Raw genomic sequence first — 72,089 nt, forward strand, 5'->3', positions numbered from 1 at the left:
TTAGGCAGTCTCAGCAGTTACTTGTTTCTTTTGCTTTGAGTTCACAGGGCAAGCCTGTGTCAAAACAAACTATTTCTAGGTGGATTGGCTTTTGCATTGCATTTTGTTATTCCCATCATGGCAAGGAGATTCCAGCTGGGATCAGGCCTCATTCCACTAGGGCTACTGCCACTTCAACAGCATTTCTAAGGGGTGGCAACTAAGGATATTCTGGAAGCAGCTACTTGGAGTTCAGTGCATACTTTCTCTAGGCATTATCACCTTCCTATATACTCTAAGACTAGGGCTGGTTTTGCCACAGCTGTTTTACAAGGCATGTTGTCAGCTCCTACTACTTTATAATTTGCCAGCCTCCTTACCTCTGCTTTGGGATTCAGGACTGCAGCAATGGAAGACGAAGAACATAGTACAGTTTTGTACCTACCATAAATGTAGATGTTCGAGGATTCCATTAATTTACCCTCCCTCCTTCCCTCTGTGTTTAGGGGTGGTTGTGTAGGTGAGTTTACATGCTTATCTTTTATATATATATATATTGTTGTATATATTATACATGTTTTTGGTGCAGGTTGTTTTGGGACTTGTCTTTTGGGTCTTCTGACATCTGGGGCAAGAAAAGACTGAGGATATGACGCCGGTCATGCGCATTAGTACCCTGACGTACTGACGTCAGTCTAATGCGCCCTGACCGACGTCAGCCTTATACTCTGGTATTCGGGCCGACTGGGACGCGGACTATACCCTATAGTCAGGACTGCAGCAATGGAATCCTCGAACATCTACATTTATGGTAGGTACAAAACTGTACTTTAGGTATGGTCCTAATTTCCAACACAAAAGAATGACTGTGCAAGCACAGATACATATGTTCATTTTTATTATATAACACATCTCCTGAAAAATGTAAGAAAATATTCATAAATATCAGTATGAGCTTTAAACACATACATACTACTAAAAATTCTTACTCTGAAGATTCACAGACACAAATATAAATTGTATTCTCGAATTCTGGTGCACCATCTTGTCCCTCATACAATAATTATTCTTAATTCTAGCCAATTTTCAGTATTAGTAATCTGCTGTCTATATATTCATATAAGCCCTTATCAACTTTGACCAAAATTCTATCTAATACTTTTAAACTAAACATATTAAAAAGTATGCACAAGTATGAGGTGTAGCACTGACTCTAAAATTTGGTGCATACTTATTCTTGAATAATGTACCTGTAAGCTTTGGTCCACTGAATAATGTGTGCTTGTATATATCCACCTGTAACAGCAATCAGCATAAACTATCTTGATGACTTTATTCTTCATTTTCTGTAAATAGTTCCACTGAAAGATCAAGCTGTCATCCCAGTTATCATAGTCACTGCATTTCTTTAGGTGCCTCCTTCTGGGGAATGATTAGGTAAAACTCCAGCTATCATCCCATCAGATATTCCCATACATAGACTGCATCATCCAGTTATATATATATATATATATCTGTACACACACACACACACACACACACACACACACACACACACACACACTTCAAACAGGCCTTACAGGCATCTTCTTCTTGTGCTCAATTTCAAAATCCACTGTATAAAGTAGACATCATATCTGATCTGCTGCTAAGAGCTCATGAGTATCACTTCTGTTAAAAAATACTTTCAACAGTGCAGAGAATGTCAATTTGCACTTAATCTTACATTTATAGTATTCCTTAATAACATCTGTCAAATGGAATATCTGCAAAAAAAGTTTCTATGGAATCATGGCTAACATATTTTAGGTTAACTAAACTCAGTTATTTAAAAATTGTATTAAACTAGCTAGAATGGATCAAATGCAGGAGCAGCAAACCTCAAACTATGGTAAGATCCCTGTTTGGCTGACTCTCGTGAAGATTCTGCCTTTACCGATCTTTCTCCATCTCTCATACTTACTATTTTTCCTGTCTATTGCTTAATGAACAGTGAAAATAACTTAAAAGTAGTTTAAAAGTGATAAAAATCATGGCTACTGCTCACCACAAACACAGCCAATACTTCTTCAAATCCATTGATAATGTGTCCAGCATTAGAATTGTGCAAGCCACTAGACAGATGAAATTTCTCCAGCATGAACATGGGACCTGTGGTACTGATGCTTTGATTCAGGATGAAGAAACGCCGACTATATAAGAAACCAAATAAGCCAAATGAGTGGTAATAAGGCCAAAATATCCCAAATGTTTGTGCTTTCGTCCTTTATTATCCAGACTTCATCGGAAAACCAGCCATATTACACACACTTATTTATATACACTTGAATAAATCACTTGACTTTGACATCCAATCAAAACAGTTAAAATTATACCAAGTGGACTAAACAGAAAAGTCATCCCCTGATGCTTTTTTTTTTTGCCTCCTGCTCCTCACAGTGCTCTATACATCCCAAGCATTGCTCAGCTATTACACCTAGTACATTAAAACAGGCTAGATGAAAGCCAGCTCAGGTGAGTATCTAGTGATAAAGCAGGTGAGTATCTAGTGATAAAGCTCTTACCACAGCCCATGTGACCCAGGATCGATAGAGATGACAAGGGAGAATGAGTGTGCCTATCCCGAGGGGTTGGAGACAAAGCTAAGCATGTTATGTACTGCAAACGTTCTCTAGAGGAAGGACTGAGATGCAAATACTTGGCCTGGTGGCTGGCATTAGGCTCATCAAACCACAGATAGGTGGTAATGGTTTAAAGGTGGGTGTGTAAGAGCATGAATATGTGTGGTGAAGACACTGTGGGTTTCTATGGTACTGCAGCTCATGCACCTTCCTTGCCCAGGGATAGAGTTAGGCTAATACAAACACGCTTATAGCTAAGATGTCAGTGAGGGCACAAAGCACCCTTATGGCTGCCTCAATCATGTCCCTGTCTGGACAAATTTCACCCTGACACTGTGAAAATCCCCTGGTAACAGACTGAGGGGACTGTATTTAATTTGGGGGGGGGTAAGGCTCGATGGTTGGCAGGCATGTAGGCAAAAAGCAAATAGAAAAATAAACACAGATGAAGGAACTGGCTTCTCCATGGAGCACAACTAAAGCTTTATTGAATTTGTGCTGTTTTCCATCCCTACTTTATGGACTGAACCAGAAATATACCCAGTGGACTAAAATAAGAAGAAGAAATCAGTTGTCCCCAGATAGACTGTTCTCCCCATAACACAACTGAAGCTTTCAGAAGTTGAGCTGCATTGCACCACCACCCTCCCCTCAAACCAGCTATTACACTTAGTGGACTAAAACAGATGAGGAAAAAGGAACTGGCAATCACTCAGAACTCTGCTGCCCTTCCTGGTACACAAACAAAGCTGAGTTTGTGCTGCACTGTGTCCTCCCAGGGATTTACTAGTTAATACACACTGAGGCTTAAAATAGGCAAGAAGGAATCCACTATTCACTGATAGTCTCTCCTCCTACATGAGCACAAATGAAGTGGAGTTTCTTGAGATCTGCATCAGCTATTATACTTACTAGAATAAAACAGGCAAGCAGAATGACCAGTCTGTCCCCTGACAGTCTGTTCTCCTTTCTGTAAAACCAGGGAAGCTTACTGACTTTGTGCTGATCTCTACCCTCCTGCAAGGAACTGCACCAATGTTTACATCTAGAGGACTAAAACAAGCAAGGAGAAGAAACCAGCTGTCTCAATATTCTGTTGTCCTCTCTAGAATACAACTGAAGCTTACCGAGTTTGCATTTATCTGTACATACCCCAAGGAATGCATTAGCTGCTACAGCTAAAGCAAGCAAGGAGAAGGATCTGACTATCCCATGATATTCTGCTCTCAGCCCAGGAATACGAATGAAACTTATTGAGTCTGTACTGTTCTGCTCCTGCTGGGACTGCACAAACTATTACACCTACTGGATTAAACCAGCTGTCCTCAATACTCATCTTCTTCCTTCCTGGAACACATCTGAAGCTTAGTGAATAAGGAGGACATAGCAGATGCTACAGTAATTACTTGAATTAACCATCTACACTAAATGTACCTGACTTCTTGGCTTCACCCAAGGAGATAGAAGTGGTAGTACTCCCCCAACAATATTACTAAGACCAGGGCACAGGAGGACTTCCAAGATGGCTGCACAGTGAGTAACAGCTTAACTTCAGCTCTCCCACTGTAAAATCAGAAACTCAGATAATAGAGCCAGTGAATTTGTCTTTTGGGGTAAATTTAAGTTACTGGCTAGTAAGTGCACTGCCTGGATGCCAGCAACAAAGAAATTTAGAGAACCAGAAAGAAAATGAACCACAAAAGATGAGAAGAAAACAGTGGCTGTGAAGAATCCTATAGCTGCTCAGTAAAAAGCAGTTCAAGCTCCAACTATGCTCCAAGACATGACTTCCAGTAATCTAGAGGAAAAAATAAGTCAGATGTGCTCTGAACTGATGAAAATAAATGAAATGCTGAAGCAGTACAATCAACTCAAATAAAAGGCTGGAATAAATGGAAGAAGCTTAAAACGGATATTCAGAAGAGCTGATAAAACTGCAAAAACCAGAGGTCAAAATGAAGAAAAGGCAGACATTACGAGACTGCTCAAGAAGACATTTTTCAAAAAATGGTAAGTTTAGAAGAAAGAGCACATAGGGAAAACCTGTGATTTTCTGCTGTACCAGAGAAACTGGAAGGAACAGACTGTATTATTTTTATGATAGCACACATCAACAACTGAACTGGTATTCCACAGCAGCTGCTGTTAATTGAAAGTGCACATTGTGTGCATGTTCCAAACCTGGCCATAAAAAGCAACCAAGACCACTTATAGTAAAGCTGCAATCCTACCAGCAGAAAGAGTTAATTCTGACAAAATTGTGGCAGAAGGACAAAGTACTAAAATTGTAGGCAGTAGTGTGTTTGTAAAAAGTACTTACTGTATGCAAGGTAGAACATGGTGGAGTGAATTTATTACATCAATCGGGTAATCTAGGCAGGTGTGAGGTTCAAGCTGCTGTATTCGGCTATCTTCAGAATATTTTTTCCTGGAGGGTCAAATTTGTTTTTTGATGCAGAATATGCTAAGGAGGAACTACAAAGATTGAACTCAAACAGAAGGAGGCTCTGCTTCATATTCTTCTGATAATAAAGTTCATAGAAAGACTATGCCAGTGAAATATTTTCCAAAATGCTTGAGAGACTGAGAAAAGCACAGGAGTTGACTAAAGGAAGCAGGAGTTTGCTGGCAAAATGACAGAACAAGAAAACATGGAAATATTGGACTTTCCTGACTTTGTTAAACTTGGAGACCCCAATGTATATGTCCTACGTTATGTCATTAATGTCTGGAAAAACATTAAGGAGAGGGGGAAAAGGAAGAAAGTAGATAATTGTAAGTAAAACAATTTTTATTCTTAACAGTATTTTTATAAAACATGCATATACTGCATGTTGTATAATAAAGCATTTTCATTTTTTTTTTGTCTTATAGGAATACTAAAGAAAACAGGAGCTCTGTATTCCTTCTTCATTCTTTCTTGTTAGTTTTAAAAAATGAAGGCACTGCAATGTAGAAAGAGAAGAAAGCCCAGACAAATGCTTATTTAAGACAATAGGTTGTAATCTTGTTGAGATGAAGGATGGCTTGTAAAAGTGTACTGAGCATGATATAAATAAAACTGATATGCGTTTTCTTACTTTTGCATAGGGGAATGACTGGATTAAGCTCCTTGGCTTGATCTAACACATTTTAAATGGAAGCAAATAAATAAAAGAACGCTGAATGTAATGAAAAGTTTCTTTTAGTAAATAAATGTTCACAGTGCAACATTAGAAGCTTGTAGCTGAAGGCAACTGTGTATCTGGTTCCCATGTTTCTATGGTGACAAGCTGATAAGAGGTCACTAAAAACAGAATACATTTTTCTTTCAATGGCAAAAAAGATAATATTTTCTGAAAGCATTTACATTGTTTTCTACATCTTGGAGAGGAATAAAAATAAGACAAAAATAGACAGCACTTGGTGTAAGTAGAAGCACAGGCTGTACCATGGGCCTTAGCAGATATAACCTTTATTATAGTCAGTTAAAATCTGTGAGTGTAGCTGCAAATCTGGGGCAACTGATTCTATTAGGAGGGTTAAACTTCATTATTTGAAGATGTACATAGTTTTGGGTGTTTGTATTAAGAGAATAGGTTATGAGGATGTTCTGAGAGTGTTTCTTTTTTTTTGTTTGAGGGTTTTAATTAAAACAAAAAGTCTCGTAAGATGTAACATAGGTTCAAATGGATATGACATGACATGAAACAACTGTATAAAAGATTAACCTGTCAAACAGTGTATGCATGTAACACAAAAGCTGGAACTAGATATTTGTTTAAAAAGCTATTATATATAACAGGAGGGAATAATAACTTCTTATCATAGTGGCAACACTTTCCATATCTTTGAATATGAATGGTCCCATATATATATATATATATATATATATATATATATATATATATATATATATATATAAGAAGAAGTAGTGAGCTATATTAAGAATTGCATAGTACAAGTAGATATGCTATAGGAGAGACATTTGGAAAGAACTGAGCATGCGAATTTCATAAAGAAAGGACTTCACAATGGTTATTCAGTGGAATATCTGAGACAAAGGAAAAGGAGAGAACTTACATTAATTGCTAGAGGAGCTCCAATAATGATAAAAGAGGAAAAAGTTAATAATGGTAGATTTGTAGTAGTAAGGCACTACTGGCAAGAGAGGAGGATTACACTGGCATGTATTTAAATTCCACCTAAAACTGCTACAATGGGAATTAAGAAAATTTGGGGGAGAAATAATCAGCTTTCAGCAGGGAATATTACTTATAGGTGGGGACTACAATTTGAATTGCAACAGTGAGGATGGATCTGGGGGACCTAGACAGGAAAATATAACAAAAGAGGGTACCTTTTTGAAGAAATTTATGAAAATATTTGGTATGGAAGATGTGAATTCAGTATCAGGCGCTGGGAGATAATTTACATATTATTCTCCAAGATAAAAAAAATTGCTCTAGGCTAAACAGAAATTATATTTCATAGCAATGTGTGTACTTAATTGAAAGTTTTGATACACATCCGTTAATTAATTCACATCTTGTACCAGTAATAACTAAAATAAACATGCAGGGTAATGAAGTAAAAATGAGATACTGGTGCTTCCCCACCTATCTCCTAAAGAGCGAGGAATTTAAGGAATGGGTAGTGGAAATTGTTTTGAGTTATTAGGGAAGATAGAAATTTCTTCAGATAATATAGCTAGGAAGTAGGATAGAATGAAAGCGGAGTTTAAAAATAGGGTAGAAATAAAAGAAGATATGGTTAAGTAACACAAATTATTTAATGGGACTGACAAAGATTAAAGTATTGCAGAATAGGGGGAATCTGCAGAAAAAGAAAAGGCACAACTGCAGAGTGCTAAAGAGAAAATAAGGAACTACCTAGATAATATACATGACTTTAGAAAGATTGCTGTTAAGCAACTGTTTTTTGATAATAACTCCAGAGCACAAAAGCTTTTAGCATGATGGCTCAGGCAACAGAAAGTAGAAAGGGTTGTTGCCAAGCCTAGGGAGCCTATAGTAAGAAAAATAACAAGAGATCATGTAGTGGTATTAGAAATATTTTGGAAATTTTATGAAAATCTGCATAAAGCAGAGAGATATAGAAATCAATAAAAAGTGCTAATGGAAATGTTTGTGGAAGAATTAAATACAGGTATGCCAATGTTAGAGGTAGATCAAGCTCAATTATTAACAGTTAGGCTAGGATGGTATGAGATAAAAATGGCGATGTATAAAGTCTCCAAGAATAGATGGTATGCTTGTGGAAGTTTGGAAGCTAGGAGGGAAGAGAGTGATAAAGACCTGGAGGGTTTTTTAACAGTATTTTAAAAGAAGGAGAAGCACCGACATCCTGGAAGAATACTGTGGTTGCTGTAATACCTAAGGGCATTTAACAGAGTAAGCTGGTATTTTATAAGTAGGGCAATGGAAGCATTCCCTGACACAATAATAAAGTTAATTAATAGGATATATAAGGGATCAGAAGTGAAAATGAGTATGTGGGGGGTCCTCACTGATAGGTTTTGCTTGAACAGATAAAGCAGGCAGAGGTGTTGTCTTTCTCCCGTGCTACTTGTGTTGTATTTAGGATCAATGGCAAAGAAAATAGGGGACTCAGAAATTCTAGGATATAACTGGTATGGTAATCAATAAAAGTTGACTTTATTTGCAGATAATATTATTTTGTCCTTGACAAAACCAGAAAAGGACATTCCAGTGCTGTGGAACATTCTGGGACAATTTCGTGTCCTTTTGGGGTACAAAATTATGATGTAAAAAAAGGTAATGTCTGTAGACTATGTGCCTACACATGAATTGGTTCAGTGATACTCATATTTATGTTGACATGATAAAATGAAGTACTTAGGAGTATGGGTTAAAAAGGATTCTGTTATGGCAGCTAGGGATATGTGGGAAGACACTAAAAAGATAATACAAAAACAGAAACTGGAAGCTCTGTTTTATGGATATGGATGGCAAAATACAAGCAGTGAATATGTTTTAGTCCCTTTTGTTTTATACACAGTCCAGACATATTTTATCAACCAATGGAGATGTTGTGGATAGTAATTAATAAAGAATCAAAGGATTTTATCTGGGAGGGCAAGAGTCAAGTGGGATAAGTTGATCCATCCAATAGAACAAGGTGATTTGGGATTACCTGATATGAAGGGGTAGTTCAGAGCCATGCAGTTAAGGCTCATACACATAACACAAACAGAAAGCTATAATTCAAAGTGGAAAGGGATGACAAAACAAGAAGTAAGTTCAATAAGTATTGAGACACTGGGAGTTTGGATGCAGATCAATAAGGAGAACAACAATAACCATAAAGAATATTATATTCAGCAAGCATTCTAAGAACTAAGCTAACATGGGAATGGAGAAAGGAGATCCTGCTGAAAGGGGTGACTGCAATTAGAGGTACAGAGTACAGGCAAGAGGAGGGTGGAATTTACTGGAGAAAACTTGCTAAGGAACCAAGGTATTGGGAGCAAATAAATAGAGATGGAAATGTTTTAGAATGGGAAGAGACCAAGAATAAATTTGGACCGCAGGCTAGGATTTGCCTTCCCTATTAAGGACTGATATCAGAGTATAGGTACAAAGAAAGGAATAGGTGGATCCTAAGTGAAAAGCCAACACTGGTAGAGTTTTTAGTAGAATTTAAAACAGAAGCTGCTGTTAAAAAGGGGATAATTAGTAGGGCATATAAAATATTGTATGATAACTACAGCAATCAATCAGAGGAGGTTAGAAAGGATTGGGAAGAAAGACTGAATAAGCAATTCACAAAGAAACAATGGGAGGATATACATATGGCTCCCAAATATGCAACAAGGTCTAGATGATTTAGGATTTTTGCTTGGAAGTATTTGCATAGGTATTTTTATACGGCAAGTAGATTCCAAATAATTTTTCCTTGGGTAGATTGCAAACGTTGGAGGTTGATGGGAAAGAAACAGGTAATTGGAAATGTGTTTTTGGGAAAGTAATGAGTTGGCAGACTTCAAAATTTCCCTGCAGATTACTCTGTCAGAAATACCGGGTGAGCAAATTGGTATAACTAAGGAAATTATTTTTTGAGTGGTGATATTGAATCAGAATTGCCTGTACATAGTACGGCCTTGTTGATTTTAATTCTGGTGGCTGCCAAAAAAAAATTAATTACTAGAAAATGTAAGTCAAAATCTAAACCTACAGTTCTAGAAGTGGTGAATATTGTAAGAGATAAGAACTGGAAGTGGGATCTTTAGAAAAGGGTAGGGGTAAGTTACATAGAAAATGGGAATTGTGAGAACAATATATGCAGAATAATGTTTTGGAGGAGGAATGAGGTTTAATGGAAGGAAGGCATTGAATGAGCTATGTAAAGTTCGATTGACAACTGTATAGAAGATTATATGTGAATTATAATGTTTGCAACTGAAAATATGACAATATGATTTGTTTTCATTTAAATAATTGTATGATTGCCTATGCCATAAGTGATAATTCAATAAAGATGTTTCTTGTTTAAAAAAAAAAAAAAGACAAGGGCACAGACATTTTGGCTCTCCTAGGTTTCCTGTTTAGCACAATTGTATACAAATGTATAGGTTTTCCAAGGCAGCCCTGCAGTCTCTGGTACACATCTTGCACACAGAACAATCCAGCTCTAGTGCCCAGGAATACAGGCTTTGACTCATCCAATCCACATAAGGTAGCCCGCTCCTAGCAATACTTTTACAGAAGTTACACACGACTGACTGTGGAACTACTCTCCGGATAAGATGAATCATTTGCCTAGGTAATTTCCAAACCATAAACTGTACCAAAAATAGGGTTTTGCTTTGTGCATAGAATACTGGCTTCCATCTAACTGAAGTAGCAGGAACAACATATTCCTTCCCTAAAAGCAACTTTTGGCTTCCTTGAAATAGCTGCTTAGTAGACTATATTGGTACCTACTTTTGTAAATCTGCTAAGCTTTCTCAGCAAGTTGTTTCAAACATTTTACTGTTGCCTCTTTTGCAGTGAAAACAAAACAAATCCCCCTTTCCCCTACTCTTTTTCCAGTATGTAACTATAACCCAATTAATTTTACATCTTATACATCATTATTTTGTGGTGTATGGTTTTCTTTGCATGCTATAAAGTTTTCTCAGTTCAAGACAAGCAAAAAAATATTTGACTGTGGAAAGGTCCTATGAACAACAATAAAAAAACATAGTATATATTCTTTCAAAAGGACCAGCCATGGCAGCAGATGTAAAAATCAATCCTTTAATTCATACGGTGAGTGTTTTCATGCCCAACTGAGCGCTCACCATCTGAATTAAAGGATTGATTTTTACATCTACTGTTGTGGCTGGTCCAAGTTTTCTCAGTTATTTTAAGTGCAATGGGGATTGTAAATAAGTCAATAAATCCAAAAACTGAAGTGAAACCCAAAAAGCGATAAAGCCTGGCACCACAGGACCCAGAAGCCAATTGGCAAATACAATCTTGTTAGAAATGAAACTATGAAGCTGAAAGTAAAGCTGAATGCTTAAAGCCTTTATTGAAAACAAAATGAACCCAAGCGCTTTTGCTCGGCTAAATACCAAGCTTTTTCAAGGTGAAACAAAAGTAATTGCCTCACTTTGCACCATTAAATACTTAAACAATAGGTCACATGTCATTGTTAATACAAATTGGTAATTGTTAATGAATTAAAAATTAAAAGTAATAAATAATTTAAAGAAACACTTCATACTGAAGTAGATTCTTTGCTTGCAATTAAAAGACCAACTGTCATGGTCTAAATCGCTTACCGGTTAATGTACAAATAAAACAGATAAATGTATTTTAAAGCAGTCGACATAAAACAGGTAGTCATAACTATAAATACTATTTTAAGCCCTAGGAATAATCCTGTAATATAATATCAGCTTTACTTTCAGCTTCATAGTTTCGTTTCTAACAAGATTGTATTTGCCAATTGGTTTCTGGGTCCTGTGGTGCCAGGCTTTATCGCTTCTTGGATTGTAAATAAGTAGTGCTGTGTTTTTTTTTTCTTTCTCCCTTCTCTCTTTCTTCGTGTTCAGTTTTAAGAAATATAGGCAATGCAATGAAAAAAAAGCCTGGTTAAATGAGCATGACAAAAGAAAAATTAATGTGTTTTTTCTCATGTTTGCATTTGGAAAATGACAGGATTAAGGACCTTAGATTGATTTAGTAACAAGTTTTATGAGTAAGTAAATGAGAAAGAATATTTAATATTATGAGGCTTTTTTCTAGCAAATACATGTATGGTCAGTAGCAATTCTGCAGCTGGTCTTCATGTTTCCATGGAAACAATCTGATAAAGAGAAATTGACTACCTGGTTCTCTTGTCTCCATGGACACAATCTGATAAAGAGAAACTACCTACAGGTTGGTGGAGAGTGACTGGCTGAAGAAAAAAAATTGAGAAGAGAAATCGGCTAGGACATAATGTTCTCTGAAAGCATTCAGGGGGTTTCCCAGCTGGGAGAGCTATAAAGAAAAGACAAACCCAATTAGTACTTAGCAGAAGCACATGCTGCAGCATGCATTTTAACATGTTTAACCTTTCTTTTAGGTTAAGTCAATTCTGTGAGTGTGGCTGTTAGTTTGGGACTTTTGTTCCTATTAGTAGAGTAAAACTTTAGTATTTGAATATGTACATAGTGTTTTGTGCTAGTATTAAGTTAATAGGTTTTAGGGGGTACTGGGGTGTGTTTTTTTGTTGTTGTTTGAGGGCTTTCAATAAAAGAAAAAGTTTTGTAAGATGTGACATAGGCTCAAATTGCTATGACAAAAAACAACTGTATAAAAGTTCAACCTGTCAATCAAACAGTGTATGCATGTAACTCAAAAGCTGGAACGAGACATTTAACAAAAAGGGTGTTATACATAAAGGTGGGAATAATAACTTTTTAATGGAATGATGTTTTCTGTAATGTATTTAAATGTCAATGGTCTTACAGATAAATACAAAAAATAGAGTAGTGAACTATATTAAAAAATGTAGAGCAAAAATAGCTGTGTAACAGAAGACACACTTGAAAAGAACTGAACATGTGAATTTGATAAAGAAAGGTTTTCATTATGGTTATTCAGTAGAATACCTGGGAGAAAGGAAGAGGGGAGCACTTATATTAATTGCAAGAGGAGCTCCAATAGTGATAGCAGAGGATAAAAAAGATAAGAATGGCAAATCTGTAGTGTTAAGGGGCTACTGGCAAGGGAGGAGGATTACAACGACATGTATTCATATTCCACCTAAAACCGCTATAATGGAGCGTAAGACAATTCTGGGAGAAATAATCAGTTTTCAGCAAGGAATATTACTTATAGGTGGTGACTGGAATTTGATTTTCAACAGTGAAAATGTGTCTGGGGAGCACAGAAGGGAAAGTATAACAAAGGAGAGTAGATTTTTGAAGAAATTTACGAACATATTTGGCATGGAAGATGTGAATTTAGTAAATGTAATTTGGAGTGAATTTACATATTATTCCCCAAGACATAAAAACTGGGCTAGGCTACACAAATACAAATATTGAAGTTTTACCCTCCTCATAGGAACAAAAGTCCCAAACTGACAGCCACACTCACGGACTTCAGTTAACCTAAAAGAGAAAGGTTATACATGCTAAACTGCATGGTGCAGCCTGTACCTTTACGAAGTGCTAATTGGTTTTTCCTTAGCTTTATAGCAATTCCAGCTGGGAAGACCCCTGAACGCTTTTAGAGAACATTATGTCCTAGCCAATTTCTCTTTTCTTTTTTTTTTTCCTCAGCCAATCGATCTCCACCAGACTGTAGCCAGATGTTCTTCGTGTTTCACTGTTGCAGTCATCACATTTGGGTTACCCCTGCCAGGGTAGCCCTTGGCCAGCCCGAATACCAGAGGCGTAGTATTTCTGCGTCACCTGTTGTCGCTTCAGGACTGACGTCAGGTCCTCAGTAGTATAAAATAAGGCAGCCAACGCCATTACATCAGTTTTTCTTGGCCTAGCTGTCAGGAGCCCTCAAGTGGGAGCAAGGATATGGTGGAAGAATCCCACCAGTAGAAAGTAAATACCAAAACGTTTCTTGTAAGGAGAGAGAGAGAGAAGAAAAGAGGGATGGAGGGAGGGAAACCAGGGCTGCAACAGTGAATACACTTGAACATCTACATTTATGGTAAGTGTACACAGCTGTACTATGTTCTTTGTGTTTCACTGTTGCAGTCATCACATTTGGGTTGCTTCCCAAAGCTGACGAAAAGGGTGGAGGCAGTCAAGAAGACTAGGGGCTGGCTAGGATGCCCTGTAAGACTGCAATGGCAAAGCCTGCCCTGGATTTGGAGAAGATAGGCAATTGGTAATGCTTGGTGAAGGTGTGAACAGATGTCCATGTGGCAGCCTCCAGGATGTCCCTGGTGGGGACTCCTCTGAGGAAAGCTGCAGAGGTGGAGGCTGCTCTGGTAGAGTGAGTCCTGACCCCCCTTAGGGGGAGGTTTCCTGTGTTGTTTGTAACAGAAATAGATGCAGTGTGCTATCCCCATTTAGAAATGGTTTGTTTGGATATGGCTTTACCCTCTCCCCCTGCAGCAAGCTGACTAGCAATTGATCAGCATCTCTAACAGTGCATCCTGCAGGAAATCCTTAAAGTCTGCCAACCCACCAAAACTATCATATGATGAAGTGTTTTGACGAAAGCGCTCAATAAAATATCCTTTTGGGAAACTGCTGTGTTTGGTGACATCCTTTGGTTTACAAGTCACTTTTTCACAACTGTTCAAAAACATTTGCTTAAAAAGTAAAATTTCTGGTCTAATGTCTTACCTGAAATTAATCTAGACAGCTTAATTAGCTGACTTTTGGCTGAATTTCACTTCAGTGACCTATGATTTGCACTAGGTAGTTATTACTATTGTTGTCTCTCTCTTAAAAATCCTAGTTAAAAGGTGGTATATTTTCTACCAAATCTACATCTATAGCAAGGCTGTGTAACCCTTGCAACAGAAGGGGGCAGCAGAAAATTTAAAAAATTCTCTGCTTTCATTTTTACATTCCAAGAAGTGTCAAAAGAACTCTGATCATATTGCCATATAAACAACACATCGTCTGTGTATCAGGAAAGAGTCACTGTTTTTCACACAGACTGAAACACAAACTCCCATTCTGGCATGGCTACATCTGCAATTACAGTTCCCATGACCACCCATGGTAAACTGTTCATAGTGTCTCTTACTGAGCATATAAACCGTTGTCCAATGTTTATCAAAGCAGTTACTAACTCCAGCTCATTACTGTAAAGTAGGTAACATTTCTAGGCAAATTTTGACAGTAGTGATACCCTCTTCTAACAGAATAACACAATATAAAGCTTTTATATTGCTAGTAGTCAACCAAACGCAAAGTCTTTTACCTTACTAATAACATCAAAGGCATTACTGGAAAAATTGTATATATATCTTGCACTAAGAAGAGCTCAATTTAAGATGTCCTTGCATTTACTTATGGCTTATGGTTCCAAAGGGTAAAGTCATTACCCCTCTGGAGCTTAGCTTAGGAAAATACCCTTCAACTGTCCAGAATTTTCCCTTATAGTTTTGGTCTGTGCCTTGTAAAACTTGTGGTTTTCTGCATATCGTTGAGGACTGCAGTCACTAAACAATGACAGCTATGTGAGTTTCAGACATCATGTCCTTCAGAAAATGCATGCTAATTCCAAACCTGTTCTTCAATACTTCAGCTTTGTTCCTGATTCTTGCACTTAGAGGTTGAGAGGTATGCTTGGGAATCCCAAAAAGCAAAGAGATTCTAGGCTTACTAACAAGATACATCTGCTCTGAAATTATTCCATCAATATAAAGATCAAATAGTACTGTGTAAATAGCGGTAAAGGCATTGTTAATCTATAGCAAGACATCCACTCTGTAACTTTAAGTTTTCAATTTTTGTAATATATTCATCAGCTTGATAAGGGCACTATCCTTGATAAAACATTTAATTTTACCTCTACAACATTTTAATGTTATTCTTTCCAGATAAGTTAAATTATGAAAGGAACATATCTGCCATACTAAAGGAAGAGTTATCTCCTGTTTACATGCTTTTTCAAAAAAAAAAATAATAATAATAATTGAATGTGGACCAGATTAAGCTCACTATCTTTTTAGGTATGAGTCTAAGCAAACATTCAAATCTCCATTAACAGCAAAGACTTAAATTCAGCTGCCTTGTACATAGTCATAGAAATGTGACAGAGTCTATAATATAAGTCCTTTTACTTGACTCAGTCATTTCTGTTCCCAAAACTGTCTCTAAATTCACAGCACTAAAAGACAAGGCAGGCATTGTCTTGTAATGGTGGAGTGCAGTGTAGTTGCTGCTGCTGATGTGCCCACTGCTGGAAGGGCAGTAATTCCTTGACTCACATCGTGAAGATTACTCACATATCGAGTTAAATACCGCTGAGATCTGTATTACTCAAAAATGTATGATGATCCAAATATATACATACACTTTATAAAAGAAATATTTCATACAATTGTCATAATTCAGTTTAGCCAGGCTGTTAATGTAACCCAGCCGTTCCACTGACAGCCTATTTCAGTGCAACTGGGGGGGGGGCGCATTGCTCTACTATGTTCTCTTAGCCAAATATCACACCAAGCAAGAGTCTCATTGCTCCCACTGGCAGTAGCCCCCCCCCCCCAGTGCATCTTCTTTGTCATAATCATTCATATCAACAATGTTCATTCTCAGTCACTGATAGTCACACGTCATCAAGGGAAAGATGTAGGAGAAGCCTTACCCCATCCCAGTTCAAGAAGTGTCAGCTTCCCATAAAGTCTTGCTCACACACTGGACCACTGGGATGACAGAGTTCACACCCCAGCATGGGGGATGAACAACTGTCCTACTAGGCACAGGGGAGTCGACTCGGTACCTCTCAAAAATGTGCCTGGATATTTCCATCCACCATGCTACATTCCAAAATTCACATGGACTGTGCTCTACTCCCTCACTCCTAAAACAGGACTAACCCCCCATCTGCTTGCTCATATAAAAAAACTCCCCCAAGAAAACTTCCCTTTTCCTTTGTATGATCTCATGACCCACCCTTTTTTGAAGCTTGATACTCACCTGATAACTTTATTTCTTTTGTTTTCTTATCCCTTATAAGAACATCACTAAGGACCTTATGTTTTGCCCTATTTTACCAATTCTTTTAAACTATCTTTGTTATAATTCAATATGTCTATATTTTTTTTTCATTTTGCAGTTCTCTCTTACTTCTAATATATTACGTATTTTTTTTTTTTTTTTTTAGTTTAATCTTATTTCTAACTAGTGCCACTATTCTAAGCCCTGCAAAAACGATCTTAAGTGCAAATTAAAGAGATCTAGGCCAGCGTCGTTTAGATGCATCCCATCAGGCCTGAACCAAGATGGGTCCCTGTTCTCAAATTCTGTGTGTTGTAACACCCTGAAGTCTAGAATTGTGGCCTCTCTACACATCATTTTATTAATGTATTTCCTTGCTTTCTCCATACCTTGAAAACTCAGAGCATTTTTCCAAACAAGTCTAGCTATAATTATAGACCATACTATGACAATACCGGGGTATTTTTCCTTCAACAAACTAATGTCTCTAAGCATTACTTCAACAAATTCTTTCTTTGGTATACAGCCCAAGTCATTCCCTCCCAAATGCAGAATTAAAACATCCGGTTTTGTGAGACTTTCAGACATGTTATCCAGCTCTGACTGCAGCTGTGGCCAGCACATGTTGCGGATTCCTCTCCACTGTAGCTTCCATCTGTCTGTGCATAATCCAAGCTGCTTTCCAGATGGTTGATTCTGGGCCCTTCTCTCAGCCCAATAAATGAAAGATTGCCCCACTATCCACACCATTCTGCAACCTGCAAAATAAAAGAAATGGATTAGCTTAATGTGAGTTCTAAGCCTGTTACTTGTGTGCTTCTGACTTTGTTTAACCCAGTCTTTCAACAGTCCTCACAAATCCTTCCTCACTTACACACACAGATGCACACACACACACCTACCTGTCTGTCTGTCTATTTATGACATTAATCTGATGTAATACAAAAAAGCACCAGATGTCTATCTCCCTGTTCACTTGATAATATCTATCAATAACCTTTCCTTTTCCAAATCTGATGCCTATCCAATCCAAAAGGAATGAGCCAATAACTTGGTCATTTTAATGCCTAAGTACATTAAAGCCCTTTTCACTGTTGTCTTAAACTGCTGCAACTGCAAGACCACCCCAACTGCAAATGCTACAAACAATGGTTTTGTAGACTTTACATTAGTTAAGCTAGGCATCACAGCTGCCCAACCTATCAGGGAAATTATTAGGCTAGACATCACAGCCAACCAACTCACCAAGCAGGTTATCTCCCTATCCTTTTTTCCAGAGTCATATGCAGACCCTTTCTAAACTGATTGGCTTTATATGTCCCTAATCATATCACCATATGAACTCTCAAAATAACCAGATCCCCCAAGTCAGAGGCCTAATGGAACCCTTCCTGGACCTCAGAGTGTTTTGTTTGCTTATCCTAAAAGCCCTGTGATATGGTGCCAATGTGGCCAAAGTGGCAAAACTGACATAATCCCTACTAATGCTATGAAAAACCCTCCAAGTGTACAGACAATAAATCCCATTCTTGTGGATGTCTTTGATCTGCCTGACAGGCCTGTAATGAAGCCCAACCTTTCAACATCCTTCTAACTATCCAATAACTGGTAAAGTCCACCAGCTACTTCACTTTAAATGCTAAAATAAGTGCTGTCAGATGCACCCCAGTTGCCCTGACTTTCTGAACTTCTACCTGTGCACAAATATTGTGATTCCAAGGCCAATGTCAGCTTGTGAAGAACTCACAAATGCCCTGCATGTCTCACAGTAGGACTTCCAGATGGTGGGAAACAATGACTCCTTTATCAGCTGACCTCATGTTCTCCAGTCACAATACATTCTATGAGATCATCTTGAGACAATGATCTGAAACTGTTGAACTGTAAGAAGGACAGACTATCACCAGCACAGTTAACCTTACCCAGGCAATAAAATGCAAGAAAAAGCATATTAATTGTTAAACTCTGTAACATTAAACATCTCATAATAGCCTGCATTCTATTTGAGTTAGAAATCATTCTGTTCAGAGCATACATCATTGCTTGATTATACAAGTGTAACACAATTCTTCTACTGGATAACTCTGGGAACCACACCAACATTTGCACTCAAACTTGTATGAGCTCCAAAAGAATGATGCTTCAATTTCTGCCAATGCTGAGACCAAGGGTAAACAAAACACTTCCCTTTTAATCAGCAGCTACTCATTCCTACTGTCTTGCTGCATCTGAGTAAAGCTTGATACCTACACACTTTACCCAGTCCTTGGGTCAAAATGAAATCTCAGTGCAGTATTTCAAGAACTCAGTTCAAGTAACCAAGTCCTGCCTAACCTTTATCAAAATTCTCAGTAATGCTACTGTTGTTCCCCTTGAGTAAAGTTGCCAGTGTCGTAGTAAACGTATGACACGGAGCTAGTGCACTTCAGGCAAAGTTGAGAGGGCCCAACAAAGACATCATGACTCCCACCCTAGCTTTCCATTTAGCCTCCAACACTCAAATCCTCTCCTCTAAAGTTTTGACCTTCTCATGTAACAGCCTGAAAGGTCAGGAAGGGACATTAATCTACAACCCAGAAAGGTCAATATCGTGACCAGCAATTACAGATTATTCTGAGCCAATGGGATCCCCATTTCATGGCACAGTCACTGGAAGACCACAACTTCTTAAAAGGCAGTTTCCTCTGCTTCTCCTATAATCATGTCATCCCCCAAGTAATCTTTGCAGGTAAAATGATTCCCACATCCAGTGTAAGATGATAACTTAAACGAGGAGCAAAACTTATGACCCTGAGTTTGTCATAGAAATACTTGTTATCCAAACTTCATGCTCAGCAGATGCTAATCCTGGCAATGAAAGGGTATCTTTTCCACCTCTGTCAATTTTATTATTAAATAAATCATCATTCTGGTATGGAAGGATGAGATGGCATTCCCCTAGGAAATTCTTTGGCACCATTCCCTAAAAGGAAATCTTAAAGCACTGAAAAAGGGGCTCTCAAATGGACTTGACACTCTATCTGCCCTTATCTGCTTACTCATGTCACCTTCTCCTTACTCTACTCTGACTCAAGGATCTCACATTTGATTCTGGCCACCTGCAGATAAGCCTGCAAGTAAAAGCCCACACTTAAAACCCTGCATAAATTGTTGTTCCATTATCTCCCATCTGAGTGACGTTCTGAAAAATTTAGAAATGTGCCACATCTTCTCTCACCACCCCCCCCAACAAAAGGATCCCCTGGTTTTGCCCCTTATTGTCAACTGCAAATCTTAGATTGCTGCCATCCAGTTGCACCCCCCACCTGTGGGTTAAAAAACACATTTCTCTTCTTTTTAAAACACTTGAATGCTGGGTGAGCTACAGCACAGACTTAACAGACATGCATAAACTGGCACACCATTCAGTCACACCGGTTGACAATAAATATCCAGCAGGGTCTAAAAATGCCTTAGGCTCTTCTCTGCCAAATGGTGGGGTCCAGGCTGCCATGACCCAGTTCAATTGCTGGGATATCTAAAAGTCACACTTAAGCACCTTATAACTCCCTGACTATAACTCAGATAACCAGATCTCAACTAACAGCTCAGGTGCTGAAAAAGCCAGATGATGGAGGATGGGAGTGAGTGCCTAATGGTGGCAGTGGTCTGCAGACAATAGGCAATGAGTAGGACCATAGACCAGGGACATGAATTTGATCCGGCCAAGCTAGTGATGCTCTCTGCAGTGTGTATGTAGAAGCAAGCACATGTTGGGAAAAGGCATAGGTGGGCTTTCTGTCATAATGTGGATGTGCTCATGTCAACCATCAGACTGGAAGACTAGGGCCATAAGCAGGAAAAATGCCCAGGTGGCTGTCAGAATGACAGTTCTGCTATCAAGTCTTCCCTTTCAGGAATGTGCCAGAAATGGCTCTTGCCTGAGAGAGATGAAGAGGCCAATAGATCACAGGGAACTGACAGTCAGCAAGTGGTGGGGGAAAAAATAAATACATAAAAATCCCACCTACGTTTTTTTTGTCAGTAGCATCCCACTTTCTAAAGGATTGATAATAAAAAAAAAAAAAAAAAAAACAGACCTAACCACCCCTCATCGTTTGCACTTTCAGAAAGTATAACAGCATGAGTATAACCTATTCAGACTTCATTTCCAATGCTGTACCCATCAAATACACAATGTCCCACATTCTCACTCAGAATTTGGTGAGGTTGCACTTATCCAGCACTGCCAGAGATAACATGCAGTCCTCAGAGACTAATCCTAATCGAAAATTCCTTAGACCCTGTCATAGTCAGGCAAATCAAGTACCTCAAGGTAATCATCTTTCCACATCTTCCTAAATGTCTGTGATATGCAATGCAGTGGGTCTCTATTAGCATCTTTCGATATTATGCTCATCTCCGCTTGCCCTTCTCTGTCTTGATACCATGAATTACCTTAAATGCCTTGCAGTCCTTACTCTGCTCTTCTAATGCTCTAAGTGGCTGCAGTCATGCAAGAAATCTCAAGGTTGTGGCTATATCGCTCTCCATTCTTACTAATTAAACATCCTGCCATACTGCCATAAGGCCTTCCACCCCCTTTCTGGCTCTCAACTGTTTTCTCTGTTGCCCCAAGAATTCAATAAAAGGACCAACATATTTGTCTAAGCCTTCAGTATTATCTTTTATATTTGAGACATTACCTGCTGGCAGTGCTGTTTGCTGACTGATATCCTCTACCCCTCTTGGGTGAACTTCTGGTTTGTCTGCTTGGCCGTGTTCTTTTGGTGCACTCTCTGTGTCTGTGGTTGATTGAGGTCCTCTTCTTGGTTGTCCACTATTTCTTCCACTTCTTTCTTCCACCTTCTGCAGAGGTGAAATAACAACAAAGCCAGATCAGCGTTGAGTCCCCAATAAACTCTGCTTCCCATTACTTTAGCCATTTTCTCAATGTCATTACACTTCATACTGATGACTTTATATGATGAAAGGCAGGGAAGGGGAAAAGAGAGGGTGACTATGAGCATTTCTTTGCAATATGCCACCCTTCTCTAACCCCAAGACAACCTAACCTCTCCAGAATGAGACATCTCTTCAAGGATCTTTGCCACCCATCATTCCCAGATAACATTGCCAATGCACCACTGTATTTGTAAAATACATGCATGTTATAATAAGCGATTTATTGTTTATCAAAACCTGGGGTTACCCTGCATGTTTTTTAAACTAGAAATATCTTTACTGAATAATCACTCATGACATAGGCAGTCATACATTTATATAAATGAAACAAACCATATTGACATACTTTCAGTTGCAAACATTACACATCACTTATAATCTTTTGCATAGTCATCAGTCAAACATTACAAAGCTCATTCAATTTTTGCCTTCCCTTAAACCTCATTCCTCTTCCAAAACATTATTCTGCATGTATTGTTCCCGTGATTCTCATTTTTTCTATGCACTTTGCCTCTATCCTTTTCTAAATATCTCACTTCCAGTTCTTTTATTTCTATTACTATATTCACTACTTCTAGTACGGTCGGTTTTGACTTTGATTTCCACTTTTAAGTGGTTGCTTTTTTTTTGGCAGCCACCAAAATTAAACCAAGCAAGGCCTTATTATGTCTAGGCAATTGTGATTCTGTATCACAGCTCAAAAAATCATTTCCTTAGTTACATCAATTTGTTCACGCAGTATTTCTGACAGTCATCTGCAGGAAATTTTTAAAGTCTGACAACTAATTACACTCCCAAAAATGATATTCCCAATTACCTTTTCTTCCCTATCACACCTCTAGCATTTGTAATCTACCTGAGGAAAAATTCTTTGGAGTCTGCTTGAAATATAAAATAACTATGCAAATACTTTCAAGCAAAGATCCAAATCTTCTAGACTTTGCTGCATACTTGGGAGCCATAGATATATCCTCCCATTGTTTCTTTGTTAACTGCTTATCCAATTTCTCTTCCGAAAGGTTACCCTGCATCCATCCATCCTCAACCCCTTTTCCCATTTTGCACATGGGATTGGGGTGTCACTTTCGCAGTGACAGTTATCTCAAGCAAAGGTTTACACTGCCGTGTGGCTAGCCCTGCATGTTATTTCAAAAAATAAAATGATTTCCCCTTGAATGTGGCATTTGTGTGAAAACTGAAAGGAAAGTGTAATAAAATAACTGAATCACTTAACAGCTGGTCTGGAAATATAAACAAAAGTTATGTATTTCTGTAACAATAAATCTTTAACAAGTGTAGCATCCTCTACAACATTCAGGATTTATTGCTTCAAGTTCTAGGACCACTTTGCACATGGAACTTCCTCAGGCTCTTTCTTCCTCTCAAACTCCTAAGAACCACTTCTGCTCTCTGGTGTCCATTTCTGAGTTGCTGACTGCTAAGCACAGGTATATATTAAACAGTCAGGTAGTGTTAGGAAAACAACAGAAAAAAGTAAGAGAATGCAAGTGTGGTCACTGGGTTGCCACAGGGGACACTATCATTGGAGGGAGGTGGCTGCAAAAGGTTAGGAAGTGAATAGTACTTTGCAATATGCTCCCTCTCATCTATAAGATTCCTTAGAGAAGGATGAGTGAGATGTGTTGCTGAGCATGTCACATTTGTAAAAATATATCATAATGCTAAGATACAGCTTTCATATCATAATAATAATAATTGCAGATCCAGATGGAATCACCACAGGAGATGATTGTTTTTTGAATTTTGTTATTGTTCTGAATTATGTAGTGTATATATATATATAGATTTTAGTATGATATACCTTAGATGTTCGTAAACCTAGATATTTTGAGCTGTTCCTATGTAATAATAAGAAATGTCACTTTTATTATTATTTTTTAAACTAGAACAAAGCTCGGATTTCAGAGAATTTCCCTATATGCGCAAAGTGGGATGCCTTCAATGCTTAATGCAAAACTATCCTGAAAGCTTAATGAACTAAATAATACACAGTTTTGTTTTTGAAGGGTTTATGAGGTATATAATTTAATTGACTTATACGTCATATATCGGAATGCAAATATTGTTTGTGCATAAATATGCTGACGGAACATACTGACAAGTTGGCCTGAGCTTTGGAATAATTATGATGTTGTAGGTTTAATAGAAGCCTGGGCGCTAATTTCTTTAAGAGAATTTTAAATAAATTTGTTTTAAAAAAGTTTTTTATGGGATACTCATATGAACAAATTGTTTAAATATGAATTGCAACCCGTAAATAAGCTGAGGAAAACAGATCTTTAGCTTAATATGTAATATACTTTACAGTTCACATTGCACTTAGTGTAATAATAGCGCTAAGCTTCGTTGGAATGAATCGGTTATTACAATGGTTTCTGAGAATTAAACAGATTGCACGATATTCATTTTATTGACAGGTTTATGCTACGGAACTTTTTAAATGTACATCAAAATTTTTAAATTACCCCAATAGTTCATTCTTGGGTTTGATTATACTATCTATCTTTCGTTGCCTTTTAAATGTTTTAAAACTTCCTTTGAGTTGAAGCTTTATAATGGTTACATGTTTTATAAATGTGATTTAGTTTTAGTGGCAAAAGGCTCTATTTGTTATGTGTTCAATATGCTTTGTTTTTATGACTTTTGGAAGAATAGAGCAATTAATTAATCAATTAGGTAGTGATTTCAATTGAATTTTAATTGAATTATTCTTTGGCTTGCGCGCCAAAATGTCTTATAAAATAACTGTGTTTTTAGTTTTAAACTACATCTGAAGAAGCGTAGTCAGCTACGCGAAAGCGCTTGTGTTTCATGTTCAAATAAAGAAATACTTTCTTTGAGGTAATCCATCTCCTGTGGTGATTCCATCTGGATCTGCAATTATTATTCTCCACGTTTTTCCAGAAGGGATCTTTGTTTACCTGCAACAGTTCGTTAGATATAGCTTTCATATCATGTAACAAGTGGATATCTTTGGCAACATTCACAAATGAATCCCTAACAGTCAACTGAGTGGTTCTTCTGCAAATGTACCCCAAACTTTGGTGGCTTTAATGGAGGACTGTATTTGACAGCCCCTAGCTTGCAATGTCTGCTGAACATACTAACTCTTGAAGCTGTCCATGTGTAATCAACTGACATCCTTAGAATCAGTAAAAACAACATAAGCAGACAAACATGGTGGTTTTACTTATCGGATGGGTGGAGTCTTTCCACAGTGCAGTCTTTTGACTACAATAAGTTTTAGGCCTACTGTGGAGCTGCTTGTCTGCATTGGTGTAAACTGGGGTAATGCAGTCTGAGATTTGCCAAGAAAAAAGTAATTCTGGAAACTGGCTAGTCCTTTATGAAGTGAGGGAAACAAAACAATTGGTTCAACTTCCTGAAGGATTTTAACCTATCTAAATAATTATACATCTATGTACATCCATACAGAGCAGTACATACTCTTTTTTTTTATTATTTGTAAAAAAAAAGATAAGAAGGTGGATCATCAGGTTATGGAATTAATTCAGGAGCTACTAGAGAAGATATAATTTTCTTCTGAAAACATAGCTAAGGAGTGGGATAAAATTAAAGTGGAGTTTAAAACTAGGTTAGAAATAAAAGAAAGGGAGATATGGTTAAACAGTAACAAGAATTATTTAGAGGGATTGACAAAGGTTAAAGTATTGCAAAATAGGGGGAATCTCTCAGAACAAGAAAAGGAGCAACTCCAGAATGCTAAACAGAAAATAAGGGATTACCTTGATAATATGCACAAGTGTAGAAAGATTGCTGTTAAGCAACTGTTTTTTGATAATAATTCTAGAGCACAAAAACCTCTAGCACAGCTCAGGCAACAAAAAATGGAAAGAGCAGTCATCAAGCTTTGAGAGCCTATAACAAGGAAGATATGAGACCCTGTGTAGAAGTACTAGAAATATTTTGGAAATTTTATGAAAACTTGTATAAAGCAGAGAAGTATGGAAATAAGAAAAGGTACAAATGGAAATGTTTATGGAAGAATTAAATATGCCAAAGTTAGAGGTAGATGAGGCTCAATTACTAACAGTTACCATAGGAAGGGATGAAATAAAAATGGCTATGTATAATCAATCTACAAGAAAGCCCCCAGGAATAGATGGTATTCCTGTGGAAGTTTTGAAGTTAGGAGGGAAAAACTGATAAAGATCTGGAAGATTTTGTTTAACAGTATTTTAAGAGGAGGAGAAGTATCAGCATCCTGGAAGAAGGCAGTGGTAACAGTAATGCCTAAAGAAGATAAAGATCCATTGAATCCATCTTCATACAGGCCCATTTTAATACTAAACCATGATTATAAAGTCATAAAAACAACAAAGTCACCAAACAAACAGCTTATACCTCTGCTGAAAAAATACAATCCAAATGAAAATCCAAGCAGCAAAGGTATGGCTCCAGTATAAGCAGTCACTAGTATGATTATAAAGTGTTTATGTCTATAATGGCTAAAAGAATGGCAAAAGTGATGCCAAAATTGATAGATATGGATCAGTGTGGTTTTGTGGAGGGGAGGCAAACATTTGACAATATTAAAAAAACATTGATGATCCAGAGGGAAGCAGAATGTAAGCAAGTACCACTTTTATTGGTGGGTCTTGATGCAGAGAAAGCATTTGACAGAGTAGACTGGGACTTCATGAGCAGGCAGTGGAAGCATTTGCTTTCTCTGATACAATTATAAAGTTGATTAGAAGAATATATGAAGGATCGGAGACATGAATTAAAGTGAATGGGGTGCTCTCCAATAATTTCTGCTTCAGTAGAGGAACCATGCAGGGTTGTCCACTTTCCCCTTTGTTGTTTGCATTACATTTAGAACCATTGGCAAAAAAAATAAGGGACTCAGAAATTCAAGGATATAATTTGTATGGTAGTCAGGAAAAGCTGGCTCTGTTTGCAGATGATATTTTTTATACATGACAAAACCAGAAAGGGACATTACAGTGTTGTGGAACATTTTAAGACAATTTCAAATCTTCTCAGGATACAAAAGTTATGAAGCTAAAACAAAGGCAATAGTGGTAAATTATGTACCCACACATGAACTGGTCCAACAATATCCATATTTATGGGAACATGATAAAATGAAGTATTTAGCAGTATGGATTAGAAATGACTCTGTGGTGGCAGCTAAGGGTATGTGGGAAGAGACTAAACAGAAGATAATACAAAAATCGAGAAAATGGAAGTTTTGTTATATGGATATGGATACCAAGATACAAGCCATTAAAATGTTTTTAATCCCTTTAGTCTTATAGACAACTCAGACATACTTTTGTCAATGGGAGGAGAAGTTGTGGATAGCAATTAAAAAAGAGTTGAAAAATTTTATCTGAGAATGTAAGACTGCAAGGGTCAAGTGGGATAAGCTGATTCTGCCAATAGATCAAAGCAGACTAGGATTACCTAATTTGAGTGGGTATTTTAGAGCAACACAGTTAAGGGTCTTATACATAGCACAAGCAGAAAACTATAATTCAAAGTGGAAAGGAATGATACTGACACAGGGAGGAAGCTGAAGAAATAAGGATAGATTGCGATTTTGGATGCAGACTCTTAAGGAAAACAACCAAAATCAGAGTATTATATTCATAAAATAGCAGGGAGTATTCTAAGAACCAAATCAGCATGAGAATGGGGAAAAGAGATTTTGCCAATAGGGTCGACTGTGGTCAGGGATACAGATAATAGGCAAGAGGGGACTGGAATTTATTGGAGAAAAGTGGCAAAGGAATCAAGGTATTGGGAGCAAATAACTAGAAAGGGAAAGGTAATAGGATGGGAAGAGGCCAAGAATTTATTTGGACTGCAGGTTACAGATTGCCTTCCCTATCAAGGATTGGTATCAGAGTATAGGTAAAGAAAAAGAAATAGGGGCTCCTAAATGAAAGACCAGCACTGGTAGAGTTTTTAATAGAATCTAAAACAGAAGCTGCCATTAAAAAAGGAATTATTAGTAAAGCATATAAAATATTGCATGATAATAAGAATCAATCAGAGGAGCTTAGAAAGGAATGGGAAGGCAGACTGGATAAGCAATTCACAGAGAGACAATGGGGGGATATATGTGTATCTCCCAAATATGCAACAAAGTCTAGAAGATTTAAGATCGTTGCCTGGAAGTGTTTACATAGGTATATTTATATCCCAAGTAGACTCCAAAGTAGTTTTCCTGTGGATAGCAAGTGTTGGAGGTGTGACAGGCAAGAAAGTGGTATCTGGGAACATGTTTTTAGGAGTGTAGTGAGCTGGCAGACTTTTGGGATTCCCTGCTGGCCGCTCTGTCGGAGATGCTGGGTGAGCAGACTGGACTGACTGGAGAGATGATTGTTTTGAGTTATGCTGCAGAATCACAATTGCCTAGACATAGTAAAGCCTTTCTGAGTCTAATTATAGTGGCTCCCAAAAAAGCAATTACTGGAAAATAGAAATCAAAGTCTAGACTAACTTTACTAGAAGTAGTGAATATAGTAATAAAGATAAAACAACTAGAGTTGGGATCTTTAGAAAAGGGAAGGAGCAAACTACATAGGAAAGAAATGGGAATTGTGGGAACAATCTATGGAAAGCAGGAATGAGGTTTAAGAGACAGGATTTGAATGAGCCATATAATGCTTAACTAACAATGACTGGATGGTTTATAAGTGATGTATAATGTTTACAACTACAGTTGTTTCAATGATGTCTGTGATGTAAACTGTTTGCAACTAAAGCTATATCATTTTGTATGGTTTTCATTTATATAAATGTAAGATTGCCTTTGTCATATGCATAAATTTAATAAAGATGTTTGGGAAAAAAAAGAAGGTGGATCTTCAAATTAGTTTCTGTTGCAAACTTTAGAATGAAGAAAGGACTGGTTTGAAGTATGAGCCTTTTCTTATGGAACACCACTAAAGAGGATTTAATAGTTAGAACCTAAAGTTCAGAGATCCTTCTGGTTGATGTAATGGCCACCAAGAAAATGGTTTCTTAGAAAAAAAATGTCATGCCTACTAAGGAGGCAGATTCAAAGGATAGGTAGGTTATTACCTATCCTTAAGTGGAAGTCTTCTTTCAAGAAGACTTTGCCCATTGTGGAGGTGGCCAGGGAAGGTACTTTTTTGTCTTAATCAAAGCAAGAGATGGCAGCTATGTAAACCTTCAAAGGATGCATAACTGGGGCCCATATATAAACGTTCCACTAAGTACTGCAGAATGTGCTGCATCAGAGCACTTTATAGAAAGATACCCTGCTTAATAGTCCACCAGGAAAATCTTTTCCATTTACCATCGTACATGCATTGTGTAGGCTTTGGGATAGCTGCAATCAGTATCTCCTTAACTTCTGTCAGAAACAGTGAGTTACTGGCTATGTTGTTTTGAGAACATGAATGTTTAGGTACTGGTTGATCTATGGATGCATTAATAAGGCCCTGGATGGATTGTGTAGCAGGAAGCTAGTGCAGTATGAATGTTAGCACAGGGGAAGTAGCATTAAGTCATCAACATACTATAACTGTAGATGCTCAAGTGTAGTCACTGCTGCAGTCACAACTTCAAGGATCACCACCACATGCACAATCCTACATCTAGCCAGAAGTTCATAGCTCAGTCCCTTCTCCCCTACCCCGACCTAATGTCTTCCACCTCCTGGACATCTCTACATTGTGATATAAATGAAGATGTATGGTTAGCTGGTTTTACTTCAGAAAGTCGAAAATACAAATGCTTGAAAATTACAAGATCGAACACAAATTCTCAAATCTTGTAAGCTTTGACCAAGCAAAAGGAAATGGAACATTTTTTTTTTTTTGCCAGAACTTGAACCATGCAAGATCACAGCACAGAAGTTCTTCGTGTTTCACTGTTGCAGTCATCACATTTGGGTTATCTGCTTGCAGTAGCACTCAGTCAGCCTGATTAACAAAGTCTTGGGTCCTGCATCGGTTGCTGTCTCTTCTTCCATGACGTCAGGTCATCAGGGGTATAAAACATACAGCCGACGCCATTACATCAGTCTTTCTTGCCGCTCAGTGCCCGAAGTAGAAGCAGTTCGCAAGTGCCGGTTGGCCGACTCCTGAAATTTTCATTTTTGAGTTTCAGAACCGAAGTCTTCAACTAAAAGCAAAGTACCCTGTTTGGGAAACTTTTTCTTGCTCTAAACTGATGTCAGTAAAAGTAAATAATTGCATTTCTTGTGGAAAGAAAATACCTCATAAAGATTTTCATTCGTACTGTATTCCTTGCCTAGGCCCTGACCACGACGTATCTCGCTGTCGGTTTTTTGCCTTATTTAAACCACGAACTATCCATCGTTGTTATATTTTTGCTTCTAAATATTTTGTTCAGTTCAATTATCCTGATATGTCTTCGGTAAGCCATCTGAATACCGACATTCCGAAAAAATGCAAAGATAAAGACAGAGACAGGCAGCTGAGGTCCAAAGTTGCCGACAACGCTTCTCCTAAGCCAGTCGCCAGTTCGCCGGTACTCAGTGAGGCGCTTTCGCAGCCCCTGATACTCGCTACTTCAGATTTGCAGGCCTCTACTGAGACCCATTCAGAGTCCGGCATGCTGTGAGATGCTTCAACTGTGGAACCTGCGGATGTCTCTACCTTGGATGGGTCTGGAGCCGCTATGCAGCACCAGCTTCTGTGGGTGTATTCAGGCCTACTGACTTGCGTATTAAACCAACGCCATCTTCTTCCTCAAGGCCTAAAACTCGAACCATGCTTAGAAAACTAACTCCCAGACCGCACGGCCAGGCATCTATGCCTAAAAAACAAATTATAAGAATGGTTGAAGACCTTATTATTTTAATCAGAGGAAGCCAACCTTCCCCCTCTAAGAGACCTAGGACTGAGTTTGCTTATGATACTTCTGACCAGGATTCTGAATTTTCTGTTTCCTCTGATGACCAGGATTTACCCTTATCTACCTATGAGGATTCTGATGCTGAGGACTCTATTCCCTCTGCATCCCCCCCAGAGGATTTCTCTTTTGGTGAAACCTTGCATACCCTCAGGGAGTATTTTCATTAGGAAGGTCAGGATTTCTCTGATTCTATAAAGAGGCTTAGGGATTTCTTATTCCTGCCCCAGCACAGGCCTTTAGCCATACCTCCTGTACTAGACATTGTTGATGATGCCTTTTCGGTTCCACATAGTATTTTTTTATGCTTCACACAGATTAATCAAGTTGTTTTTTCTCGGGGTGTTTTTACCGCGCAGAACTGCTTTGTTGACCTGGTTTGGTACATTAGGATTTACGGGTTTCTTTAGAGTTCGTGTACTTTGTATAGTAGATGCAGATTTTTCTTATAATATCGAGCATTCACATGTAAGTATATAAACTGTGGAATTCAGTGGTCTTTAAATGTTTTGGGTTAATGGGGTAAATCAGGTGACTTTTACAATGTTATTTAAACCATGTGGTTCATTTTAAATGTTTTTATGAAATCTTCTGAAGAAGTCGGCGTGTTAGCCGACGAAAAGCCTGTGTTTTTAGAGCTTAAATTAAAGTGGATATTTTGTCTATTCCTGGCATTTTGCTTTATTACCTGGTTGTATCTACCACCGTATTTGGAAGCTGTTACCCATTGGTCCGGTTCGCATCTATTTTGGAGTTTTTTTTCCATATTATTGGATTGCTTAAACAGAAAATGATGTTGACTCCTGATTGTGCTGAAAATAAGGATTTACTGCATTCAGCTGAACAAGTTGGAAAACATACTTTGCAATGTGGTTTTGATTCACTAGAGGCATCTTGCAGGGCTGCTGTAACTGAGTCTGTACTTAGAAGGCATGCTTGGCTTAAGGAGCAATCCTTGCCAGATCTTGTTAAATCAAAATTACTGGATGCTTCCTTAAATTAAGACCACCTGTTTGGCAACAAGGCAGAAGAAGTTCTTAAAAAGATGGAGAAAAAAGCTAAATCTATGCAAACTGTTAAATATTTTTTACAAGTACAACCTCCAAGGTTTAGTAGGCATTGGCCTTCCAAGGATTGGACCTTTCCTGCCTCTTCCAGACCTTCTCAATCCAAACCCAGATCCAGCAGAGCACCCAGGGTTCGCACAGGACTAAGCAGTGTGGGGCCTCCACTTACAAATCCGGGAGTAATAAAACTCCCCTCTATGGTAAACTGTCTCAATGACTTCTTTTTAAAACTTCCAAGCACTTCTCAACTGACCTCCCCTTTGGGGGGAAAGCTTGCTCTTCATGCAAAGAACTGGGAACTCATTACCCAAGACAAATGGGTTTTAAATATAGTGTCCCAAGGATACAGATTTCACTTCCACATGTTACCAACACCAAGCGGGTGCCCAGATCTACCCCCAAATCAGTGGGCAGATGCCCAAAAGCAAGTACTTTCTCTCCTAAGCATAGGGGCTATTCAATTGGTACCAGAAGAGGAAAAGGGACAAGGTTTCTACTCCAGACTTTTCCTGGTACCCAGAAAAGACAATTCATGACGTCCTATCCTAGACCTGTCTATTCTAAACACCTTTTTGGTGATTCCAACATTCAAGATGCATATGAGGAAACTACAATGGTATCTAAAAAGCCTATGGTGTCAACATTCTCAGGATCTAGAAGCAATGATTCCTATCATACATTGCCTACGCCTAGAGTTCATTTGGTGGGCAGAGGCCTGCCACCAAAACAAGGGACTACCATTCACACTACCCCCTGCCGCCCAAACCCTAACAACAGATGCATCAGACTATGCATGGGGGGCTCACCTGGCAGGGAAGTGCATTCAGGGCAAATGGAACCCAAGTCAAATGCACCTGCATATCAATCAAAAATAAATGTTAGCTGTACAGAATGCTCTGACAGCCTTCAAGGACCACATTCTTCCAGGCCAATTAATGGTAAAGACGGACAACACCACTGTTATGTGGTACATAAACAAGCAGGGGGGGGTACACATTCTTACCCCCCCTGCAGTCTAGCCATGGCATTGTGGAACACAGCCTTGAGCTACCAAGTGCATCTACAAGCTCAGTTCCTGCCAGGAAAACTAAATACACTGGCAGACGGACTAAGCAGAAACCTTATGGACCCACACGAGTGGAAACTGGAACCAAGGATTTTCAACATGTTGACAAGCAAATGGGGGAGCCCAGATATAGACCTGTTTGCCTGCCCCCAGAACTATCAATTGGACAAATTTTGCACAAGGACTCCCCACAAACAAGCTTGGAAAGTGGATGCTCTGTCCTTCAGCTGGAAAAACCTATCAGTTTATGCCTTTCCTCCTCTGCCTCTGCTCTCCAAGGTACTACTAAAGATCAAACAAGACAAACCAAGGATGATTTTGATTGTACCAGACTGGCCATGCCAACACTGGTACCCCCTCTTGCGCAGTGAGTCACTGTTGATCCCATGGCACCTGCCTCAGATTCCTACCCTGTTGTCTCAGCAGGAGAACCAGATTCTGCACCTTCAGCTTCAAACATTGAACCTAATAGCCTGGCTAATTACCTAATCCCTCCTTTACCATCCCTCAGTAAACCAGTGATGGATATCATCTTAGAGGCAAGGAGGCTTAGTACTAGGAAATCTTATGCTGAAAAATGGAAAAGATTCTGTGCCTAGAACCAATCTCAAGGGATGAGCACAGCAGTGCCCAATTTACCTCAGATTTTACAATACTTAACTGAGATGCGTCACAAGGGCCTGTCTTTCTCCTCCATCAAAATTCACACCTCAGCCATTTCAGCTCATTATAACATAGAACCTCCCCTCGTCTCTCATCCACTGCTCAAGCAGTTCCTCAGAGGGGCCAAAAATTTAAGACCACCCAGGAGAGTTCCAACCCCAGCCTGGGACCTTAACTTTGTATTGGAGAAACTCACTCTTCCTCCTTTCAAGCCAGCTGGTACTGCAGATTTAAAATTCCTTTCTTGGAAAACAGCTTTCCTCTTAGCAATCACTTCAGCAAGAAGGGTATCTGAATTACAGGCCCTTATGGCAATGGAGCCTTTCATCATCTTTCATGCAGACAGGGTGTCCCTCAGGACCAATCCCTCTTTCACCTCCAAGATAGTATCCAGTGTGGCCCTTAATCAGTCCATTCATCTGCCAACCTTCTTTTCTAATCCATAGAACAAAGGGGGACAGATACTGCACTCCTTAGATGTGCACAGGCAGCTTAGATTCTACTTGGACAGGACTAAACCTCAAAGGAAATCTGAACAACTGATGGTGGCATTTGCTGCAGGGGCAGAGGGGAAGGCTATTTCAAAGCAAACTATTTCTAAATGGATAGACCATTGCATTAATTTCTGCTATAAGCACCATGGAAAACCTATTCCACAGGGGATCAGACCCCACTCTACCAGGGCTGCATCTACCTCTACAGCCTTTCTCAGAGGCGTCCCTACCAGGGATAGCCTAGACGCTGCTACCTGGAGTTCTGTACATACTTTCACCAAGCATTACTATCTGCCAATTTTCTCTAAATCCAGAGCTGGCTTTGCCACTGCAGTCTTGCAGGGTCTTATTGCTGGTCCTAATGCTGTCTAAATTACTCCTCCCATCCTTAGCTTTGGGAATCTACCCAAATGTGATGACTGCAACAGTGAAACACGAAGAACATAGTACAGTTGTGTACACTTACCATAAATGTAGATGTTCACTGTTGCAGTCCTGGTTACCCTCCCTCCAGCCCCCTTACTTCTTTTGGCTATACCTCTACTCTCCTTTACTATGCTTAAAAGCTTTTTGGTGTATTTGCTTTTTTGTTGGAGGTATAACCTTATATATTTATAGATTTAATTGCTTCCCATTAGGGAGGCACCTGACATCTGGGGCAAGAAAAACTGATGTAATGGTGTTGGCTGCATGTTTTATACCCCTGACGACCTGATGTCATGGAAGAAGAGATAGCAACCAACGCAGGACCCAAGACTTTGTTAATCAGGCCGACTGAGGGCTACTGCAAGCAGATAACCCAAATGTGATGACTGCAACAGTGAATACACTCGAACATCTACATTTATGGTAAGTGTACACAACTGTACTTTCTTCTCCCACTGTTTAGTGCAATCTTGGAGTTGGAATATATAAGTAGCAAGACATGCTGGGGGGGCTTGCCCCCCCTCCCTTGCAAAAACAGCTGTACTGTGTGTTTTGTGTCTTTTTTGAGCTTACAATCTTTGAGCATTTGGACTTGATCTTGCAAGTTTTAAGCATTGTTTTTTTCAACTTTCTAAGATAAAACCATTCATCTCCTGTTCTTTCTTGTCCCTACCTTAGGCTCCCACAGATGTGGTGTGTTATTTAGTTTGGAGGGGAAGGGAAGGTTAGAGGCACAGCATGTGTTATTAGTGACCTCTCAACCTCTGCATTCTGTCCCAGGCAAGGGCTCATATAATTACCATAGTAGGAGGAAAAACACAGAAATCAAACTGATGCAAGGATAAGAATCGAGAAACAGACTATACTGGAGCTCCATCCTAATCCTGGATTTCCCTGATGTGGGACAGTTGGATAGGAAACCGGAATGCTGCAGTGACTACACTCAAAACATCTACAGTTTGATAAGCTGATGGCACAGCATATTATGCTCAAGTAACTCATTGCTATAGTCATAACTTCTGGGATCAGTCCCAGAGCTTTCACTTACTACTGTTTGGTTGGTTGATAGCCCAGTGGATGACGGCAGCATGCCCTTTAGGAGTACCCATAGCAAACCCTTTTCTTGCTCTAGGTGCAAATTCCAGCCTATAGTGCCTGGAGAAAATGTGTTGCGAGGACCAAGTGACTGCTTCCAGGATATCAGTAATGGAGACTCCCTTGAAGAAGGCTGCTGTGGTAGTGTTCCTGGTGGACTGAGATACCATACTACCTGGCAGCTGTTTGACATTGTATTTATAGCAGATAAGTGCATCTTAATAGTATGCTCTGCTAAGTTTGTGTGATACAGCTATGCCAAGTATTTTGTCAAGTATTTTAGGAGTCTTGATACCTCCGCTTCTGTAGGTACAAGGTTGCTCCTTTAACACCACAGAGAGAATCTTTTCTATTTTGCCAGACATGATTTCTTAGCACTTGGTTTCCTGGCCTCTGTCATTAATATGCACACGTCCTCAGACAACTGGTGGCCAGAGGATAATACTGCTAAATCTTCCAGGCTGCCAAATTGAGGCTTTTGATCCTTGCACTGCGTCATTATGTCCATCTGTCTTGGAAGAATAATTTGATGTTCCCAGGCCATTATCATGAAATGGGAGAACCAGTGCTGCCTGTGCCAAAAAAGCTCTGTAAGGTTCATCCTTAATTACTCATTTTTTATCACTTTTGGAATCAGGGGTGGGGGAAGCTTATAGGAACATACCCTTCCAGCAAATGCAGAAAGCATCTGCTGCCCAAACATTTGAGTGTCGGACGCTGGAAAAAAATCCTGATTCAAAGTTCTCAACTGAGGCAAAAATGTCCATCTCTGGCATTCCCCATTTTTGTAGGACAGATAAGAAAACCTCCATGTGTAGAAGCCACTCTTGTGAGTCTGCAGTTCTGCTCATCTGATTCACAAGTACACTGTGGGAAGGAATAGTGCCGTTATTGTCATGCTGTGGCCCATAACCAAATTCCAGTTCTTCAAGGTCATTCTGCACAGCTGATATGAATGCTTTCCCCGACTTGTTGATGTACTCCAAAATCATGGTGTTCTGTCACAATTCTCAGGATTCCTGGAATCCATACATTTCTCAGTATGCTCTAAGGCTATTTAACTCCCAGTATCTCCTTCAGATTTACATGGTGTTTGGTCTCTGATCCAGTCTAAGTGCCCTGCGCCTCAAAGCATTGAGAATTAGGGCCTGGTTGTGGTCAGGAAGAGGGGCAGAGTGGCATTTCTTTATTGTCTTTGGTGGCTGATATCCACCAAGCCAGCTCCTTTTTCAAGTGTAGTACTGATGGGAAGGTATGCTTCAGTGACTGTCCCTCTTGGTCTCCCAAGTTCTGATGTACTACCGCAATGTTCTTGTGTGTAAATAGGATAAGTGAACCATAAGAATTTTAGCTGCAATGTGCCCTAGGATCTTGAAGATTTCCCTGCCCATCTACATTGTTTTTTTAATCATTTATTGGAAAAAGTCTATAAGTGATGATACTTTGTCTTGTGGTAGAAAAATCTTTGAGGTCAGAGTGTCCAAGAGAGTCCCCCAGAGCACAGTTTTCTATGCGATGGCTCTGTTTTGGACTTCTGTAGGTTCAGCAGCAAATCCCAGATACTGCAAGCATTGCTAAGTGAAGGAGAGGGCTGTTACGGTCTCTTCCCTTGTGGGTACCTGCAGAGGGCAATTGTTCAGATATGGGCAAATGTTTATACCATTTTTCCTGCAATGGATAGCCACTGCTGTCAGACATTTTGTAAAAAATCTTGATGGCTTAGCTAAAGGGTAAGAATGTTAACTATTAATTCCACTGTTGCCAGGAATCTTGGAATTTTCCTGTCCTTGTGAATGGGGATGTGCAGGTATGCATCCTTTGGATCCACTGTAATCAAGAATACTTTTGGGTTTAGCAAGGGGAGTAAGGATTAAAGGGTCAATATCTTGAATTTTCTTACTGAAACAGACTTGTTTAATTTAGACAAGTCCAAAATGGGTCTCTCAATGGACTGTCATTTTTTGAGGGACCAAGAAGATCCTTCTTATGGTCTAGGAATAATTTCTTGATTCCTTGCTTTAACATGAGATATAGAATGGATATGGTAAGGTGCTTTTCTTCAGCTGGTAGTTTTAGCACCCCCTTGCTCAAATATTTGTCCCAAATTTTAGCTAGTACCCATTTGTCTAAAGAAATTTTTTCCACTCTTCCAGACAAGTTGAGAGTCTCCCTCCCACATTTGGTTGGGGAGGAGGGATTAGTTCTGTGTAGTCACAGCTGATCCTTGGAGGTGGCAAAGATTTCTTGTTCCCCTTGCCTCCCTTTATCGTCATAACTTTTTTTTTTCTTGTAAAAGGGATTTCCCCTTTCTGATTGTTCACCTTTTCCTGATTTCTTGTAAAACAGCCCTGTTATTAGGGTAATTCTTGATATACTTGGTGAGATGAGAGTGTAAAATCAAACAGCATCAATAACCTTCCCCTTCTCCTCTAGATGTTTAAATATCTTATATGCATGTGGTAAAAAAAGCAAATTCCAGTCCAGAGTGTCACTGAGAGTTCTGTTTTTTTAATGTCTTCAGCTAAAAGCTGTGTGTGGAGCCATGAATGCTTCATTATATTGTATCACTGGCAGTAGCTTTAGATGCTACAGCCGAGCCGTAGCATCATAAGCACTATTCATACACCTGCACAACTGAATGAATCTTTGAAAAAGCTCACCCAGTGCAACTTTAGATACTTTTTTAGTTAAATCAAGCATCATCGTTTGCTTGAAAATATGCTCCTAAAACATCAGGATACGGGCCTGACAGTTCAGGGCTCTAAAAGGTAATCTGGTTAAAGGATGGGTTTTCTTACCACACCTGTCCAAGGTCTATTCCTCTTATCATTCAGCAGTGTTTTTCTTGTAAGGAGTTTGGCTCCTCTGGTAGCCTCAATGACAGTGCAACTGGATGTGCCACTGGATTCCTGTAAAGGAAACAGTGGTGCTTCTGCATCTTGTAAATATATATATCAGGCCTTTTGGGGTCCGGAAGCTATGAATCTGGTTTCTGTAAGTTCATTTCAAAGATGAGATGGAGGTTATAGCCTAATAATTTCAAAGCCCACTTTTGTGTATTTGAGGCCTCATATCAGCCTTCCAGTGGAGAAAAGGGCTAAGTTATCCCAAAAGTGAAGTTTTGAACTGGGAGTCCGTCAGTGGTGCCAGAAGATACTGAAGGTCCAGAGGGACATTTAGTGACCTGAAAAGGTCATTTTTAACTTTTTCATAATATGATAAAAGAAGCATATGCATTATATACATTGTATACACTGTTAACTGGAGCCGCATTAAGAAGAATTCCACAGAAATTCCAAGTGTGAATGGAACATACTTTCATTACCTGAATGTATGGCCACTGAGTATGCTGTTCACATGGACTGCTCAAGTACTAGGAACCTGGATGATTACAAGAAAGGGGGTGGGAGGGATTAACAGGCAACACTGAACACTGGCCTCTGTGTGGTATTTGGGCATTGCAATCCTTAAGCTACACAGCAGTGAACATCAATTGTAATTGCTGTACAACATGGACTCCATGGTTTCAGTCTGTTTCTGGCCATAGTGCTGATAGCCTACTGTACACTTTACATTGTGAATCTGAATATGGTGTAGATGACTACAGTCAGAAACAGACCAAAACCACTGAGTACATGCTTCTGCTTTGACATGTCCTAGCATGCTGAAGACAATAAATGTTCTCTTTTGAGTTTGAATAAAACAACACATTATAAACAGACACACACACACACACACACACACACACACACACACACACACACACTTTGCAACTTAAATTTGTACTGTTAGTTTTTGGTCCATCTAGTACTTCAGCAATGAAATATAATGCAAACTTGCATGCAAACAGCTTGGATCACAGAAACAAGATAAGATAAGATAAGGATAATTAAGAAAATGCAGCTGCAAAAAACAATGCCATTATATGCTTCACATTATGCCATTTATAAAAGTAATAATGACAGTTCTAGTGTTGTGATCCTAGAAAAATCATGGCAGCACTAATTTTTCAAAGATACTAGAGTAGAGACACAAAAATGCAATATTCTAATAATTGTTCAACACCAGGAAACCTTTTTCAGAGTCCTAAACCAACTTGATCATATCATGGCATCATTAATTGCTGTGGTTGACTGTCTGGTCAAAGATAAAATGACTGACTTGCATATTGCAAAACTTGAGTTTGGGTAATCCCTGCAGCACCTCATATATGTGTCATTATGGGGGAACCCCTGGCTTGCTAGATGCATGTATGCATTTGAGTAACCAATTATGCACAAGATAGTGGCTATTTCTACAAATGTAAGAGGATGCCAAGGATATGGGGGGTAAATGTTGGTTAGCATGAATAACACCATTTTGGAGGCATTTCTCTCTTCGTGCTTGACTGTTGTTGAAAATCAGCTGTAGACCTTGATTTTTGGTTACAAGGGGTAGGAGATACACAATTAGTAATTTTATCATAAGATGTTCACACACAAATAGACACACTTCACATGCACAACTATAGACAGCTGGGAGAAGGATCAATTCTTCTATGGCACATCTTTGGATATACAAAGAAACTGGTGCACCTGACAAATGCCCAGGTACAAGGAGGACTTACAAGCTCTCCACAGAAGGTTCCTCAACTGAGAACTGAACTGGAGAACCCAAGTACAGTGAAGCAGTAATAATTATTTATTTATATTTGTTGACCGGGAGTGGACCAACTGGACGTTGGTCCATTTTCAGCGGAGGCCCGGGGAGAAAAGCTCCACAGTTAAAACAAACAGACAGTAGTTACATTGGATTACATAGCGATTAACAATTTACATAGCAATTACTTACAACATATTTACAGATGAAGAACATAGTACATCAGTAGACAACTAGAATCTTTCTCTGTGAAGTACATAACAGACATTAACAAATGTTACAATAAGAAGTTCCTGCTGCATAATAAGTACTAGGCTTATAAACATCTGAGCTTGCTATAATCAAGGTAAATGCTAAATGCTATTTAACAATAATAAAAAAAAAAACTTTAAGGGAAGAAAAGCCAACACCAACCCCCCCCCCCCCCCCCACACACACACACACACATATACATAAAATATATATGTGTCTGTGTGTGTACTTCTACCCTTAAAGATAAAGGAGCAGCTGCATCCTGAATTTTAATGAAAAAAATTAAAATAATTTTTATGTCTCAGTATAAAGAATGAAAATAACACTTTCATACAGAAGCAAATACTCATTTGTGGTCTAAAACCATGCCAAAATTATATGTTTATGTTCTGATAAATTTTCTTTATTTTAATCTGAAGAAAAATGACAAGTTAAACAATTCTTTCCAGGCAACTGCCATTCCTGCCTGAATTACACCCTAACTTCAAATGAAAATATCTCATGCCACTGTTAAGATAATATGAAATGTTCTGGGCATGATTACTTGATAATTCAATGCCCATTTTTTGTTTTGTTTTGTGTAGTGTAACATCTTTTAGGGAAATTGCTAACAGAATCTCAGATATGAGTATACTTCGCCTACTAGGGCTTACCTTAGGTAAACTGGTGCTCTAGGAGAAAAGGCTCCATGGTACCACCCTCTCGCTGCCCAACCCATCCTGGCCTACTCACATTTTCCAGGCTACTTTCTTCTTCCTTCCTTCTTCTCAGTTTCTCTCTCTTTTTTTTTCCTGCAGTTATTCATTTATTCAATGTGTTCTATCTAAGCAAGACTGCATTCTGACAACTATGAAGGAAGCAAGTGCATTAACCTGGGGGGTTGGGGTCCACTAGGAGCTAGAAACCATGGGGGGGGGGGGGGTTCTAGCTGCTCTGAGGTGCATTTGACTTTTTTTTTTTTAAATGACCTTTTCATCCAATAATTGGCTGAAGAAAAGGCATGATCAAAGAAAGACGTTCAGTTTTACTCTTCAGCTTTGTTTTTTCCTACATTCCGTCAGCACATCCTGACTGACCAAGAGTAAAGTATAACTGCAGTGAAAACAACTGTATTAAGTAGACCAGCCCTTAAAAGCCATGGGGTTCTAGATGCTCTGAGATGCATTTTACAGTTTTATAACAACATTTTCATCAAATGATGGCCTGAACAGAAATCATGATTAAAGGAAGAAATTCAGTCTTGCTCTTCAATTTTGTTTTTTTTTTCTGAAACTTTTCTGCAGATCCTAACTGAGCAAGACTACACTGTGATAATTAAAGTAAGCTAGGGGTCTGGGGCCACTAAACAAAAGAAGCCATAGAATTTACAGGTACTCTGAGATACATTTTGGAGTTTTTTTTTTTTACTTTTTGATTCAATAACAGCCTGAAAAAAAATAAAAAAAACATACATAAGGAAAAAAAAATAATCATACCTTTTTAATTAAAAAAAAAAAAAAAGATTTAATGCTCAAAGTTAACCAAATAGCAGTGCACAATAAGCTTTGAAGACAATACCTTTGATGATACCTAAACCATATCTGGAAATCATATCTACTTTCCTATGCCACCTTAAAAGAGAGGGTCACTTTCTGTGTATCCTCCTCTGGCATTAAATTGGGATGAAAATTAAGGGACAAATAGCCGCAATCACATTTTTCAAGCTGTTACTGTCATATACAGGGTGTTTTCTCATGGCTAACTACAAAAGACAACCAACTTCAGTGCACTCCCCTGATGTCAAACTTGGACAAAACTGAAAAAAAAAATAAAATAGAAAATATTTACTGTCATACATGTATAGAAGAATGCTTCTTTACCCTCTCCAAAAAGATAGCCACATGTATATGCATCTGCTGCTTGACTGTGAGGAAAATGAAAGAAACAAAAAACTGCAATAATGTTTCTAACTTACTTTTAAACAATATGGTGCTGCTGTATGAGCTTAATGCCCCTCTGTGCAGCCCTCTGAAGTTTGTGAGGAACACTAAAGAAATAATGATCATACTGTCCCCAGTCCAACACAATATAGTAAACTCTGAGGTTTGGGAGGAAAGTTAAATAATGACAGCATCCCCATATCCACACACAAACTACAATGACCAGACTACATCTATACCTCTGAGAAGAGCTGGTATTAAACTAGGTAGGAGTCAGGGCAGAATCCACTACTATGCCCGTGTCAAAATCCACTTATACAGCCTTGATATATGGGGTCACCAGCACCCCCCCCCCCCAGAAACTCCGAAGATCTGGATATTCTGTGATGCATTTTATCACTTTTTTGGGGAAATGACTGTAAATTGAGCATGTGACAAGTGGGTCAGTTACTTTCATCCAGACAACCCCAGTCTTGCAGTTATAGCCACATCCATGTAAAACTCAGATGTCGGATTTTGATGAGGATGGTCATATAATGCATTTTATGTTTGTTTCAAACAAACCATTCATTGCCACACATTAAAATATTCCAAGTTGCTACACACAAATCACACTAGTCTTGCAAAGCCAGAATAATAAGCAAACAGCACCAGGCAGTTACTAATTATCCTCCACAGAAGCCCCATCAATTATACCTCCTCTGTGCATTTCAGATGTTATGCTATGCAGTCCATCTTAAATTCAAATTCAAAGAAACTTTATTGTCATTTAGAAAACACAAGTGCTACCTAAACGAAATTTCAAGTGTCAGCTCTTTTACAGGAGAAAACACACACAAAAAGACAGACATGATAGGTAATAGGTATTAAAGCATAAACAATAACTATAGTACAGAACTAAATATCTAAGTAGCTGACACATCCTTGTACACTATTTATTACATTGGACAACACTGACTACTAGATAATTAACACATAAAAAGTACACTATACACAGAGGTGAGATTGGGTGATATCGCACATAAGGAAGTGACTGGAATTGCACTTAAATGAGATTATATTAATTTTAGTATGAAATAACTAGAATTACTGTATGAAAAAAAAAGAATGAGAGAGTAACAATCTATTATAGTTTTGATACATCCAGATTTATGTCTGCATTAATAAGTCTTATTGTAGTTCGATAAAAACTGTTCATGAATATGGAGGTCCTGCAGCGGACACTCCGTAACCTTCTACCAGAAGCAAATTTAGTGAACCAACCACATGCTGGATGACAAGTGTCACTCAGTATTTTGTGGGGCCTCTTTTTACATCTCAGTTCAAAGAGCTCCTGTAAGGTAGGAAGACTAGTCCCCACGATCGTTTCTACTGTTCTTATTATTCTTTGCAGCTTCTTCCTTTTGGTCATTGTACTGTTACAGAAAGATACAGTGCAGTTGCTGGTGATAATGCTCTCAATGGCTCCTCTATAGAAGGTAATTAGAGCAATTCATAGAGAGCTTTGCTTTTCTCAGCCTTCTTAGGAAGTGTAGTCACTGGTGAGCTTTTTTAATAAGCTGGCCTGTGTTTGTACTCCAAGAAAGACCCGCTGATATATGTACCTCCAGGAACTTTGTAGTTTGGACTTCCTCGACTTCTTCACCATTGATCTTGAGGGGCAGGTGCACGGCAGAGCTACATCTGAAGTCAATAATAATTTCTTTTGTATTATTGATGTTCAGGTCCAAATTGTTGTTGTTACACCATTCATTCAGGGGGTTAACCTCATTCCTGTAGCCACTATCATCATCACACCACCTATGAGTCCTACCACTGTGGTGTCATCTGCAAATTTGATGATGTGGTTGTTGCTAGCTTTCACAGAGCAGTCATGGGTAAGGATTGTTTACAGTAGATATATATATATATATATATATATATGTATATATATATATATATATATATATATATATATATATATATATATATATATATATATATACAAATACTTATATCTCACAAATGCACAAGTCCTGCAAATTCAGAGAGCAAAACTGATCAAATAGCAACAGCTTGAATTACTTTTATCCAGGCAACCCCAGCCTACAGCTCTCAACCTCCTACCTCCATAAAACATTGAGAACAAATCCAAAAATAATCATGGGGAATTTTTAAAATATTAGTACTGTTAACAGGAGGAATTGATAGACCAAGAAAGTGTGAAATTGCATGCATTTTCTAAAGCAAACAAAGTCTGTAACTCTAATTATTATCATTATTTATTGGGTTTAATCCAACACATATTCTCTCCAAATTACCAGTTTTACTTGGAAGTAAGAGGAACAGAACAATTTTAATTTTTTATTTTATTTTTGGACAGAACAATATTATGAGTCAAAAAACGGGGACAGTAGAGAGGTATACCTAGCCCTCATCCAGCCATTATAATCAAGAGATTTGATGGCCATGGACAAGTTGCCACACATTAAAGTATTCCAAGTTGCTCCAAACATATCCATAAATACTGCAGAAAATATCTGGTTGATCACTGCCAGCACCATGAAAAAAAAAATACTTTCCTCACTGCTGCTTCTGTTTCACATGCACGATACTTCTCAACAGTTCAGAATTTCGCAGAATGTCCTAACTCTCAGTTATATGAGAGTTACAGCTTCACACCTACCATTTGAACGTTGCTTGGTCTCTGCTCTGTGACCTCACAACGCTGAAGTCTAACATGATGTTGCTTGACTTTAATGGTCAAATGGAGCACGTCCCCCCTAGGATGCCTGTTCTGTCTGGAACATCAGTCTCGGAACCTGGTGTATTTTAGCTGTACACCATTAATATGTAATAAGAAGATGGAATGCCATCTGAAATCTGAAGTGTCATTTTTCTATAAACAAAGGTCTGGAAAGGCTACCAAGCCTTCAGTGCACATTATTCCTCTTTCCAAAGAAAAGCTTTCACTACTTTTTAACATAATCTTAGGTGTGAGTAGGGATAAACATTTATTGCATGGAATTTCTAGCTGGAGTGGTAACAAGTAAATCTTAAAATTTTAGTGAATGCCTGTCTTCCCCATAACAGAGATGGGCACAGGTTCCTCATAAGCCATGTCTTTTAGGTATAATTATTTAAACTGACTTGTTTATTGTATGCCAGCCATTCAATGAATGGAAAAAAATTAAAAAAGTCACATCTTTGACAATTCACTGTTTATTTGTTTAGTATGCATTGGCACATGGTTCCTGGATCCTGACATGTAACAACAATGGACGATCATGCACACTATTGCAGATGTATTCATGCACAGTCACACACACACATACATGCACGCATACTCAGGCACACATACTCACACACCTGCATACATATTCTAGCAAGGATCTGCACACACGCATACAAGTACATGCCCAGTCATGCATGTATGCGTGTACACATACTGAAGTTATTGGCAACTGCTCACTTCTGTTTTTTTTTTTTTAAATAAGACAGGTGATCCTGGAGCTGAGTGCATAGTTCAGGATTTCATTTAAAGTGTGTGTCGGGGGGGCTTCCCCCTTCCCTATGGTTCTGGCACCCATATCTAAGGCTAAAGTATCCTCACTCATAATCAAAACTGTATGTCATGAGGAAGAATGTAGCTTAATTAAATGTTCTTTTCAAAGTATCAACTGTGGTTCAGTGTATGAAAAATTTGATTCCTGTGATTAATAGGTATTACTTAGGCCAAGCTGGTTTGTGTTGCATTCACAGTTTTTAATACTGTAGCTAGAAGCAGAGTCTTTGAATGTTAATCTCCCCTCCCCCAACCATTATATACAATAGTGTAGGAAAAAAATGCAAAATCAAATAGTAACAAAAAATTAGGAAAGTAACGTAAACATGTTTTTCTTTGTGGCACTCGAGTGCAATTAATTTAATTTATAATAAAATAAAAGTTAAATTAATGTGTGAGTGGAGTTTTCTCTTTTATTTGCATTTGAAAACTAAGCATGAAAGCCTTGCTTTTGTTCAGACTGCAAACTGTAGCTCCAGACTACACTATTTATCTGTGGTGTGATGCTGGGAATCTATAATTGATAAGGCACATTTAAATGCCAATGTTTATGAGCCATTGTTCTCTTAATGGCTCTGTAGCTGGAATAAGTGACCTAGCCTAATTATTTTACCACTCCTGGCCTTCATGATGTAACATAGGATGAAATAAACAGAAGAAAATGGCAATACGTTCAGTCATAAATAGAATTATTATTATTAATGATGTTTTTTTTTTCTGTTAGTGGCTTGTTTAGTGTTGGATTACAGGGAAGGAAGATCACTTCCTGGAAATAAAATATTGACATTTGGGTGGACTTCTCTTTTAAGGAATGGCTAGTAGAAATTATTAGAAAGTCGTAAGTGAATATAGACATTTCTTCAGAAGGGATAGATGCCTTGGAGTGGAATAAAGTGAAAGTGGAGTTTAAATATATATATAAATAAGAGAAGGAAATGAGAAAGAAGAAAATACTTTTTAAAGGAGTTGTCACAGACTTGAAGCATTACAGAGGAAGGGAAATATCACATAACAAGAAAAGGAGCAATTGTTGCATTCTAAGTAGAAAACAAGGGATTGTTTGGATAATATGCATGAGTTTAGAAAAGTTGCTTTTAAGCAAGCAATTTTTTGATTAAACACCAGAGCATAAAAACACTTAGCACAGTAACTTAGAAAACAGAAAGAAAAATGTGTTACCAAACTTAGGGAGCCTATGACAACAGAAATGACCAGAGATTCTATAGAGGCATTAGAGATATTTGGGAAATGCTATGAAAATTTGTATAAGGTCGGGGAATGAAGAAGCCAAGAAAAGGAAATGGAAATATTTATGGAGTATGAAGGAAAGATGTTTTTGCAGTTGGAAGGGACAGCAATGGGGGCAGCTTTTGCCCCCTCATATGCAATATTATTCATGTCCTATTTTGAAAATTTGTTTATATATCCAACACAATTTATGAAGAATAACACAGTGTTATTTAAATGTTTTATAGATGATCTGATATTTGTGTGCAAAGGGGAAATGTATGATTTTGAGTGCTTTATGGACACATTAAATCAGAACACTTTTAGGTTACAGTTTACTTATAGAATGAACAGAGAAAGTATGCAATTTTTGGATGTTGAATTTTACACTGACATAGAGGGAAGTTTGCAATATAAACTGTATCACAAGGAAACAGCAGCAGAAAACTTTTTGGAAGCTAGTGGTGCTCATCCCCCACATTTAATAAAATCTTTGCCTTATGGGGAATTCAGGAGGATTTCTCTTAATACATCTGACAAAAGTATACTGAGGAGTGAATTTGTTAAGGTAAAGAAAAAATTGGGGAAGAGAGGATATGGTGAAAATATTATGCAGGCAACTCTGAATAAGCTAAGGGAAAACAGGAAGTGCAATGAGGACAATTTCATCAGAAGATATGTTGGTCATACAGAGGAAAATAGAGAGGGGTTTATGGAGGTGGATCCCATTTTTTTGTGACAAAATTTTCTCCACTGACATTTAAAGTAAGGAAATTGGTGGAAAATTTATGGCCTGTTATTAAAAGAGATGAAGTGGTACGAAAAGTATTTCCAGAAAAAGTCACTTTTTTGTATGGTAGGTTTAAAAATGTAAAAGAGTTATTAAAAGCGAAAAAAGAAGACAGAAATAGGGATAGGGATGGTGCATTTCCATGTGGGGCCTGTAAAATATGTAGTAAGGTCAAAAATGTAGATGACTGAATGATAAATGGCAAGAAGTTTTGGATTAAGAGTGGATTTAAATGTAATTCATGTGATGTGGTCTACATCATTGGATGTGGATGCACACCCATAAAATGATATGTGGGGCAAACAAAAAGAAAGGTAAAATTGAGAATACTGGCACATCTAGGTAACATTAGAAACAAAAAAATGGAAAGTCCGATTGCTGAACATTTTTGGATGTCACATGAGGGAAATGTTGACAGTTTTTTCTTTAGTGTATTGGCACAACCTTTTGGTGGAGGGAGTGATAACATAGGAAGTGAAGCATTCAAAAGTAGATTGGTAAAACTGGAGACAAAAATTATTATCAATCTATGTACTTTATATCCTAGAGGGTTGAATTTGGAAGTAAACTGGGACTTATAAGAATTACAGATAAATAGGTAAGGAAAAATGGAAAATGTCATAATAAATAAATGTAAGTAGGAAAAGTATTAGTGGCACGTTTAACTGTTGTTAGTGGAATATAACTTAAATATTAGTGGGCACCACTAGCATAGGACATTCAATGGAAAATGGTGAAATGGCAAAAGTAATAAGTTGTTTACATTTATTATATAAAGAAATTTTATAGTGGAAATGTGTAAAAAATGTGTAACAACATTATAAAAGTGAAAGATGTTTTTTATATCTGTGTGAGGCACCTTTAACATTTGGGTAATTAAAGTCATTATTAAAAGGAAGTGAATGTATTTAACTAATTAGCACTGTAATTAGCGGGATACAAAATGGCTACTGAATGTAATGAGCTTATTCTTTTGAAGGCTGTTGAAGCCGAGGTACCAGAATGTGATTTGGAATAAAGAATTGTTGTCACAGCTGTGCTCATGCTTGGTTTATTCTAAATTATCCTTAGCACCCAAGTATCTGTGGTTATTTGTTGCCAGGCTAGTGAGTGCAAGGGCAGTCTTCCCCCAATTGCCTCCAGAGGCAAGCAATTGGGCCTCCCTTCAGTAGTGCTGGTAGGGTTTCCCTGAGAAGGAATCTCTGGAATCCTGATTTTTCTGGCCATTTCTGCCATGAGGTCGGTGTCTTTCATTAGAGCTCTCCCCTCTGCCCCGAGGTGAGCCACTGCTGCATATGTCCTGGAAAGGCCCTTAGGTTTTCTTGAACCACATTTTTCCACTCTGCTGGTTCCTGGAGTAGGAACATTGGGGAGCAGAGAAATGTACACCCACTGCAGAGAGGGTCTTTCCATCCTTTTCACACCTGGCCAAGGTATCTTTGACTTTGGGACCAAAAAAGGACGATCCTTCAAATGGAGCATTGACGAATGAAGACTTGAATGGCTCCGCAAATTCACACAAGTGCATCCAGGCATGCCTCCTTATGGCTACACCAGAACTCACTGCCCTAGTTGTTCCTTCGGTTGCATGTGCAATGAGCCTCATGGATGAGCTAGAAATAGACTCCAGGATAGCAAGCTGGGAGGCCACTTTACCTTATACCTTCTCAGACAGGGCTCCTGCAAGGGTACCTGATAGTTCCTTAATCAGATCCCTCTGGAGTCTAGTAAAGTGTACTTTGAAGTTCAACAACTATAAGGCAAAGGTCAAAGAGGCATACACTCACTTCCCAAATCTGTCCATCGCCCTGGACTCTCGGTTAGGGGGATGAACAGTGGAACTCTCCTCTGCAAGTTCTTTCTTCAAGGCTGCCGCAACCACCATGGCATCTACTGCTAAACCCTTGGTCAATAGTGATGGTCCTCTGGTGCTGAAAGGATTGATTGGCTCTACAGAACCAGGGACCTTCCATGCCCACTGTGTGATCAACTTAATGAGATCATCAGCAGGTGGGGTCACCCAAGAGGTAGGTGGGTGAGCAGTGTTCTCCAGGACAGATTTCTCTGGGGTATCTAGCTATTTCCTCTTACATGTCCTCTTTTGGGGCACCTCTTCAGTGGGAAATTCTGTGGAAGACTCGGAGAAGGTAAGGCCCTCTGCAAGGGTGTCCTGTGGCTTCAATGCTTCCTGTCTGGGAGTGGAGGTTGGGGGAAGCTCTGGAAAATAGGGAGTCCCAGGAAAAAGGTCTGATTGGGAAGGGACCATCTGAAAACCTGCTGAGGCCAAGCCTCTCTCCATGACCTGGAAAGCAGGTCCCTTGGAAGAGTGATGGGAACCCAGAACCGAGAAAGACAACTTTGTAACTGTGGTCCCACCCCACTCCAAGGTGACTACCATCAAATTCAAAGCCAAGGAAAGTACAGTTTTGTACCTACCATAAATGTAGATGTCCGAACTGGATAGCATCTGCAGTCATAACAACTGGGTTGTCCTGTCGTCAGGCAGCCCTTCAGTTGGCCGGATTCCAAAGTCCGGGTCCGGCTTCGGCTGATGTCGCACTTCACCCGACGTCATCTCTGTTGGTCTTCGGGTATAAAGGCATCAGCCGACGCCATTTTCCTCAGTGTTTCTTGCCCCAGATGCCAGCAGCCCTCTTGAAGGCTAAAAATTTTGGATAAATGCCAATGTTTCCAAAAAGATAGTGGTAAACACAAAAAATAAGCATGTATGTACATATATACAACAAATACACCATAAAAGACTCCCCCCACCAGCTAGCTATTAGGAGGGTAAACACCCTAGGAGTACCACAGAGGGGAAGGAGGGAGGGTAATCCTGACTGCAGATGCTATCCAGTTCGGACATCTACATTTATGGTAGGTACAAAACTGTACTATGTCCTTCATGGATGCATCTGCAGTCATAACAACTGGGTAGAATACCATAGCCAACTAGGGGAGGAGGAAGAAACTAGATTATGGTGTGTTTAGGATCCCTTGCAGTACAGCAGTGGCAAACCCTGCTCGGGATCTGGAATATAGAGGCAAATTATAATGCTTGGCAAATGTATGCACGGAGGTCCAAGTAGCCGCCTCAATAATGTCTTTGGTTGCCACTCCTCGTAAAAGGCTGTGGTAGTGGCTGTTGCCCTTGTAGAATGAGGTCTTATGTTCTGTGGAATTGGTTTTCCATGGAAGGAGTAACAGAACCGTATGCAATTTCCTATCCATTTGGAGATTGTCTGTTTGGAAATAGCTTTTCCTTCCCTTCCTGTTGCATAGGCTACAAAAAGCTGATCAGTTTTTCTGCTACTTTTGTTCTGTTCAGGTAGTAGCGTAGCTGTCTATGTACATCCAAGGTATGCAGTATTCTTTCCCCTCTGTTTTGTGGGTTGGGAAAGAAGGTAGGTAGGTGGATTGCCTGGTTTAAAGACACTCTGGATACCACCTTAGGCATAAATGTAGGATTAGTCCTCATGGACACTCTATCTTGATGGAAGATTAGGAAGGGTTGTACTGCCATTAGGGCCTGGAGTTCAGAAACCCTCCTGGCTGAGGTTATTGCCAGTAGGAAGGCGGTTTTCCACGATAGATGCTGTAGGTCTGCTGTTGCTGCTGGCTCAAAGGGTGATAGTGTCAACTTTTCTAGCACAAAGTTCAAGTCCCAAGCTGGTAATGGTGGTTTCCTTGGAGGTTTTACATTCTTGATTCCTCTGAGGAACTGTCTGAGTAATGGGTGTGAAAAAACAGGTGGATCAAAGCTGTATTCTGCTGATATAGCTGATGCATGTATCTTGATGGAGGAGTAGGACAGGCCTGAATGTAGAAGTTCTGCCAGATACTCCAGAATGTTAGGCATATCTATGTTTGACACATCTTTTCCTCTTTCAGTACTCCAAATGACAAACCTTTTCCATTTTCCTGCATAGTTCCTTCTTGTTGAAGGTCTGCGGGCTTCAAGAATAATGTCTTTAACTCTTTGGGAAAGGTCTGGATTAGCTGCTGCTATGTGATGTTCCATGCAGTCAGTTGCAACGTTTTTAGGTTTGGATGCATGATGCTGTAGTTGTTCTGAGTTAACATCAAAGGCATCAGGGTATTGGCCACATATTGTTCTGAGACATGCTCCTGAGCAGTGGGTACCAGTGTTGTCTTGGCCAGTTTGGAGCTATTAGGATTATCCTTGGACGTTCTTCCTTGATTTTTAGTAATACCTTGTGTATCAAGGGAAGAGGTGGGAATGCATATGCTGTTAGGCCTTTCCAGCTGAAGGAGAGCGAATCCACTTTCCATGCTAGTGGGTGGAATGTCCTTGTGCAGAACTTTTGAGCTGGTGATTGAGAGGGGAAGCAAATAGATCTATCTGAGGTATTCCCCATTTCTTTGAGATGGTCTTGAAGATGTCCGGATGTAGCATCCATTCGTGGGCATCCGATGTGGTTCTGCTTAGTATGTCTGCTAGAGTATTTTCTTTTCCGGTACAAATATTGCCTGTATCTGGATGTTGTAGCTGAGTGCCAGGTTCCACAGCTCCAAAGTCATTCTGCATAGGGGTATGAATGAGTGCCTCCCTGTTTGTTGATGTACCACATGACTGTGGTGTTGTCTGTCCTTATCATCAACTGGCCCTCTTTGAGAAATGGTCTGAAGTTTTGGATTGCCAGTTTTACTGCCAGCATTTCTTTTAGGTTGATGTGCAGGTGAAGTTGATCCTGCGTCCACAATCCTTGCACGCATTTGTCCAGCATGTGGGCCCCCATCCTAGGTCTGAAGCGTCTGTTGTGATGGTCTGGCTTGCTTGACATCTGCGAAAGGGTAGCCCTGGGTTTGACTGGCATGCTTGAGCCCACCATAGGAACTCCTGTTTTAAGCATGGAATTAGTGGAATTTCTGTTTCTAGGCTGTGCCTGTGTTGGGACCATAAATTCTTTAGGTACCACTGTAGTTTTCTCATATGTAGTCTGGCAAGTGGGACCAAGATTATGCATGATGCCATGAAGCCCAAGGCCTGCAGTACTTTTCTTGCTGTTAACTTGTTCTGTTTTGTTAGTGCCAAGAAGTAAAGAGGGAGTTCTCTTTGTTTTTCTGCAGTTAGGAAAGCCATTTGTTTTACTGTGTCCAATTCCGTGCCCAAGAATGTCCTTGTCTGGGATGGTATCAGCCTTGATTTTTGTAAATTGACTGTGTATCCCAGTGCTTGTAGCAAGTAAATGACCCTTTGTAAATCTGTTGTCAACTTGCTTTTGTTGTCCCCTTGTAGCAGGCAGTCGTCCAGGTATGGGTAAATTTGAATTCGCTGTAGTCTGCAGTGGGCGATTACTGATGCCAGGCATTTTGTGAATACTCTGGGCGCAGTAGATAAGCCAAAGGGCAATGCTGAGAATTGATAATGCTCTGATCCTGCAAGAAATCTGAGGTATCTTCTGCAGATTGGTCGAATGGGGACGTGCAGGTATGCCTCCTTGAGATCTAGAGTTACCAGCCAACACTCCTTGCCCAGCATGGGAAGAAGTTGCTGTAGGGTCAGCATTTTGAATTTTGGGACAATGATGTATGTATTTAAGGTGGACAGGTCGAGAATAGGTCTCCAACTTTTTCCTTTCTTGGAACTAGGAATAGTCTTGAGTAGAATCCCTTTCCTTGTTCTGTTGTTGGCACTCTTTCCACAGCTCTCATGTTTGCTAACTGCATTATCTGTTGTAGAGCCTCTGTTTTTTGATTTGGAGGTAGATTTGGCATTCCTCTTTTGACTGGTAAAGTGTGGAAGTGGAACCGGTAACCTTGATCTATGGTTTGTAAAATCCACTTGTCTTTTGTGATATAGTGCCAGTTCTTTGAAAATAAGGTTAATTTGCCGCCTAATGGAGCTGCTATTTGTTCCCTGGTAGGCGGTTTTAGAGCTAAGTCACTGTGGCTGTGTTGTTGTAGTGGCAGTGGTTGTGTCTGTGCCTCTGTTGTTACCTTGCCACTGTCGTCCTCTGTAGGCACCTCCTCTGGATTGGTTTCTGCCTCTGGAACGTCTATTCCTGCCCCTTTGGGATCTTGTGGAGTCAGGAAAGGACCAATTTTGGCAGGCCAGTTCCTGCTAAACCTTGGGGGTTGGACCTGCAAGAAATCTTTAACCGTTTGAACAGATTTTGCCTTTTCTTCCATTTTCTTCATTACCTGCTGGGCAGGTGTACCAAACAAGCTGGTCTTATCCATAGGAGCATCTAATAACTTGGCTTTAACATGATCCGGTAAAGCTTGTTCCTTTAGCCATGCATGCCTTCTTATCACTGTGCCAGTCATGGCTGATCTAAATGAAGCCTCCAGTGCATCATAGCCACATTTTAAGGAATGGTTACTAACCTGTTGTATGTTATTTACCATTTCTAATACATATTTCTTATCAATTGATTCATCAGAGGATAGCTTTTTTGTTAACTGATCAAGCATAAACTCTTGGTATTGTATCATGTGAAACTGACAGTTTAAAGCTCTAGCTGAGAGAGTAGCTGAAGTGTAAACCTTTTTGCCCCATCTGTCTAAAGACCTGGTTTCCCTTTCAGAAGGAATAGGGTTTTTAGCTGTGGTCGCGGCTACTGCCTTGGGAACCTGGGATATAGTTTCGGGGTCTGCAAGTGGGGCCTTGTAAAGGTGGTGATGAGTGTCTGGTATGGCAGGGGCTGGAGGTAAAGAATCTGGTGCAGAGCAGACATCATTGAAGGCATCATCCACTACAGAGAGCACAGGAGGTATAGCTAAGGGCCTGTGTTGTGGAAGGTGCAGAAAGGTTCTAAGTCTTTTTCTGGAGTCTGAGAAATCCTGCTGCTGCCATTGGAACTGCTCTCACATGGCATGTAAGGTCTCCCCAAAGGAAAATTCTTCTGGTGGGGAGGCAGCTGGAATGGATTCTTCAGCATCTGAGTCTTCAAAATTGGAGAAAGGAGCCTCTGGCTGGTCTGTTATGCCTGATTCATCAGCAGAATCATCAGAGGACACAGGGTTGGGGGGGCTCTGCCCTAGGTCTCTTCTCTGGGGGCTGAGAGGCCCTGTCTGGGTGAGATTGAGATCCCCTAATTAATGAAATTAAATCTTCTGCCAGGGTAAGCATTTGTGAACTAGAAGAGGGCCGTGTTGTAGGGGGTTTAGCAGGCACTGTTCTAGTAGTTTTGGCTGCTTTGGCCCTGGCAAAGGCCTTAATGGACATGGCTGCTGGAGGCCTAGCAGCACCACTTGCTGAGGTAGACACATCCAAGGGAATGGTGTCTGATAAGTCAGTGGCAACCACCGTAGTGGATAAAATTTCTGAGGCCGATTCAAGAGAAGTAGCAGGGGCCTCAGTGGTAGTGATAGATTCTGCTGTATTTTGATCAGCTTTCTCGGTTTTGGCCGAAACCGAGACACTCGCGGTTTGCTTAACCATGGTTTCAGCCGAAACCGCGGACTGCGAGTGTCGGTCTTTATCTTTGCGTTTTTTAGCAGTTTGGGTAGTCGGAGGATCCGACGGCATAATATACGCAAAATCAGAACCGAAAAACTGTTCAGCAAACTCCGACCGACGCCTAAGCGTTCGTCGGTTGAAAGAAGCACAGGCCGAACAGGCTGCTACGTCGTGGGCTGGGCCTAAACAAGGCAGACAGTAAGAGTGGAAATCCTTATGAGGTATTTGTTTCCCACAGGTTAAACAATTATTAACTTTTTCTGACATCGGCTGAGGCAAGAAAGAGTCCCCAACGGGGTACTTAGCTTTAGAAGTCTTCGAAGTAGTATTCGGTAGAAGTAATCTCTGGATCCGACCGACCGGCACTTGCGAACAGCTTCTGCTTCGGGCGCCACGCGGCAAGAAAGACTGAGGAAAATGGCGTCGGCTGATGCCTTTATACCCGAAGACCAACAGAGATGACGTCGGGTGAAGTGCGACATCAGCCGAAGCCGGACCCGGACTTTGGAATCCGGCCGACTGAAGGGCTGCCTGACGACAGGACAACCCAGTTGTTATGACTGCAGATGCATCCATGAAGGACATCAGCCCATGCATGAGGTAGCACAGCTATGACCCTGGGAGTCCATTGCTTCTGAAGGAACTCAGGACAGACACAGGAGCCAAAGACATAAAAGCTGTCGGCACCGGAATAGCTGGGACAGGGGAAATCGGAGTCATGGTCTCTAACACCTCAATGGAGGTTAGAGGAGGAAGGTCTGGTGGAGTCCTTGGAGAAAAGATCCCATCTCCAGAAGGAAGAGAAACCTGGGAAGAGACTGAAAGACCCCTAGCCATGAGAAGCTGATCCACCAACCTCATGGCATCGACTTAAGCCAGACTCATAGAGGGGGATTCCTGTCTCTCTAAAAAGGACTTGGAAGATGTCCCACAAAGGGATCTATACAGGGAGAATACCTAGTCCTGGGAAGTGAAATAAATCCTGGTTCCAAAGTTGCTAATGGCTCTGTGGAAGGAAACAGTTTCAAAATTACAGATGGCACCTTAGAAGTGACCAGCACTGAAGGGGATGAAGTAACCTGGATAGCTGGCGCTGTGGTTGTCGGCATGGAAATCAGCATTGCCAAACTGGTCGCCACAGTTTGTGCTGAAGAAATCTGTACCATACGTTTTCTTGTACTTACCTTTGGTTCTGTAGAGTGTGTGGGAACTGAAAATTTAGATCTCTTGAGTGCCGGAGCCAAAGGGGACACCACCACTGAGAGACTCCTCTTCTTACCAAGTTCAACTTTAGAGGAAATGGAAGAGAAAGACGAAGGTGAGGACACATCAGATTTAGAGGTCCTAGGCTGACTGGACAATGTTTCATCAAAAGAAGTCTTAATCAGACCTGTCAATATCAGTTTGTTTTTCCTTTCTATGAGGGCCCGGTGACTAAAGGCTTGACAAATATCGTAATCCTCTTGTAAATGCACCGGCCCCAAGCAGTAGACACAAGATGAATGCCCATCAGAATTGGGCATTTTTCTTCCACAATCATGACACTGTTTAAACCCAGTCATCCCTTTGCTTTTATCTGCCATATTGACTAATAAAAGAAAACAAATATCAACTGGCAGAAAAACTCTCTCACAACTACACACAGACAAAGGAAAGAAATAAGAGGAGGAGGAAAAGGCTACCAACAATGGCAGGCCAGAACTACCAATAGGTAGGGAGAAAGGGATAGAATTACCAATGATGTTAAAACAGGTACCATGAGGGAAGGAGGCAAATAATACACACAAAAAAAAATAGCAATATCCGACTACACCTATGACAGAAAACTAATTAAAATAGAAAAAGAAATAGAAATTTCCAAGTGGAAAAACTACCAATAATGGTAGGGAAGAACCCAAAAGTGAGGGATAGTAGAAGTCAACAGATGGTGAAAAGGTTAACTGGGTAGGTAGAAAATGTTTAACTTTAAGTTACTAGAAAAATAAGAAAAAATACATTTAACTTAAGAGAGAGATTGGCTGGCGAGTCTTATTCAGAAGAGTGGCAAATGAGATCTGAGGTCATCTAAAGAGGGGCATTCTAGGTAGGGACTTAGCTTGAGAGTTTTTGGTTCTCGCAAATTGTTATAATGGCCGAGCCAGCTTCGAGAGTCAGAACCGACTTCTATATGTCAAGGATAAATGAAGACTGACAACATCAGATCAAAGAGTATCTGGGAACATGTTTTTTGGGAGTGTAATGAGTTGCCAGATTTAAAAAATTCCCTAGAAAGTACTCTGTCAGACATATTGCGAATGGAAATGACTGTAACTAAGGAAATTATTCTTTTGAGCTGGGACACAGGATCTGAATTGCCTAGACACAGTAAGGCCTTATTAAGTGTAATTCTGTTGTCTGGCAAAAAAGCAATTACTAGAAAACAGAAATCAAAGTCTTAACCAACTGTATTTGAAATACTGAATATTGTAAAAGAGGGGTCTTTAGAAAACAGAAAGGCAAATTACATAAAAACAAATGGAATTTCTGAGAAAAATACATGCAAAATAAGGAAGAGGAGTGAGGTTTAAGGAATGTCAGTAACTGAGCAATTCATGTACTGTTGGACTGATGATATTTATAAAGAAAGAAAATATATATGATGTATAATTTATGTAAATTGAAAAACAATGTTAATGTGGTTTGTTTTCTTTTTTGTTAATGTGTGCCTAGGTCTTAGTGATAATTTAATAAAGGTGTTAAAAATACTGTGCACATGGTTCTGTCTTCATTATTTACTAGTCCCAGTAGTGTAACAGCATGTTCTGAGAAGACATTACGGCTCTGCAACTGTATCTAATTTAAATTATACAAACTACTCATTAATTCTTCATAGTTCTTTCAAAAACAATGACCTGCACCGTGTATCTTTACCTGGCTTAGGCAATTGATACAATACCCTACTCAAGCATTGTTGACAAGCTGTCTGAGATAGGCGGAGCCATAAACTGTTACATAGCTCACTGGATTACCAGTTGACTCACAAATAGGACCCAAGAAGACAGGATCGGTGAGATCATCTCCACCAAGAGACTAGTCATCAGTGGAGTACCCCAGGGCTCCATGCTGGAACCGCTCCTTTCCCTTATGGGCCCCCTGTCCCTTATGGAAAGAGGTCATCAATAAAAAAAGTATTATCCTAACACCCCCCCCTACAAATCCTTAGCTACCTGCCTACTAACATGCCCCCCATGATACTTGGGACCCAAACGGTTTGGGGTAAGTGGCTAGCCTTGTAAGGACCCTAGTGGTCATTAGCCTAACAACCTTTGAACCTATGACACTTTGGTATCTCATAGGTTTCTGCCTCAAAGGATGCTACAGCAGTTTCTCAATATACTCTTAGCCCATGTGGATAAATGTATCTATTTCCCAGTGTCATCACAGGACCAAATCAGTACTATGTATGCCTTCTAAGGAGCATATTTTCCTTAGTGCACCTATGTGGCTATTAGGACTCCAGCTGGACCAACAGGAGGGCTGAGCACCATAATAAGAAAGGCCACAATTCCATTAATTGTCAGGTACTGAGTGATGAATGTGGCTGTATCACTAACATATCAGCCCAGCATCCAGGAAGTAACCATGATTCCCACATAAGTTCACTGTACAGTCATTTCCTGTATGGTGGGATACCTGTTGGACACCTAGTATGTAAGTGCACCTTAATAAATTTGTTCCCCATAGCTATTCCTCTAGATATTTATCAAAGTTGAACTGATTAACCACCCCATCTTCATGTGATACAAGTCATACACTTGAACTGTGACTCATGACACCAGTTCATAACCCACACAGAGCTGCAGAGGGTGCTCTGGGATCACTGTCCCAGACATAGATAGTAAGTGAGCAACTGATCAGCCTCCAGAAAGCCTGTTTCCATTGTCTCGGTGAGTTGGGGGAGGGGGGTACTTCATTACAAACATGCTGCTGCATGCAGAATGTTCATAACTTGTTGCATTCTGCATATGATTATAGATCCATGTATTGCATAACTGCCACAAGTACTGATTGTTGGTGGCAGTACATGTCCTTCTAGTATTTGTTCATCAGATAATAACAATAGTGGCCATCAGGCAGCAGCACGGCAACCCTCATCCAAGCCTGTGCATAGTACTACAGTGCAGGCAAAATGATAGCAGTGCCCAAAATACAACTATGGGCCATAACATTCACAGCTGACAGTGTAAATTCACAAAGATAATACCTGGTACATGCAGTGTTACCTGTGGGCTATACAGAGTGGTGAACAGTCAAATCACTTTGTGCATTAGACATTTCCCACACACCCTACACAAATAAATAGTTCATATGGTCACAGCCAACATTTGCGCTGTGTTCGGTGGGCACTGGAACAATGCTAGAAATACCAGGAGGAGGGGGGATGAAAAAGTAGCAAGAGATGTAAAGCTGTGTATACAAACATGTAGTAGCTTTTACCAGCTGATGACATGCTGAAGAAGAGTAGTGTTGTGATAATAAATGTCAATGAAATCAGTATGAACTGGTGTTCAGATGTCATATTTACAGTCATTGAATGTTTTAATTTTGTAGTGTCTCATCCTTTATTAGATTTTTAAAACTTTTTGCCCAACTCTTTAACATGCAGGTACATGTAAATGTTATACTTCACCACAGATGTCATGCAATGGGTTACTTTATGTATAGCTTGATGAATTTTCTCCTGCCACATCTTGGAGTTGAGGTACATGTTACAATCTGTAAAGTTGTGACTTGGTGTCACATTTGAATTGTGTCATACACAATCTCCCTTAATGATAATGTTGGGGATGTTTCCATACATCAGGAGTATGCATTGCTGTATGAGCTTGATACTAAGTTGCTATGATGATGTGACCTACTAGATGAAGGGTATGCTCCTGATACTGGGCTAAAAGTGCTGCACAACCTATGTACTGACTCAGAGGTCTTACCATAAGATGTGGATGTCTAACATCATCTAACATGCTGAGACTTTTTTTTTGCCTGCAGTATTTTCTTGATAGACATGTGGTGCCTGGTTTACTTGTCTACCACTCATGCTGCCCCACCCTCAGATGCATTTGTCAGCAATGTGTGTGTGTCCACTCTGCCTTCACCTGTGTGGGGATAGAGGCTGACATAGATGCCGTATGAGCAACCATACTCCATGTAAGGCTCATCATGGCACTGTCCCTGGCCTCTAGTGTTCCTATGTACTTGTGAATTTACTCGTACCATGTAGAACTCTAACCATCATGCCCTGACTCTCATGGTGACATTAAGTTCAAGTGTTACCCTTTGGACAGTAGAAGGCCCACTACCTGTGGTACTATGTGTAGCTGCATTCTGCTTTGCCTTACTTCTGGCATGGGTACCATATCATTATCTCTCCTGCTCTGTGCTAGGGTATTATTTCATCTCTTTAATCCAAATATGTCAGAACTTGATTTCACACCTTAGCATATCCTGCCTGTCTTGAACCCACTTTTCCAAAACATTTTCAATACGTCTTAAGTGCACCCATGAGGATATAGTTTTCATCAGCAGTGAAGTTTTCTCTCTCGTGTCCTGCTCCTGATGCTGCAACATGTTTTCCCTAGAAATACACATTTGGGTATTAGTACTTTAACTTGGCCTTGAGTCAAATAAAGCAGAATGGCTAACCTCCTTGAAGCAGTTACATCACACAATTTAATAAACATGCTACTGTCAGTCAATACTGCAGCAGTATTTTGTTGGTAACTTTTTTCTGTTTTTTTTAATGACATATTCTGTCTTTATGCTTGTGTGTGTGTGTGTGTGTGTGTGTGTGTGTGTGTGTGTGTGTGTGTGTGTGTGTGTGTGTGTGTGTGTGTGTGTGTGTGTGTGCTTGTCTGTCTCTCTCTCTCTCTCTCTGCATGAAAGTACGTGGGTACATCTTTTTGTGCCTAGGATTACTGAAATGTGCAGTGCTACTCTTAAGACTGAAAGAAGTGTGTGACTGCAGTGCAGGTCTGTCAAGGTATGTGGGTGGGAAAGGGAAGTATCTGTCTTACTTGATGAATAAAGTTTCACTTCATGAATTAAAATAATGTCTGTGCAACTTGGTCCTGTGCACTGCTATTGCCAAGTACCAGTACCTGTGACAAGTAAATGGAATAATTTATAAGTGCAGCATATGAAACAGAAATCTTTACCCAGCAATGTCAGAACACTTCATAGATAAAACAATATCAGTAACATATGGTCACAAAAATCACACCTCACTGGAAAAGTAGAATACTCAGATAAACCACAGGTGATAGCCAGGTAGTTTAGCGATTTAATGAAACAACTGTGTAGTGTGGATTGTGAATTTTGTTTCATTAAATCACAAAACTAACTGGCTATCATCTGTGGTTTATCTGAGACTTTACAAAAATATACTGGAATTTTTGCACTAGATAAAAATATGAAATTATTTTTTGTATTATGCTAACTTTTCTTATTTTAAACTACTGTCTTTAACTTTGGCTTTCCAACAATATTTGCAAAATCGCAGTAACCAGAGCACTCAAAACATTCAGAAAGTGGCAGCAAGTTTTGTTCAGTTTACAAAGCTTTTGTATAAATGAAGCATGTAGGCCCACAGCTCTATGACTGACATTACTACACATGTGCAAGTGTAGCAAATGTCATAGGCAAGTTAACACGATCATGAACTAGCAACTAAAAGCTCATGCATTCAGAATTGCACTGCCTGTGTATGGGTTTTGACATGCTAAACATATACCAGTGTAGTCTGTCTGCTACCTGGGCTGCTTTCAGTCCTGTTGCATAGGGCTTGGTTTATATCTTAGATGTTATAATTTTCATACTATATGCACCCATCCTGCATTGCACTTTCGAGAGTTCAAGAAGTTTGTTTCTCTGAGAGCTTGGGGCTGGGCTCAAACAGGTGTATAAAGGAAATCTAGGAGATATTTTACCTGTTCTGCCACACCTATAGTGGTAGGCCAGAAAGTAATAGTGGTGGTCTATTCCACGGTAAAGATGTGTGGATAGACCTGGTGAATAACCTGACTGACCTGACTGGAATACCAAAGATGAGGGAGCAGTGTTGCCACAGATATGACAACCTGCAGGACAGACAGCTATACTAGCTTGCCTGGTGGGTGGCAGAAGTGGAGAAGATTCAGGATCATTGTCCCAGACATAGATAGTAATTGTGCAACTGATCAGCCTCCTGAAAGCCTGTTTCCATTGTCTCGGTGAGTCAGGGGGGTCTTTCAGTGGCAGAAGTGGAGAAGAATTGGATAGTGTTCTTAAATAAGTGTAATCTCTTCATTATTAAAATATGTGAACATGTTATAGGTATAGGTTCAGGCAGACACTGTGGATGTAATGACAAACTTGCATTTTGTCCAAATTTATTAAGCAGTCACTCATTTAGTAATTATTCTAAAATAGTGCTATGTGAAGTATAACATACTTACAGTTCAGGACTGATGCTGCAATGAAGACTTTGCCCTTTGTCCATTTAATCTAAGAAATATTCATCTAAGTATAAGTCAGGATACACTTTGTGAACAGAATTACCAGTCAGCATGCAAAAACTCAACACAGGTATCCGTAAGGGTGTTGGAACCATAGGTTGAGCCCCCCAACTTTAAAAAGAATCCTCGGCTGTGCCCTTGGCACCTGTTCGGCTGCATAAAAAATATGCCAAAGGTCCAGCAGCATCTGTAATCAATGGAAAATATAAATTGGAAGATAGAGGTCATGCTATTTATTAGCATGTCTTCTCATGTCTTCTCCAGGGAACATAATAACAAGACGAGTAGTCCACCCATGTCTTATTACTATGCAGTCCAAGCATCTATGAACAGAAATTAGTTTCAGGTAATATTTTATTAATATCATTAGAAACTACAGGTAAAGTATAGTTGTGCAAACAAACTTATCAAAAACAGCAGATGTCTGAATGTTCACTGCTGCAGTACCCTTGGCTAAATGGGTTATATCCTGTCAGGGATATAACAGGTGGCCAACTTCCAAAGCTTCAGGGCACCTTCCAAGTAAATTACCCTATCTCACTACATCTGGAAGGTAGAAGGAGAAGAGTCCAGGAGCCCCTGGATAGTGTTCCTAGCAAAGCCTGATCTAGACTTTGAGAAAGAATTAGGCTTAAAGTACTTTGTAAAAGTATGTCCAGAGGAGCTACTTCTAGAATCCAGCCTTTTCCAGAAATCCACAGATGAAGCCATGGCCTTGACTCTGCCTGGAATAGTTTTGTTACAGTGAGTATAACAAAAGGTAATAGCCTTAGACAACCATTTGGAAATAGTCTGCTTTGACACAGGTTGTCCCGTCTTACTTTCACAAGAAATGAACAACTGACCCAAAGATCTGAAGGATTTAGTACCTGAGTTGTCTGTGGACATCCAAGGCATGCAGTATCCCTTCTCCTTCATTTTTAGGTTCAGAATGAAAACGGGGAGATGGATAATTTGCCTTACAGTAAACTCAGATATCACGTTAGGCATAAGATTAGGCAAAATGATATACAAACCCACAACATTCCCCTCTCTTTCCTCCCTACTGTCCTTGTACCACCCAAACAGGCCTCTCAGATCAGAAAATAAAACATTGCTCAAAGTAGACAAACCCATTCTCCCAGCTGGTCAAATGCTCTATTCCTTCACGGTTTCCAAACTTTGAAACATCCTCCCATCTACAATCACCTCCATCAGTTACACTGCACCCTTTAAAAAGTCTCTTAGACAACATCTCTCCTCTGGCTGGCTATGCCCATGCCAAAAATAACTCACTCTAAACACTTCTACTCCCAGTCTACCCCACCTCTTTCTAGACAGCTGGTACTTCATCTACCCTATCATGCCTTACCTATTTGCAATACCCTATCCTCATACACCTCCTTTCTCTCTATCCCCCTACATTACTACCACTGCTGCACCTATCCTCCCTGAACAACTTCCACTTTCTCATGCCCCTAACTCTAGTCAATTAACTACATATTAACTCTTTGTATTCACCCTTAGTAGTCTTAAAACCTTACCAAACTTACCCTTCGCATATAGTCCTTACTTTTTGCTAAACACATATATAACACAATGGCTTAAACCTGAACTTTCCACTCTTTACCCAAGCCCTTGCTGCTTTATCTGCAATATTCAACCTAGACTTTCCACTCTTACCCAAGCTGCTCACTGCTTCACCTGTCATCTCTGCTACGAACCATTCTACTCATATCCAAGCTAATTACTGCTTAATACCCATTGACTCTGATATGTACTTTTATCCCATATTTATTTTAACCCCATGCCCATGATTGTTACTGTACTGCCTTCTAGCTTTTTATGTAATTGTAGCTGTATTTCTGTATGTCTATTATATGTGCATCACCTGTAATTTGTATGTGGAGTTTTTCCTCCCTGGGCCTCCACTAAAAATGGGCTCACCTAGGCCCAGTGGACCTTCCCGGTAAACAAATGCAATCAATCAATCAATGAATAAAAAAATAAGAGCAGGTTTAGTTCTCAAAGAAACCCTGCCTTTGTGCAAGATGAGATAGGGCTGACTTACCGTAAAAGCTTGCAACTCAGATACCCTTCTTGCAGAGGTCAGAGCAATCAGTAAAACTGTTTTCGATGTTAACCTCAAGTCAGCCAGGTTAGTTTGTACAGATGGAGCCAACTGTTAACTTCTCTAACACAAAATTAAAATCCCAAGGAGAGGCCATTGGTTTTCTTGGAAGCCTCTTATTTCACTACACCCCCCTTCAAAAACATTCTGACATGAGAATGCATTGAAGAGGTAGAATACATGGGCAGACATGCTGAAATGTCCGATAAATGAACCTTGATGAAGAAAGGCCACAGGATAAAAACTCACACAAATATTGTAAAAAAACAGAGAACAACTAGCCCTGAATGGTGCTGGTTATGTTGTTGGCACCAACTAGATAACGTTTCCATTTACTAATACACAATTTTTTAGTAGCAGACTTTCTTGCTTTCATTAGTATCTACTGAACATCTTCAGTAAACAGGTGCCTAAATGGAATTAAGACCCTATCATCCAGTTAATTGAAGATGATTGGGGTTGGGCTGTTTCAAACACCCACGATCTTGTGTGAATAGATCCATTCTGTGAGGAAGTTTGCGGTAATTCACTCTGGCCATTTCCAAAAGAGAAACACTGTTGCCTGGGCCAGAAGAGAGTCAGCACAAACATCTTGAAGGATTCATTTATCTTCAGAAGTACCCTGGATATCAATAGAAAGGCTAGGAAAACATACAGGAACATTCCTTTTCAAGGAAAAGAAAAGGCATCTGTCTTCCTGGCTTTCTTGCATGGAGTCTTAGAGAAGAATCTTGCCAGCTGATTGTTCAGAGAGGAGGCAAATATATCTTCTAGAGGAACTCTGCACAGATGGAATAAGGTCTTGGAAGACATCCTGATCTAGTTTCCATTCATGAGGGGTTGCCCTTGTCCTGGTCAGCTTGTCTGCCACACAGTTTTGCTCTGTTGGAATCCAGGATGCCTACAGATGGAAACTGTGCTGTGAAGCTACATCCAAAGCTGACATGGCTAGCCTGCAAAGGGGTTATGACCTGGTTTCCACTTGCTTGCTGATGTATCACATGACTTTGGTATTGTCTGTAATAACTGGAAGTGGTACCGGAGACCAAAGATGATTTACATAGTTGAGTGCCTTGATCAGGACAATCACCTCTTTTATATTTTTGTGCTTGCATCTGTCCCTGGTGTCCCACACACCTTGCACTTTTATCCTTTCTGAAACTGCTTCCCAAGCAAAGTCCAAGGTATATGTGGTTACTCACTGCTTTAGAATAGGAAGGTAGAAGTGGAGAAAGGGCTCTGGATCGAAGGACATTTGCTGTCTCCACCAAGTGATTTGTCTTCTGACAAACACCAGTACTAGGATTTGAAAGGACAAAGGATTCTGGTGCTGGGAATCAAAGAATTTCAGATACCACTGTATCTTTCTCATGTAGAGTCTTGCCAGGGGTATCCTTTATTTTTTTAAACAAGAAACATCTTTATTAAAATATCACGTATGACATAGGCATCATACATTTATATAAATGAAAACAAAACATATCGATATAATTTTGGTTGCAAACATTATAAATCACAAACCATATTGACATAATTGTAGGTGCAAAACATTGTACATTGCTTATGATCTATCCATTCTCATACATTACATAGCTCATTCAAATCCTGCCTTCTTTTAAACTTCGTTCTTCCATTGCATGTATTGTTCCCACAATTCCCATTTTTCTGTGTAATTTGCTCACACCCTTTTCTAAAGATCCCAATTCCAGTTGTTTTATCTCTGTTACTATATTCACTGCTTTTAGTAAAGTTGGTATAGACTCTGATTGCCATTTTCTAGTAATTGCTTTTTTGGCAGCCACCATAATTAGACTTGACAAGGCCTTACAATGTCTAGGCAATTCTACTTCTGTGTCATAGCTCAAAAAATCATTTCCTTAGTTAGACCAATTTCTTCACCCAGTATCTCTGACAGAGCAGTTGGCAGGGCATCTTTAAAGTCGGCCAACTTATTACACTCCCAGAAAAAAATTCCCAATTACCTCTTTCTTCCCCATCACACCTCAAAGATTCGCTGTCTACCTGAGGAAAAATTCTTTGGAATCTACTTGGGGTATAAAAATATCTATGTAAACACTTCCAAGCACAGCTACTAAATCTTCTAGACTTTGTTGCATATTTGGGAGACATACATAACCCCCCCCCATTGTTTATTTGTGAATCACTTATCCAGTCTCTCTTCCCAATCCTTTCTAACCTCCTCTGACTGATTCTTATAGTTATCATGCAATATTCTATATGCTGTACTAACTGTTCCTTTTTAAACAGCAGCATCTGTTCTAGATTTTACTAAAAAAATTAGTTGTGTGAGAACTTACCATAACTTTAGATGTCCTTCTCTTCCATGTTGCAGTATTCATAACTGTAGGGAGGTCGCTGCCTGCAGTACCAGACATCCAGCCAGTATACCAAAGTCTGCAGAACAGGGTTATGTGTGACACTGCCTGTCACAGCCATAAACTGACATCGGCTATAGAAGTGATGTCTGCATGTACCCACTTCCAAAATGACTGCCACATACAGTAGTACCCCTGGAAAGCAAAAAAAGAAGCTTTTCAGACCCACATATGCCACCAGGCAAGAAGGCAGATTATAGAGGTATGTGTCTGTTGCTGTGCCCTGTTTGAAAGGAAAGTAGCTAGGGGGATGCCATACAAGAAGGATAAATAGGGTAAGAGGGGATAGGAGGGGGGACTGAATACTGCAACATGGAAGAGAAGGACATCTAAGGTTATGATAATTTCTTACACAACTAATCTATGTCCTTCTTTTCTCATGTTGAAGTATTAATAACTGTAGAGAGAGTACCAAAGCTTCCGGAGCCATTGTGGTTTTAGACAGTGATTATTATATGAAAATGAAAAATATGTTGAGTGATACAGAAACTAACCATCAATTAAACAAGATTATTAGAGAAGTACATAGTGAGTTATATGCTCTTCTAATGACAAATATCATTGATAATGAATTATATAGATATTTTTTGATAGAGACACCTACAGTTTCTACATTCAGAGGGTTACCTAAAATACATAAAGATTGTCTAAACCCCCATGAGACCCATAGTATCCAGCAAAGGCTGGCTGATGGAAACTGTGTCAATATATGTTGAAAAACAGTTAAGACCAATAGTTGAACAAACAAATTCTATCATTAGAGACACTCAACAGTTCCTAGAAACTTTTTCCAACTATGTCTTTACAGAAAATAATATTTCCACATGCTGCTTGGTAACATTAGATGTGACATCTTTATTTTTGGCAATTCCTAGCAATATAGGTATGGAGTATGTAAGATTATTTCTGATAAATAAACGAATGTCTAGGGAATTGGTCATGAGAGTTATGATGTTAATCAAAGTGATTCTAAATAGGAATGTGTTCTCATATGGTGACAGTTATCTATAAATCAATGGTGTGGCGATGGGTACACCCTGCGCCAATTCATACGCCAATCTAGTGATGGCATATTGGGAATACACATATGTTATAAATAATTTATTATTCAAAGACAGCATTAGATATTATAAAACGCTTTGTAGATGATGTTTTCCTTGTATGGGAAGGTAACATACACAAATTACAAGAATTTATAGAATACATCAATGGCACAACAAACTTTCTATCATTTATAGCAAATTGGTCCATAGATAAGATAGAATTTCTTGATGTTCTGGTTAATAAAGATATGAATGGTATCCAGACTGAAATGTATAGAAAAAGCTGTAGGAAAAACACCCTCTTACATCGTAATAGCATGCATCCCCCTCATCTATATCAAAACATAGTGAAGAGTCAGGCATTAAGAGCCACTAGACTGACAAGCAAGGATTCAGCATTCAGTGATACTCTAATCACCCTGAGAGATGAATTTAAGGCAAGAGGATATAAGACCAGTGAATGCAATGAGTTACTTGAGAATGTGGTTGTGGAAAGACAAGGAAGGGGCAAGTAAACCCGTCTTTAATAGAGATAATAGCTGTGAGAGAGGAAGGAGAAGTAATATATCCTCACATACCAACAGACTCACTATTCCATATACTAGTAATAACAATATAATAAGTGAGATAGTGAGAAAACATTGGAATATATTGACAGCAGATGAAAAGATTTTAGGAACAGCAGGGGCTCAACCCAGATACTCATATAAGAATACTAAGTCTTTAAAAAGGATGTTATGACAAGAATAAGACACAAAGGATACAATCAGAAAAGGAAAGGCACATTCGCATGTAGAAATTGTAATCAATGCTCATACATGGTAAATGGGAATGTCTTTAAACATCCTGATACAGGTAACGTCTACAGATTCCAACACTATGCCGACTGTAAATCACGTGGTCTGATATATTTGGCTCGATGTCAGAAATGTATTTCATTTTATACAGGAATGATGACTAGGACTCTACAAGAAAGAGTCAGGGAACATTTATATGTCATTCATAGAGAAGACGATTGTAATGTATTAGCTAGGCACACCATAAACCATGACTTGACTCACAAGTTTGCTTTCTTAACTATAGAATTGATAACAAAGAACATCAGACTAGGGAATATTAGGAATCACACAGAAAAAAATGAAAGAAAATGGATTTTGAAGCTACAAGCGGATAAAGGATATGGATTAAATGAGAAAATTTCTTTGAAACCTTTTCTGGCAGATAGACCATTTGCCCATTGAGCATATAACTGAAAATTCGTTTTTCATGTGACATGTAAGAAAGGAATTCACTTTAAGCTCAACCTACAGGTAACACAATGTATTTAAACCACTTTTTGCCTTGTACATATGGGTAGGTTTAGCTAATAACTTGCACTAGATTTAACCTACTCATATGCATATATGAGAAGTATATACAAACAGCTATATTATATTAGAGTTTAAATATATATACTCTCTTACACATTATTTAGTGGCCATTGATGAGATATTTTTAGATAGAAGTGATTTTTTTATACTGTTAAGTAAACAAAGATTTATCTGATGCTGAATTTTTAGAAGCTTTATACTTTTATACACCAAGTGATTTGAGCTTGGAGTTATACTTCCATTTAGTGACAGTTTCAATATATTGGTTTCCTTATAAACAGTTAACTTCAACACTTGATATATCAATTTTAATTAATTTAAAATATTATTATAATAGAGAAGTTTGAATTATTGGATTTTACATATCTTCTTATACAGATACATACATATGTAAGAAAGTTATTAAGATAAATTGTTAATAAGTTTTTAATATGAAGAAACAATATATGTATTAAGGACTAATTTTTTCATAATCATGGAATGATATGATTGGTTGAATAGTGAATTAGTGCAACACTAGGATGTATTTAAAATGAATCATTTTGTTGGTGAAATTAAGTCTGAAGAAACTTTCTTAGGAATGCAAAAGTGTTTACTAATTTATATCTGGATGCGTTTTATGTGAATAAAGTCTCCTTCGCTTTATATGGTGTTGCCTCTTGATTTCTTCACTGGATTATACTACTTACTATCATTGAGGTATTCCTGTGGACTGAGCTCATTTTACTGCTATTTTTTTTAGATTGTTTTTTTGCCAAAACTGGATGAGGGTTAGACAGTCTCTTAGAAAATGTGGAAAAGGAGGGCTGAAAAATCTTAGAGGTTCCATGAAGCAACTTATCCCTTTCATCATACTTTTGATCACCTATGCAGCAGAGGGACAACAAACTAAAAGTATTTTCAAAAGAGAATTTATAATCTTATTTTTAATATAATCTGGGAGGTTCTGAGAATAGATCCAGGCAAACCTCCTCAAAACAGTACCTGTGGCCATGGCTCTGGAAGAAATATCGACTGAGTCATACACACACTGTAAAAAATGAGAAGTAACTTGTACAATAGAAAAAACTGAATTTCTTAAAGCAATTTTTCCCTCATATAAACTGCAGACAAAACTTTCTTCATACTTTTGCAATTAATCAGAATATACTTTAACATATGAGCTTGATGATTCAAAATTCTGGAACTCAAAGTTTCTGAAGCATGCACTTTTTTTCTCCATACTTATCAATAATGTTATCCTTATTAGAAAAGTGGACTGGGATTAACTACATGTTTAGCAACAGTATGATTACATAAAGCTATATCTGGTGGGTACATTTTGGGAAGAGTGTATAAAAACTTATAATACTGTGAAACATTTTACAGCCTGTCTGCCTTTTTAAGTGCAGCTAGCTGACTATCATGAAAATAGCAGACAGTAACATGCACACATCTTCCAAAGCCAACAGAACTGGATAAATAGGTGAAGGTTCTGGAATTTCCTTCTTTAACAGCTCGTAGTATTTTCTGAGGAACTGAGAAACTCCAGTGTTCTCCCACTAAAAACAGTGGCACATTCTGGAAAAAGTCTCAGAGAAAGAGAAACCCTCACACAAGGAACTGGAAACTGAGCTCTCACATCTGAGTCTGAATCAGAAATCCAAGGAGAAAACTTTTTATCTGTCCGTACATATTCCTATGCAGATTGAGAATCTTGAATCTGTTTAGGAAATGAGGACTCCCTCCTTCTTTTACCAGAAACTAGTTTATAAGAAGGATCAGTAGCATGAATTAAACCCTGACCCAGACCCAGTAAATTAGTAATTTCTTAAGAAGTTTGAGGAAGAGTAGATACATGCTTAGTTTTTGGTTTATTTTTGATAAGAAAAATAGGGCCAACAGTGTTATTAATAGCAGCAAGAGCTTCCTCAGGAATGGGAACAACATTCTGACAAAATATGGAAGCATTCAAACGAAAATGGTGATATATAATCAATTTGCAGGACAGTCTCTGTGTACAGATGATATACACCAGTGGAAGTTTGGAAGTTAGGAGGGAAGAAAGTGTTAAAGATCCCCTTTGCTATTTGTGCTATATTTAGAGCCATTGGCAAAGGAAATAAGTAACATGATGATATAATTGGTATGTAAACCAAGAATAGTTGACTTCATTTGCAAAAGATATTATTTTGTCTCTGTTAAAACCAGAAAAGGACATCTCAGTGTTGTGGAACATTCTTAGACAATTTCAAGTCTTTTGGGGACATAAAATTAATGAAGATAAAACAAAGGCTGTAGCTGTAAACTATGAGCCACACGAGTTGGTTCAGCAAAACCCATATTTATGGGGACACAAAATTAAGTATTTAGGAGTATGGGTTTAAAAGAATTCTGTTATAGCAGCTAAGGATATGCGGAAGAAACTTAATAAAAAAATAACACAAAAACTGAGCACCTGGAAGCT

At 39.1% G+C, this 72,089-nt stretch overlaps 1 protein-coding gene across 1 annotated transcript; it reads right to left on the reverse strand.

Moving 5' to 3' along the window:
* Positions 1-16,261: 16,261 nt before the first annotated feature.
* LOC122805302 lies at positions 16,262-56,775 on the reverse strand. Its single transcript, XM_044075390.1, has 3 exons — positions 56,377-56,775; positions 21,429-21,591; positions 16,262-17,501 (listed from the first exon to the last, which is right to left on the reverse strand). The coding sequence occupies exons 1-3, from the start codon at positions 56,773-56,775 to the stop codon at positions 16,936-16,938; spliced, it is 1,128 nt and encodes a 375-aa protein (XP_043931325.1). The 3' UTR covers positions 16,262-16,935.
* Positions 56,776-72,089: the final 15,314 nt, after the last annotated feature.

This window comes from Protopterus annectens, chromosome 6.part1 (genome assembly GCF_019279795.1).
Source record: "Protopterus annectens isolate FY-2018-M chromosome 6.part1, PAN1.0, whole genome shotgun sequence".
NCBI classification, from domain to species: domain Eukaryota; kingdom Metazoa; phylum Chordata; order Ceratodontiformes; family Protopteridae; genus Protopterus; species Protopterus annectens.

Bases quoted from the DNA above. Each gene is read 5' to 3' on its own strand.
- LOC122805302 (XM_044075390.1), bottom strand. From the start codon at position 56,775: ATGGCAGATAAAAGCAAAGGGATGACTGGGTTTAAACAGTGTCATGAT. The intron at 21,592-56,376 runs GTAAGTACAAGA...TCACCTCTGCAG, and splicing joins CACACTCTACAGAACCAAAG to AAGGTGGAAGAAAGAAGTGG. The intron at 17,502-21,428 runs GTAATGTCTCAA...TTTATTTTGCAG, and splicing joins GCAAACAGCACTGCCAGCAG to GTTGCAGAATGGTGTGGATA.